The following is a 62,635-nucleotide window of genomic DNA, read 5'->3' as shown; positions in this document are numbered from 1 at the left end:
TAGCATGACAAAGAAACTGACATTTTTCATGTTACGTAATAGTTCGTTTTCACTGTCAGTTTCTTTATACTGTCAATAGCAACAGGTGTCCATTGCCCTAGGAAATGATATTTTAGAATTTATCATCCAATCACAGAGCTCCAAATGATATCAAATTTAAGCAAAATGTCATGTAACATCCTACCATGTTTTTTTTTTACTTCAGTCACCATGTACTCTCGCTCTATCATGCATTATTTTTGGGCTAAAAAAAAAAGCATTTTCTAAAAACTTACCACAAGGAGTACTGCTGTCCATAATATCATCACCCGCACAGTTTTAAATCCTAGAGTCAATCACACACAAAATAACAACAAATCACATCTTTCTTATCAACTATTTCAATTTATTTTACATTCAAACTTCAATCACTTCACAATATATTCTATGACAACTTCTTAAGTAGCTCTTAAATATAAATTCGTATAATTTACAATATCTATCCAAACAGTCCATGCATTAAATAATCATTTCATAATAATAATAATAATGTTGGTTTTCATATAGTGCTTTCCCACTCAGTGCTCAAAGTGCTTTACAATTATTACCCTGGCTCGGATCTATAGTGGCACAACGGCCCTTTATACTTCCTCAACTCCCTGGGGAGCATACAATCCATTGCAGCCTTTATAAGTACATAGAATTAAAGCATCCACATTGCAACCTCTATCCTACCAGGTCCCCAATTATACAGCTGGGTTGACTAGGGTATACACAGAATTAAATCCTTCACATTGCAACCTCTATCCTACCAGGTCCCCAATTATTCATCTGGGTGGACATACAATACATTACTAAACATAGTCATCATTAACAGTACTGTGTACATAGTTTTGTAATTCTTTACTCCAATGAGTTATTCAATCATTATCACAAGCACTAAGTCTCGGTTACGCAGACTCTCATCACTACACTAGTAGGGGCTCCACCACGAGACCTTCAAACCTTTCAACACTAGAGGGTGTACTTCATGCAAGTTTGAGACATACACGCAAAGTTGTGGTGAAGGAACATTAATTATTCAGTGTGCAATGTTGGATATGAAGTACTCCCCAGAAAGCACTGCTTGGAAACAGAGCTGGTGAGGAAAACTTTCATCTGGAGGTCTCATAGTGGCGCTGCCAGTGGTGAGAGTCTGGGTAACCAAGACTAGTGCCCTCGTAGTAGAACCCCAGTGGTGAGAGTCTGGGTAACCAAGACTAGTGGCCTCGTAGTAGAGCCCCCAGTGGTGAGGGTCTGGGTAACCAAGACTACCTTAGTACAGACTTACAACAGCACAACCCGTTGAATAACGTTTTCCCAGCTTCAATGACAAAATATTCATGTTTCACTTACAGGACAAACTGAGTTTCCTTGGTACTTCTTTCATGTGATATGACATTTTTACACACTTTGACAACTTCAACAAACAATTACATCAGACTTGAACAAACAGAAACTGCTACAAATAAGAAAAGTAAACAACCGAATTGGATTAATAACACTTGGATTAGTATGTTGGAACAGCAGAGACTTGTATTACACACCATGGTTTGATATTAAAAGAACAGTTTTATGGCCTCTTTATGTGTACATGAAATGCCAGGGAAACTGGAAATTTGTTTGTGAACATGTAAAGAGGCCATGAAACTGTTCTTATCAAATGATGGAATGTGATACAAGTCTCTGTACTTCCAACATACTGTGCCAAGTGTTATTAATCCAATTCTGTTGTTTACTTTCTTTGTTAGTAATAGGTTCCGTTTGTCCACAGTCTGATGTCAGTAATTGTATATCTGTATCATTCCCAGTGTTTGTAGAAGAAGACAAGTAAGTAATTCATCATTATCATTTGGCAAGTAAAAACTGAAACCACTAAAATAAAAAAGTCCATCTTTGTGTAATCTTTTCAGCAGAAGTCTCTTTCTACACTACTGTGAAAGAATAGCAATGCTTTATCAGTGTTCAATGTGATTGGGTAAAGGATCCTGCTGTGTTTATTGTGTCTCTGTTATTGTTAGTCTAGAGTTGAATTGTGTCTATTTATATGTAAAAAAAATCATGTCCCATGAATGAAACTTCAAGATAACCCAGTTTGCACTGTAATTATGACATAACACATTTATATAGTAGTCTTGGATTAATTGATCAGTAACATGTCTTTTCACTCTTGTCCACAGCTTAGATCAAAGCCCAACACTCTAAACCTTGAAATATTATTGTTAATTGACATAGCATTGAAGGCGGTAACACGGACTCCATGTAGGAAATCAGTCAAAAATTGTCATCCACTGTGATTGATTAAGTAATCGTCTTTTCTGACATCCTAGTCACAGGTACTAAATTAACATCAAATGTAGATGCTACAAATATTATTAAATAAAGCAACAATCCGTTTACTGTCCAATGTTTGAAAGACTTTTTTTAGTAGATATAAACTAGCTACTGAATTCACACCCCCCTCCCCAACCCTGCCCCCGAAGCTGTTGGATGAGAGGATTAAAGTGGTCATATGGATGAGGATTGGGTATTTATTTTGGATTTTTAATTTATAAAACAATTTTATCATGACTTCCTACTTGAAACATCTGAGTGTGAAACAACATATGCCAAGTCCTTATTTGTAACTCAATACATTACAAAAGATTAATAAATGTGTAAAAAGTTTGTCATTGTACATATAATAACAAACATTTCACACGTTTTTTTTTTTTTAGCTTTTTGCAATGTATTGAGTTACAAACACAGACTTGGTCTATGTTTTTTCACATTGATTTTGCGAGTAGGAAGCCATGATAAAATTATTTCACAAATTAAAAATCCAAAATAAATACCCAATTCTCATCCATATGGCTACTTTCAGTAAGGATGTTTATCCTCAGTAGTTGCTCACTGTGTCATTCAATGCACAGACCTATAGTGGTACAACTGATAATGCTTTCTCCATTCCCTGCAGAGTACATATACATCGCAAAAAGTCAGCTGACAGTGAAATCACTACACCCATATTACATGCCGGAAAATTATTACTTCATGTCAAAAAAAACACATATCTGATGATCTTTGATGAAATATAATATTAATTACCAGAAAACTGAAAACTTTGGTAAAATATGAAATTAATCACCAGAAAACTTTGGTAGAATATGAAATTATTTACCAGAAAACTGAAAGTAACTCTGCCAAAAATATGGTAATATTGAAGTTCAATAAATAATTGTTTGATTTAAATCAATAAAAATGTAATATTTTTCTATCATGATGAAAATTAAGTTATGAATTGTTGAATAAAAATGTAATAAAATAGTGAAAGACTAAAACATGATCCCTGATGATGTACAACTGTTGACACCAGACCATGGACGAACGGAACCTGTTATAAACAGGGAAAGTAAACAACTGAATTGGATTAATAACACTTGGCACAGCATGTACAGAACTTGTATTACATTCCATCATTTGATAAGAAGTCTTACGGCCACTTTACATATTCCCAAACAAATTTCCAGTTCCCCTGGCATTTCATGTACACATAAAGAGGCCATAAAACTGTTCTTATCAAACTATGGTGTGTAATACAAGTCTCTGCTGTTGCAACATGCTGTGCCAAGTGTTATTAATCCAATTCAATTGTTTACTTTCCCTGTTTGTAACAGGTTTTGTTCGTCCATGGTCTGGTGTCAGGAGTTGTAGTATATTAAAGCAACATTATAATCCACATGACATCTTTTCTTGTTTAAGTAATAAGTATTGGCTACTTCAAGCCCCTTTTTTCATGAAATTTGCAAAATCATTTCCTGGCAGAATTGCTCCTACAGATATCAAGCTAACAGCAAAGTATGATAGCCACTATAAACTAAAGCTATTTTTGTTGCAAGTAGTAGATTACACAAGTGGGTGATAGCAGTTCCTCTGTTGTGCGATTCTAATCACCCTGAGATCAACATAGTGTAAACATTGGAAGTCCCAAACATTACAGAATCGAGCCATTAGCTAAGGAGGTGGGGTTTCTTATCTTTCTTATCACTGAATAATGTTTGTTGGCAATATTTACAAATGTGATAAAGCACTATTACATAACACATCAGGCAAAGCTAAGCTCAATATCTAAGTGTGAAGCCCCTAATGTCATATCAGTTGTTATCAGTTTTACTGACCCATTATCAGTGACACTGCAAATAGCTTTAGAGATGCAAACAATTTTTATGACACCCAACTTGCTGGCTCACCAAGTCGGGAATGTCGCACTTGAATGCAAAAAATCTGTCATGAACTAATTTTCAGAGACGCCTCCCTACTGAGACTATAATTAAACCAACATCCATTCAATAGCTTAGCACTGTTGTATCAACATCTTGCAACAATAGTTTTAGTTTGTGTCTGTTTTAGTTTGCCTACAACTTGATTTCCATCCATACTAGTATCACTATTCTTTTTAAAAAAAAATACAAAGCTTTTGTTTTACACTAATATATTAAATTCATACTTTGACTAAATTCCTTTAAAAATCCGATACATATGTACTCTTTAAGTAAATACACTGTGTAACCATATTTGAGAAGCCACTCAGTTCTAACTGGTAGCTTTATGTCTACATAACACACTAAGTTTTGACTCATTGCTTATACACTCAGTTCTAACTGGTAGCTTTATGTCGAGATCTACATAACACAGGCTCAGTTCTGGTTGGTAGCTTGATGTCTACATAACACATTCAGTTCTGGCTGGTAGCTTTATATCCTGTTGCACTGCTGCTAACGTGTCGATACTCTTTTTAACTTTTTGTACTTCTTCGTCAGTCAGTTTTTGCGTCAAAGTATACTCAATACCATTACCTCCTAACACACACGGTAAACTAATAAACACTTCCTCCTCGATTCCAAGTAAACCCTGTGTGCAAATGAAAAGAGATGCAATTAGTTACTTGTGTATTTGGAACATACAAAACAAAACTTACGTATTTTGAGTTACTATGGATACGTACATATATTGGTGAATAAATTTCATGTGTGAATGTTTGTTAAATTCCTACAATTAAAATCAGGAAACCTGAAACAAACGTCATTGCCTGGCTCAACAAAAATCTTACTAAAACTCCCTCATTTTATCATCTGGCGCAATAATATCTTACAAAACACTGTTGCATTTTATTGTCTTGCTCGACAAATATCTCTGTTGGTAAGATTTCTGTTCACCCAGAAACAATAAAATGTAGCACTGTTAGTATGAAGTTTTTTGAGTCAGACGATAAAATGTAGCACTGTTGGTTAGATTTTTGTCAAGCCGGACGATGTTTTGTATCAGGTTTCTTGATTTTAATTGTAATTTCAGAGATAGTCTTTTCATGCTATAACATCAATGCAAACAAAGTCATACAAAAACAAGGTAAGAAATAACACAAAGGGTATCTATGGGGATATAAGTTCTGTTGCCAGGCAACACTCTAAAGTTCTGTTGCCAGGCAACACTGCAATCAATGCTCATGAACCAGAAATAAAATCATACCACTTAGGTACATCATACAAGAATCATTCTATTTTGACTCTCTAGAGTGAGGTAAAATACAGTCCACTGCAAAGTGTACAATGTATAACGGATAACAGATAAGCATTTCAGCTGCTTGCTCTATTCACTTAGAATGTTCATATCAGGTGTAAAATGACGGTGTACAATTATCAGCCCAGTAACGCTAAATGTACTCAATTTGTAAACAACGTCACCAGCAGATGAACGAACCCCCAACTCTGTCACAATTAGAATATAGGCAAATTTGATTGACACTTCATTTACTGATAGTGATCAGCTGGGGTCTACCTTCCCAATGAGTAAGCATTATTTACATATAGATTATTAGATTGACAACTTTCTGAGCTGTTAATTAAAGCAGTGAATACATTGTTATTTTACACCTGATATGAAAGTTCTATTAAGTGAATGGGGCAAGTAACTGAAACGCTTTAGTTATCTGTTACGCGTTGTAAACATCCACTCATTACAGAAAAACATGGGCATTAGAGCATGTTACATGCAATACATTTGACAACACAGCAATGTACGACTAAGGCCATAAACCTAATATACCAGTATGTGAAGTCATGTTTTTCACATCTTTAGGTCTTTTTGCAGAGTGAACATGGTGCTAGCGCTTTTCTGCAATTGTTGCATTTCTGGATCGGATAGTCGTTGACACAGTGTGTACTCAACGCCATAGTAACCAAGGACGCATGGTACACTGAAAAAGACTTCTTCTTCTAAGCCATGAACTCCCTAGGTTGATGAATAATAATTTGAAAGAAAATAGAGAAGAGATGATAGATGTGAAGATGGCTGAAGAACAAGAAAGGGGAGTTTAGAGATCTGGTTAGAGATGGCGCCCTCTAGTGATGAGTTGAGGAGATAGAAGATAGAGCAACAGAACGTTATAATGAAAGATGCTCCTAAGTCAAGAATTAGCAGAGATAGCAGATGGTACACTATGAATGGAGCCCTCTAGTGGTGAGGCAGACATAACTGATGAATTAGAGAAGGGAAAGATATTGACTTGATATGCATTTACTTTACACAATTGGCCCATCACAATCATGATAACAAGGTGAAAAGCTGCCTAGGAAATAAAGGTATTTTCATAAACTTTGAGTTCTGGAGATTCATTTCATGATTTCACATCTCATAAATTTTGCTCGATTGCCATGAAACACTATTTTAAAACTTTATTTCATCTCTGTTGTTCTCACACTGGTTCTCCATTGCCTCATGGAATTTAGCAGATCAGATACACAATGAATATTCACTTCTAAGTACTAATTATTACCTTCAGATAAATAGTCATGGACATTCAGACTGAGTGTGCATTTCATAAATATGCATATCTGCTAAGTCCCATGATGAGGCAATGGTGAACCAGTGTAAGAGCAATATAGGAGAATCAAGTTTCTTTTCAGTGTTTCTTGGCAACCGTGCAAATTTATGTGATGTGAAAACATGAAATGAATCTCCAGAACTCAAAGTTTATGAAAACACGTCTATTTCCTGGAGTGGCATTAATTACTAGTAGGATTACTTTTATGAGCAGAATGTCACAGAATGTCACAGAATGTCACAGAATATCACAGAATGTCACAGAATGTCACAGGATGTCACAGAATGTCACATAATGTCACAGAATGTTGCAGAATGTCACAGAATGTCACAGAATGTCACAGAATGTCACAGGATGTTGCAGAATGTCACAGAATGTCACAGAATGTCACAGGATGTCACAGAATGTCACAGGATGTCACAGAATGTCACAGAATGTTGCAGAATGTCACAGAATGTCACAGAATGTCACATGATGTCACAGAATGTCACAGGATGTTGCAGAATGTCACAGAATGTCACATGATGTCACAGGATGTCACAGGATGTCATAGAATGTCGCAGAATGTCACGGAATGTCATGGAATGTCACAGAATGTCACAGGATGTCACAGAATGTCACAGAATGTTGCAGAATGTCACAGAATGTCACATGATGTCACAGAATGTCACAGAATGTTGCAGAATGTCACAGAATGTCACAGGATGTCACAGGATGTCATAGAATGTCGCAGAATGTCACATAATGTCACAGAATGTTGCAGAATGTCACAGAATGTCACATGATGTCACAGAATGTCACAGAATGTCACAGGATGTTGCAGAATGTCACAGAATGTCACAGGATGTCACAGAATGTCACAGGATGTCACAGAATGTCACATAATGTCACAGAATGTTGCAGAATGTCACAGAATGTCACAGAATGTCACATGATGTCACAGAATGTCACAGAATGTCACAGGATGTTGCAGAATGTCACAGAATGTCACATGATGTCACAGAATGTCACAGGATGTCACAGGATGTCACAGAATGTCACAGGATGTCATAGAATGTCGCAGAATGTCACGGAATGTCACAGAATGTCACAGGATGTCACAGAATGTCACAGAATGTTGCAGAATGTCACAGAATGTCACATGATGTCACAGAATGTCACAGAATGTTGCAGAATGTCACAGAATGTCACAGGATGTCACAGGATGTCATAGAATGTCGCAGAATGTCACGGAATGTCACAGAATGTCACAGGATGTCACAGAATGTCACAGGATGTCATAGAATGTCGCAGAATGTCACGGAATGTCACAGAATGTCACAGGATGTCACAGAATGTCACAGGATGTCGCAGAATGTCACTGAATGTCACTGAATGTCACAGAATGTCACAGAATGTCACGGAATGTCACGGAATGTCACGGAATGTTACAGAATGTCGCAGATATATGTCACAGAATGTCGCAGAATGCCCCCACCAAATCCCATGAATGGAAAGGAGAACCTGACATGACCATAAACCTCCTCGGAATGACGATAGCATTCCTGTAAAGTCGATAAGGGTAAGTTTACCTTGACCAGGGTGGATACAGCAAAGACATTGTGTTGGTTACGTAATACAGCATTGACTAGAGTAGCAACACTTAGACCAATAGCCCAGGATGTATAACCCTTCAGTTTAATGATTTCATATGCACTGTAAGAAACACAAACACATATATTACTTGAAACCTCTAAAGTTGCACTACCTGGAACGGGAATATTACTTTTTCGACCAACAATATATTCACTGAAAATTGTTAAAATGCCAATAATTAGACATTGTACATATTAATTAGAGGTTGATTTTATTTATAAGTAACAGTGATATGTTGAAATAGTGATCACGTTGGGGGTGCTGATTTTAGGGTGCGGACCCAAAAATAAATTTGATTGGATTAATTGTACCATATCTATACAGCTACACAAATATATTTACCCACAGTTGGATCAATATTGTGCAGGGTATATGAAATTATGAGTAAGTGTTTATATCTAACAAAAAAGTTTAAAAAAAAAGTGATCCAATAGGCCTTTCCAAAATTTGCCATGTTGGCGCTCTACTTCCTGTCTGTGTGTACCTTGGGGGTATACATGGTATAGGTTACTTGGTTAATTATAGAGCATTGCTGCTTTCCTCAATATCTGAACAATATGAAAAACATCCCTGATTTACACTTCTACAGAATACCAAGGGACAAAGCTCTTGGAAACGGTACTATGAGGTGATGATACCCCAATTTGAGTGAGGGCGCTGTATTCTCAATTTCATGTTTGCAGTCTGCAATGGCCTATTGTAGCTAGTGTAGCTTTAAAACTCTTTTGTTAGATATGATTGTCTATGTAATTATAATTCTTGAAATGTTTACGAATATAATAATTGCTAATAGACATTTTTGTATATAGACTTTTTGATGACAATACTTGTTGGTCGTCACATCAAATAAACAACTAATGAAATATGGAATATAAATATGGCCGTCAACGTGACATAATGAGTTTTAACTAGATGTACTTGTAATGACCACAAGCTGGAATGCGATATTTTATCCCAGCATGCTTTGCAGCATGACCCACATCATCTGGTCAGAGTTGATTTCAAATGATGAAGATGACAAGTTTACCTTTGAACCACTTCTTTATGGAGTTCATTCCAACCCTCCGAATCCTCTGGTGTTCCACATTTAGGGTTTAACTGTTGTAAGAAGGTACCGGCTACATTGACACCACTCCACACAGGCACTGAATGAAAAAAATTAGAACAATGATAGATCCAATTATCCATCTATGGCCGCTAGAGGGCGCTATACTTAGATCAACTATCGGAACCTAAAACAAACACAAACTAAAACTATGAAAGAGGAAGTACTTTATTTCAGTCTTGAAGTGGCCATATGGATGAGGATTGGTTATTTATTGTTGATTTTTAATTTATAACATAATTTTATCATGGCTTCCTACTTGAAAACTCAATGTGAAAAAAAACATATGCCAAATCATTGTTTATTACTCAATAAAGTGTAAAATATATTAATAGGGTTATTATTGTATGTACAATAACACACTTTTTTTCACATTGTCTCGTTTTTTTGTAATGTACTGAGTTACAAACACAGACTTAGTTAATGTTGTTGCAAATTGATTTTTCAAGTAGGAAGCCATGATAAAATTGTTTAAAAAAAATAAATGACCCAATCCTCGTACATATGGCCACTTTAAAAGTCGTATTTAAATAGTGATATGACATGCTGTTCCCTATCCCATAATATGTGGTGACTCAAGCGAAAACAGATTTGTTTTACTCTTGAAGCAAAACAACAAATGAATTGTCAATCAAAACAATGAGTATCAGAAACACTGAGTAAACAAGTAAACATTCTGAACCAATCAAATCATTTCTACTTACCACTTGAATCACCATGTTCTCCAATTATCCATCCGTGACAGCTAGAGGGCGCTATGCTTAATTTTTCACCAATCAGAAATCGGAATCGTGCAGAATCCAGATTGGTACCACTGCCAATGACACGGTGAGGAGGTAAACCACTGATTTTCCAAGCAACGTAAGTCAAAATATCCACTGATTGGGAACAAAGAAAGATTATTTAGTACTTTCTCCATGTGTGCATAATGTCTAAAAACAACAACCCAGAAATGCATAAAATGAACCAAAATTGAAGAATACCATAAATATAGCACATCCCTGTCTGTAATCACACACACCTGTATCTGTAATCACAAACACACCTGTATCTGTAATCACACACCCCTGTATCTATAATCACACACCCCTGTATCTATGATCACACACACCTGTATCTATAACATACCTGGGTTGGAGACAATCAGTAGAATAGTATCAGGACTGTTTTTAACCAGTTTTGGTATGATACCTACAAGGAGAAAACAGAAAGATAGACTTTCATACATAAACTATAAATTACTAGAAAGATTTCAAAATACAGTTTCAGTAACTGAGAGATGTTGCCTAGCCTGGGTTAGTCTTGGTAAAGCAGGTACTACGCTACAGAAATTCTTACTTGCGGTCACTCACAGTCCCCGCAGACTGGCCATTTTTTTGCTGGCGACAAGTACACAGCACACTGTGACAAGTTTTTTGCTATCACGGCCATTGAACATGACCAGCATGATGTCCTTTCAAAATGGCAGTGCCCAACAAACTTCACATCATTGCATTAATTCTGGTAATTGTACGGAGCCACTGAAAACGATATTACAAGGCGTCTTTTTAAACCACATGATGTCACTCCTAGCTCCTTTGAAGACCATATTATGGAGCATATAGTGGGAAAATATTGTAAGCCATAACACACTCCTCGCAGTCGGTAGTCGCTGGTAAAAATCAACACATTTTGATCCTTGTGGTCAAGTTGGTGATCAATTTTGGCGTTAGAAAATCGCTTTTCAGCCCATAGCACAGTGTCTACGTGATTTTTCCTGGCAATCTGCTGAACAGTATGCCAGTAGCTATCACAAAAGAATTTCCATAGTGTGCTAGACCCGCTTTATCCAGATTCTTGTCATCGGGATTTCTCCGCCCTTGATGGCAGCTATGACCCCCAGAGACTGGGGAAATAGTACACAAAAAGTATATGACTTCCTCTATCGGTTAGGATGCATGAATCAAGCAAATAATAATAATGAGAATTTAATTTCTTATAAAGTGTACTACACTCAGCGCTAAAAATGTACATAAAGGCATTAAATTACAATAACATAAGGAAAGCCATATATTGAATTTGTAAAATGATAATTTAACAGGTATCTGTCACTCTAGACTGTCAGATATGGGGCACAGGCCCGGAGGAGGGAGGGGGGGGGATTGGTTTTATCTCCATGGGTAACATTATGGGGAGGCTCCTCACAAACACTGAAACCCAAAGTGTTGTGATACCAATTTTATGCAAAAAGTATACCTTTCTGATACCAAGTTGTATTTTAATAAGTAAAAGCCAGGGCTCCCAGGGGAAGCTATAGCCCTAGATCTAGTGTGGCATGAACAACGAGAGTACGGAAGTTTTGAAAGTAGATACACCAGGTTGAAACGCTTCCAGTGTTGACTGCATAGTCTGTTAATTAACGCCAGTTTTGATTCACCCGACCCTTTCCCACGATGCATTTGTCCTAAATGAAAGCGGAAGTCACACACATTTTGTTTACTATTTTACCATACTCTCTTAGGGGGCAGTAACCATAAAAAGTGAGAGCTCGATCCAGTGACGTGAGTCTGGGTAATCAAGACTTAAAGATTGACCATTTTATGACTTTCAAAGTCTTTCAAAGTTTACAACATTGTACAAATCTCGAGTAAAGAAAAGAGCTCAGTCAATTGTAAACGATGATTTCCTTCCAGCATGTAATTTTTTCCAACTTCTGAACTTAGGCATGTGGTACTGTGATCAAATCAGGTTCTAAGTCACATTGTTTAGTTTTTACCAAACTGCAGTCCGCACTCTGAATGAACTGATAAGTTCTCTGCTAGCGCACCAATCTCATGTTAGGAGTCTTCTACACTCTATGTTATTACTGCTTTTTGTAAATTTTTCAAAGCACGCGAAATCAATACACATTTCATTATTTATGTACCCGTATATATATTTATTACATGACAATAAAACAAAAATTCATATTTAAAGGAGTTGCTGCATGTCCTATACAAAATAATTTTGTCTGACTGTGGTAAGGGGTAAGGTATGGAATTAGACTCTGATATATTATTTTACAGAGACAGAGAATTATATTATACTAGTATATTGATGGCACAAATCGAGAGATCTGATTGGCCTAGACATCGAACTAGCACGTCTAAAATGAGTGATAATGCACAGTTGGCACGCGTTCAAATTTTGATGTTGACTGTTTGTCTACAAACGTTGTAGTCCGTGCAGGGATGGGGGTGCAAATGAAACCAGAAAATGTTGCGTCTTATCTTGTTTCCGATATTTTCAATATACTGGTATAATATAATAGCGATAAACCACCCCTGGAAATGGTATACCACTCGGTTTTGACCAGTGAACTCAATATATGCACTCGTTATCGCTCGTGCATATATTTCGTTCACTGGTCAAAACCTCTTGGTATACCATCCCCACGGGGGTGGTTTATTGCTTAATTATTCTGTTTTTAAATGTTTTGTTTTTACCTTAGGTTATAGTATGGTGATGTGTGTATGTGTGTGTGTGTGTGTGTGTGTGTGTGTGTGTGTGTACATGTCTGTCTGTTTGTCTGTGTGTGTATGTGTCTGTGTGCATCTGTCTGTCTGTCTGTCTGTGTATATGTGTCTGTCTGTGTGTGTGTGTGTGTTTGTGTCTGTGTGTGTACGTCAGATATGTGTCTGTATGTTCGTGTGTGTGTGAGTGTATATGTGTGTCTGTCTGTCTGTTATAATTTTCTCAAAAAATTACTTACTCGATTAAAATGAAAATTAATTCTATAAGTTAACTAGGATGTTGTACTTACTTTTAAAAATCTCCACATTTCTCTGTACAAGGTTAAGTCTACTTTCACCTTCTTTCTGTCTGGCACCGGCTGTAATCACACAGATCTTAGACTTTGCACTGATTGAATAGTCTGAAGGGAATACAAAATTTGAAATAATTCAGTTTGTAATTTGTTTACATCTTTATATATTTATGAATTTATGGTATATTTTATGATTATTATCTTCAAGAATAACATGCTAAGGAGAATTTGCAAACATGCCATTTTGAATGGTGCACTGTGGGAAATCCATCAACTCGAATGGTGCATTGTGGTAAATCAACCATCTTGAATGATGCATTCTGGGTAAATCCACCATCTTGAATATGGTATCATAGGGAAATCCGCTATCTTGAATGATGCATTGCGGAAATCTTGAATGATGCATTGGAGAAATCTACCATCTTGTATGGTGCATTGTGGGAAATGTATCATTATGTTTGGCCAACATTAGGTATTACTGCATCTAAAAGTGGTTCCACTGTAAATTGGTTATTGGAGAGCTGTCATTTTATTCAGTTGTTTACTTTAAAGGGGCACAGGCTGAGTTTAGACGGTTTTTGGACGCAATTTTTGTTGCCTACGAAGTGTTACATATTGTATTCTACTTACTGAAGCACACTCATTCATTACTTGATACTGGTATAACTCAATCCTGGTATTTAGATATAATATATGAAAGATTTGATGACATAATTGTTGGTACGTATCAACAAATCTGAGGAAATCCCTGTCATTACATGAACAACGCATGAGTTGGATGGTTGGTAAAAAAGTGACACGTCATGGCTACATGAATCGTTGTAAACACTATACTTGATTAGTTTAGCCATCATTTTATGTAAAGTATTTTGTATTATTAACCAAAGTAAAAACCGTCTAAACTCAGCCTGTGCCCCTTTAAATACTAATTAGAAGTGGTTATACGATGAATGTACAATTAAATAAATGAAGATTGAAGCAATTTAGAAGGAGACATAAAAATTCATATTATGGATACCTTAATATGAATTCACTAATATATATTTTATAAAACCTTTGGCAAGCTATAGTTATAGTCATGGTTAAGAGAGACACAAACTACAACAATCATTTTTGCAACACTTTGACGTAAACTATTGATCAATAATGGCATAATTACACTAACAGGAAAAAACTATTTCAGATGTTGTACATATCTATCGACAGAACCGTACATCCCTTACATCAATATTAGTTATAATTCACTTTCTGTAATCTCTAGTCTTTAATTACTTTTATATTACTTACTAAATAAAACCATCCCAATTTCAGCTACGTCACCAGCAACGACTTCTCTCGCTCTCTATCCACCATTACCCACCCACCACCTCATAGCCAACCTGCTTTCTAGTATGCCTATAGCCATATTTTAACTTTCTATTGCTGAATCAGCAATATAAAGCTACAATACACCTAAGGCCCCCTAAAAATGTGTTTCTGGCCAGCGTGCACATCACTTCAAAAATACACTTGAGTTGGTCTCTTTTTTATCTCGTGTTTGTCCAGCCCATACAGTTTGCAGATTAGAGAGGAAACCCAAAAATAACCCTCCCTACTTCAGTGAAGACAACTGCAGAGACAATCATGAACAACCAAATGACATCTACCCCACATACACACTTGCTCTAAAGTACTAAATAAAAAGAACAGTAACTGCTATAAATAGCAGATTGAGTGACAGGTTTGTTGAGAATTAAAAAAAAAATAGATTAATGTCATCGCACCACTTTAGACAAACTGTCCTGACCAGAAACAATTCTTTTTTTCAAATAAATATGTTCAGCCATACATACATACATACATACATACATACATACATACATACATACATACATACATACACACGTACATACATACAAACATACATACATACATACACACACACATACATACATACATACATACATACATACATACACACATACATACATACATACACATACATACATACATACACACACACACACATACATACATACACACACATACATACATACATACATACATACATACATACATACACATACATACATACATACATACATACATACATACACATACATACATACATACATACATACATACATACACATACATACATACATACATACATACATACATACATACACACACATACATACATACATACATACATACATACAGACATACATACAGACAGACATACATACATACATACATACATGCATGCATACATACATACATACATACATACATACATACATACACACATACACACATTCATACATACATACATACATACACACACATAACATACACACACATACATACATACATACATACATACATACATACATACATACATACATACATACATACATACATACATACACACACACATAATACATACATACATTCCATCACACCTATAGCACTACTTAACTTCAGTTCACTTGTACAAAACAATCTAAGTAGAAAATACATGAAATCTAGCCGTATTTTGATTAGATTTTAATCAGATGGATTTAAGAGGAAATATTCACAAAAACATTGTCAGTTAATTCATTTATTTACTGAAAATCATTCTTCTACTAAATAAGTCATGGATTATATTAATCACAAACAAATATTTAACTCTTTAAAGTGACAATATGGATGACAAATAAGAATTTATTTTGGATCTAATTCTGCAGTACTCAAAATATGAATCAAAACATTCCAAATTGTCATGATTATTTTTCACCTTTTTTTCATAAACTACACTTGAGGAGGTATAGTTATATTATTCTCCAATATTTTTCTTCATTTGCCCATAAAATACTTGTTACTAGATAGTTTTGTCACTACTCATCTCATGACTCGTATTGACAAGGCCCCTTAGGTCACTCATATTTTCTGTGGCTGAACGAAGTAAAATATTGGAGAATAACATAATTATACCAGCGCCAGTAATATCAAAGAAAAACCAGGGAAAGTAAAAGTATTTTTGAACATTTTCACTAAATTCAAAACAGCACAACCAGTGACATAGACACACGTTGTCATGACATAGTCACACGTTGTTGTGACATGATCAGGGTATAAATACCATATTTTTTTGTTAAACTTGGCTTGTGAATAGTATATCTAATTACCGATATTATTCTCCAATATTTTTCTTCATTCATCTGAAAAATACTTGTTACCAGAAGGTTTTCATACATGTATTTTCCGTGGCTGAGTGAATAAAAATATTGGGGAATAATATCTCTAATGACAACTTGTCTGACTGTTACATCTACTCTTTTGTCTGGTCCTGTATAAAGATCTATATATATGTATACAGTATAGGTATATCTCAAGAACTCATAATTCTGAGATTAAGTCACTTTGTAGATACAAATACCAGTACAAGTATTTTTAGACAATGATTTCACCTCCTATATGTACATATACATAGGGAATGTGTTCAAGTATAAAATGTACTTTTAATATTATATAATACATCAGATCAATTTTTTTTTTTTTTTTTTGATTCCTGTTTTTTTTTCCTTTTTTTGTTCTTTTGATTTCTGTATATACGTATTCAGAATGACACTGTAAACTTTTACAATATAGATGTTAATGTAATGTCACTTTGTAGACTAAGATTCCAGTCTCATTGTCTAAACAAAAGCAGTGGCCACTTGCCTGTGTGAGGGCGCTAACCAGAGTAAATACGGTAGATGTTAATGTAATGTCAGTTTGTAGACTTAGATTCCAGTCTCATTGTAAAGTTATTGTCTTAAATCAACTATAATATCTTTGACTGGTATATCAGTAGATACAATACCAATCTTTGTTGTCTGGTCCTGTATGTACATGTATACATGTACAGGTTTCATTTTAAGCAACTCTCAGCTTAATGTCAGTTTTGTCACCACAAATGCCAGTCTTTTGGTACAAATACTTTCAGACATTAATTGAACATATCAACCACTAGTTTGACTGGTACATCACAATATCACAGCAATCTGTATTCTCTGTCCTGTATCTGTGTATGTAGATTTAAATCAACTATAATAATCTCTGACTGGTATATCAATACATACCATACCAATCTTAATACGCCGTATTCCGGTTATCGAAGAAGCCCCGAAAAGATAAAAGATATGATTGTTTGGCCACTAGGGGCGCTGTTTTAGAACCGGAAGTGAGGGCCAGAATTGTAGAGCATTGTTGCAAAGCATAGAGCTAGAGTCTATAGGCATCGTAACCACTGACTAAAGATTTTCTGTCATTCCCCGTAACTTTACGCTATAATATTGCATTATCACCCATCAAATAACGAAATAGCAAATTAACCTCTTGTTCTCCTAATATTTCGCGTAAGTTTGGCTCTGCAATTCGACCGTGAGGAAAACCCAAAAGTAGCAACATTTTGAAACGGGTAGTACACTGACATCTCACTCACGTTTTCAGTGTGACCTCGTCCATTTGCGTTACCGTTGGAGAAATTGTAGCGATTGCTTCCAGTCAAACATCGGAACGGAAAAAGGTACAAAAACAGAGGAAAGAACCCTCAAAATCACAATATACGCTACAGTTATTGCAGCTTGTATAAAACCAATCTGATTAAAATCCTATGTAGATGTCGGCTAATCGTTCATTGCTATTTTACTTTCGTTATTGTGCCTGAATTGACCTTCGTGGTACATGTTTGATCGCCTCCTCTACCGATCAGGACAAAAACGTAAACATGTACCACGAAGGTCAATTCAGGCAAAATAACGAAGGTAAAATAGCAATGAACGATCAGCCGACATCTACATCGGATTTTAATCAGATCGGTATAAGACATGGTATGATGAGTGAACCACGTAAACGTTACATGGAAGGCCGATTCATTGAAGGGGTGGGCGGTGTGGTACAACAATATTTATGATTCGTTGCCGACTTCAATGGGGTTTTTTATACACTGATGGTCCTGAATGAAGAATAGCAAGCTAACCAAAGTGTGATAGTAAAGATGAGTATATCAATACAAATATGTTTATGCCAACTTATAACCAGTACATGAAATGTTTTTTTCTGGACAAAGTTTTATGATTTCACCCGTGGTGCTACACCACTGTTCTAATAAACAAGAAAGGCCTAAGTATGCGGCGACATCAGTTACAATATAAACATGTGGCTTGGTAATTGTCGACCGAACTCTCAATATTGCAATGACTGTAGCTGGAAGCTGTTCAATCTGATTAAAATCCGATGTAGATGTCGGCTAATCGTTCATTGCTATTTTACCTTCGTTATTTTGCCTGATATTATTTTTCTTGGTACATGTTTACATTTTTTAGCCTGATCGTAGAGGAGGCGATCAGGCAAGCTAAAAAATGTAAACATGTACCAAGAAGGTCAATTCAGGCAAAATAACGAAGGTAAAATAGCAATGAACGATCAGCCAACATCTACATCGGATTTTAATCAGATTGGAAGCTGTTGTCAGATTTGTAATTTTCTAATCGTTCTTTTGTCAAGCAACAGACACCAGTAAGGTAAAGAAATATGTTTATCATGTATACATCGGGTATATTTCGAAGGTCCTCCGTCCAACTTTCAATGTTTCCGCTGTCGATTAGTTCTATATTTTGATGCTTGACATCCACTATTCGTCTCCTCTTCCGTTCTCTCAGAAAATTATCATTTTCTAGTGTTTCAAGACCAAGGTTTACAGCATTTCTGGCGATATCTAGTAGATTTAGAAGTAGTAATTTTCCACTCTTTTATGAATGCACGGAGTTCTTTTACGCCCATTTTGTTGACAGCTTCATACATCGCCATACTATTAGATGCCATGACGAAAATTCTGGCCCTCACTTTGTCAGATATGGTGCGCCCTCTCGCGATACTTTCCTGCGAAACAACCGGAAGTTCGATAACCGGAATACGCCGTATTGTCTGGCCCTGTATGTAGATTTATACATATACAGGTACATTTTACTCTGAGCTTAATGTCAGTTTGTAAGCATAGTTTCTAGTCTTACAGTACAAATACTTTCAGACAGTGGTTGTCACAGTCAGCTACAACTAGTTTGACTGGTACATCAGAATATCCCAATAATCTGTATTGTCTGGCCCTGTATGTAGATTTATACATGTGGGTACATTTTACTCTCAACTTATATCACTGTAGACATAGTTTCTAGTCTTACAGTACAAATACTTTCAGACAGTGGTTGTTCCAATCAACTACAACTAGTTTGACTGGTACATCATTAGTCAATACTAGACCTGTAGGGATATTCAGTCTATCTTCATCTCTATCAATACGACAGATGAATCTTCCACTCATGTCAAATTTCTGTACACGATGTTCGCAATCACTGACATACAGATATCTGTCCTTGTCCATCACTATTCCACTTGGACCAAACAGCTGACCTTCACTTTGACCTGCAATCCCAAACTTGTACAGGAACTGGTCATCAGCATTGAAGACCTGGACACAGTCATTATCACAGTCAGTTACATACAAGATTCCTTGACTGTCAATGTACATGTAGTAGGGTCCTTTGAATTCACCATTCTCATCACCATACTTGCCAAAGGAGTTGATGTAATCTCCATTCTGTCTGTATTTTCTAATACAGTGACTACCTTCCTTGTCTGTGTCATCCCCAAACTCTCCATCCCAGTCAGTGACATAGACAGTACCATCTAGAGGACCAATACAGACACCTAGTGGATACTTCAGTTCATTTTGTCCAAAGCATCTGATCACATTTCCATCTTCGTCACTATCCACTATTTGTTTATTCCAATAATCTGTCATGAAGTATTCATCATCAGCTGATATTGCTATATCACGAGGGCGAAAGTTCTCCTTAAACTGTGTGAATTTCAACACTTTCTTACATTTCCCATGAATATCAATGACTTGCATTCTTTGATTATTTGTATCAGCTACAACCATGTCACCATGTCTGTTCAAGGTGACACTGAAAGGGAGATTGAAGTCTCCTTCATTACTTCCTTCTTTACCAATAGTCTTCACCAATCCTTTGATGACAGGTAGTACCAATGGTGATCCTGGTATTGGTTGGTCTCCTATCACCATGGTAACTTGATATTTACCATCCATTTCACCATGTATCAATACAGAGTGTGTACCATCTTTGTTGTCAGTTACTGGGATGTCTTCTTGTGATCCATCTGGTTTTCTTACTTTCACTTTCACTTCTTGGTTTGGTATGACTGTCTTACCTCTGTTGTCTTTAGTTGTTATCAGTAACTTGACAGATTCACCTTTTACTAGTCTCTTTGGAATGTTTTCAACTGTACACAGAGATGGACATACATCATATCTCAGAACTCCCAGAATTCCATCAGTAGTGATATCACTGGAAGGTTTGAATGTGACCACTTCCTGTTTAACCCCAGGTTTGGTTTCCATGGCAACTAACTCTTCAATTCGTTGTACAATTGTAGCTTTACTGGACACAAGTTGAGCTGCACTGCCATGGTTAACTAATGCCTTTACATATCCAGATGTACTGATAATGTTTTCGGATTTGAATTCTAAATCAGCAATCTGAGTTTCTAATTGTTTGACCTGGAGATGGCAGTCTGTCTTCAAACCCTCTATCAATGTACACTGCTGTTCTTCAATCATGTCAATCTGTTCCTTTGCATTTGTCTCAAGCATGTCAATCTGTGACTCAAGTTCCTTAATATTTCTCTTTATAGTTGTCTTGATAGCATTTGTGCTCATTTCTGTTTGCTGGTTTACTTTCCTTTCCTCCACTTCAAACTGATTTTTCACTTTCTTACATACATCTACTGCTTTAGTTTTACTTTCGTCTGCTTCCTTAGCTTTCTCTCTCAATTTCTCCACCATTTCTGACAACTCCTTGGTATACTCTTCAGCCACGTCTTGAAGATATCTATAAGAATGGCTGGTATTTGGATGTTCAATAACAGTACAGTCAGAACAGATTGGTACTTGACAAGTATCACAGAAAAATTTGACTTCATTTGCAGGATGACCTTTACAACGTTCAACAGACAAAATGGCCGACTGCATAGCAAACTTCGTCTTTTCATGTTCTTCTACAGACAGTACTGTATGTGAGCTAGCACGTTTCAGTTTTTTGTGAACTAAATTCAGACAGTCATTACAGAAATACTGCTCACAATCTCTACAAAAGTGTGTAGCCTCATTTTCTTCACAGATCAACTCACATTTATGTTGTGTTTTCTTTGCCTCTTCTGTTCTCTTCTCAACCACATCCAGTAGTGTGTTCATGAAAAAGTTGTTCTTCAATGCAGCAACTCCTCCAGATTTTAGATCAACTTCCTGCTGACATGTCGGACAGTTTAAGACTCCTTTTTTCTTGACAAGTGTCTCCAAACAGTGCAGACAGAATGTATGATGACATGGTAGAATTTTAGGTACCACGTATTGCTCCAAACAAATTGAACAGGACAGACAATGTTCTCCAATCTTATCCAGAATTTCTTCCGGTGTACCTCCAGAGGCAGCCGCCATGGTGGCAGGCTACTAGAGTCTGAGTACAGGACTGGTACATGCATCAGGTGACACAGAACTCCCTAGGTTATGACAAGTTAACAACTACTGTAGAATTCATGCAATGTTAATAGGGGAGAATTACCATGGAAACATACATATTTGTCAATGAGATAGAGTGCCCTTCACCAAAATGTATCTCATAAACCAAATCTCAAAGTTCATAAGTTGGAGTGGTACAAATTCTTTCACTTTAGTGTTATTTTTATCTTTAATATTGGACTCAGTCCAATTGTATGAAATAGTGAACCAATAAATCCATTGTTGTTGCTGGTTAAAAATCAAGTACTTCGTATCACATTCCTTTGTTTATATGAAGTAACTTATAATGAAACATTGGTTGAAAATTTCACTGTAAACTTTTGATTTGGATAGATTTCACTTCATTTTAAAAGTGATTTCAACATTAAGGTGTTAACAAATACTTTGTTTAATCCACTCTCAATCAGGGTAAACACAAAAAATAAAAAGTTAAGGAAAACAGGATTACAATTTTGAGTTTAATTAGTCATAAGAACTCTACTCAGAGATATTTATAGAAGTTTTTATGTATTTCAGAAACAGCTCAGTATTTCTAACATGTAAATATAATGTGTGTATGTTTTCAACTCATCACTAAGTATACATGTACACTGACTACATTGTTATGCAGACAATGACAAATTCTACGAATCAGACGTTTGACGTTACAGCTGAATAGGTGTGACCAAGATTCTGACCTCGTTTTGTGTACGTGGTGGGTCAAAGGTCACTGACTACAGCAGTTCATTCAAGGTAATACAAACACTGCTAGGGCTGACACAGAGAATTAACAATGATTTGATGGTTTGGCTAATTGAGGGCGCTGGTCTAGAGATGTGATTTTTGTGTTGTAGTGAGTGCTGGACTGGCAGAATATTTCAGGACTGCTGTTTTGATGGTTTAAAGTCCTGCTCTGCATATAAATAGGGGTTAGATTAAGATTATCCTTATACTAGTTAACTTTGACCATGTAACACACTCACAGAGCTCATACAGCACCTATGAAACTGTCATAGAGAGTATTACAGATTTTTTATCTCCTAATGTTGGACTACAGTATTATGAATGTACAGGAAAGAAATCTGTCACGGTTTTTTGAAATTTAGTTGCATTTTATGGACTGTATTTGTGAAAATGTTGGCGTGATATACATCAGAAATGCCAAGACACTGACCAAGGATTGAAAATTAGCCCTTTAAGGCTGAAGACCAGCCTACTTGATCAGCTCTTCAAGACAGTCAGTCAGTCAGTCAGTCAGTTAGTAAGAAACACCCTATACCTAAAAATGTTTGACTTTTGTATCAATTTTTATACAGCACTTTATATTATTGTGTTCATATACTTCTGACATGTATTATAAGTTTGGGTACTAAGTATTTGTTATCGTATACACAGGTATTAAACTTACCAGTACTGGCACTGATTTTCACTTTTTTCATGAATGGCATTCCGTGCTGTAGATCCATCATTTCACCACGAAGCTTATCTTCCATCACATCAACTAAAGCAACTTCACTTGACAAACCCTGATAGATAAACAAAGAAACTAGATAAAAGACACATTTTACATGAAGTGAGCCCTCTACATAAATATTTGATAGTCCCTGCTATAAATACTACAAAATGTTATGATGAAATAGACCTTTATGGAAAGTGCGCCCTCAATGTCAATACTTGACAAGCATGGCTATAAATACTACAAAATGTCATGAAATAGACCTATATAATAAACTGTGCCCTCAATGTTAATACTTGACAAGCTCTGCTATGAATACTACAACATATCATGATGAAACAGACCTTTATATAAAGTGTGCCCTCAATGTCAATACTTGACAAGCTCTGCTATCAAAATTCTACATAGTATCATGATGAAATAGACCTTTACAGAATGTGTGCCCTCAATGTGAATCATAGAGCACTGCTGCTTTCCTCTATGTCTGAACAATAAGAAAAACATCCCTGATTTACACTTCTACAGAATACAATGGGACAAAACTCCTAACAAACAGTGCAATGAGGTGAACCGTGATGTAACTTAAATTAGTCTCATTAGAATAAATAAACCATAGCTAACAAGGCAGTAATCACAAGTCATCTACACTAGTTATAACTTCAAACTTAAAACAGCTGTACAGTATGGTACAATTAATCCACTCAAAACTTATTTTGGGGTCCGCACACTAAAATCTTTTCTTAATGTGATCATGATTTTTGGCCAGTTACTATGCTACTCATGGATAAAATCTAATTATAAGGCCAATTAATAAAAATAGAGTGTTTCTGATAAGCCAACCATCCCTAGTTTACGCTGCGGACCAGAAAAACTTTTTATATACAAAAAGGTAAAAATTATGATAATTTACTTCAACTTCCTGAAGATTTTCTTGCCAAAGTATTTTTGGTTAATTTAAAAAAAAATCAATCACATTCCAGAGAGAAACGATTTGATTTCAGCCTATAACAGCTAAGTCTGCATATTGTGTTTGTCTACTTCTGAATCACATACATGTGTAATTGTCTTCCTTTACTTCTTTTACACCTCATCAACTCTTACGGAAGTATTGTGACCAACGAGTATCTTGTCTTTGGGTCAAAGTAATCAAAAAATAATAAAATGTAAAATAAAAATAAACTCCTGACATACCTACCAGTATTATTCTATTTTCTGAAGTCATGTTACAAAAAACAAATATTTTTCTTCTTTATTTTTGCGGAATTAAAATATACGATTGTGTCTAATTATTGGTATTTTAAACAATTTTCAGCAAATATTTACATATCGTTAATTGTCAAATCAAAAAAATAATCCTCAAATTACTGCTAGTGCACTTTTAAAATATTAGGTTGAGTATAAATCTCATTAAATTTGAGAACCTTGTTTATTTCTGATTAATGTTTTGTTGTACTGAATACATCTGATGTTTTTTTGCTTTTGTAGGTTATGCCATACACATGTATCTTGTGACCTGCCGAGGTCACATATTCTTTGGATGTGCAGACACGCCAGTAATCCTAAACACTGCATTACAGAAATTTCTTTGAAGTATTTGTTACTTTGCATTCCACAAAACATCCATGGATGTGTGAGAATTCTGCAAAATATCCATAGATTTGAGAAATCCACAAAACATCCATAGATGTGTGAAAATTCCACAAACAGAAATGAACATGACATTCCGAGATGAAATGTAGTGAGAATAGCTCTCAAGGTCAGTATTTTTAGGTCTCTACTCAAGTTGAATTCAGAAAGTGTGGACTCCCTGGTACTTTTCATTCCATCAATTACCATATTGATGACCTTGAGGTCAGAGGTGAAATCTACTTGTCATGGATTTCAAAACTATGAAATCTCGAGACTTTTCATTGGGCAAAAAAAATAGTTTGATGAAATATGTACAGACATGACCGGGGAAAGAAAACATATTGCATGAAGGTCAAGAAGACAAGAATTTCTAATCTTTTTGTTTTAAATATTTAAAAAATGTTTAGGGTTGGCAGCTTAAACTTATAGGGTCAGTCAGGTTATCAGAAACACATAATTGTTTTTATTTGGCCTTATGTCAGAGGTCAAGCTGTGACTTACCTGCTGAATGATACTAAAAGCACATGCCATTCCAACCTGACCCACTCCAACTACAGTCACTTTATTTGGTGAATCTAGACATAGTTCACCACACTGCACCATCAACTTCTCTTTGATACAAACCGGTTCCGCCATCTTTTATTCAGAAATTACTTGTTTCCTAGAAATAAAAGATAACAGATGAAGGCCACATGTAACCACTTAGTGACTGCAACATAATGATAGATAGACTAAGTAATTTAACGCATTGTCTGTTTCTATGGCAACCTTGATTGAATACATGTATTTAGAGATTTATCTGAATAGCCTAGTGCATACCCTGTGTTATCTATACAGGCCATCGTTGAAGCTAGCTGTTGAAAATGTAATCTTTCAAATACAGCTGTTGTAAATACGTATTGTAACCTTTCAAACATTGTACACTAGTAAAGCAATATACTAGTAGTCTATGATTTACAGGGGTTATAATACACAAGCTGTTCAAAGTTTATTTACCATGCTTGCTATGGCAATAAATATTGATTGACTAGTCTGTGATTTTTCAATTTGTGTTGGGTAACAATCCTCGTGTGTTAATATTATAACCTGTGTAAAGCTGATGACCATTTTTTGGTTTATGTAGACTTTCCAATCATGGAAAGACGAATGTTAAAAATCCTATTTACATGGATTCTTTTATCATTGTATTCGAGCTGGTCTTACTTTTATCATTGTATTTTTATATCATTTGTTATATATTTTATTGTGAAGCGGTTTGTTATTGTTTTGATGGAAGTCGCTATAGAAAAATAAAGTATTATATAATTATTATTATTATTCCAGGTTAAGTCTAATTTAGAGATTAATATCAATTGGTTTTGGGATATGAAAGTGATTCTCTTATCAAGATCCTCAGATTCATAAACCAACGGATAGCCTCTAGACTATGATAGAACATCATGACATGTGAGTGCAAACTTGGCGTACTCGTAGTATTTGCATGAGTGCTTGCAGTGTTCTCTGCACCCACATGTACTTTCATCAGTAGAGTGAGCAAAAGTACAGCAGAAAACACTGCAAGTATGAGTGCAAATACTCCTGAATACCCACACTGGAACTCATGTGTCAAGACTCAAGGGGTTCTGTTATTATTGTTTGTTTGTTTGATTTTTTTTTAAACTCGATAAATTGTTGAGCCAAAAAAACACAATGTCGAGTAAGGGAAATTTACAATATTTACATTAACATATATAGAAAAATAAAAAATGACAAATTAAGAAGTGGGTAAAATATACAATATACAGACATACAGACATACACGTACACATGCACACATGCACAAAACATACACAGGTATTATATTGTACTACATAATATTGTTGAAGCCATTATGCTAAAAAATACCAGTGGCTACATTCCGCTCATTCCTGGAATGATTAACTGGTTTCAAGGCTTCAGATATCAAATGACATTCCAACTTAGAGATACATGCTTCTGTGTAATTACATGCAAGAATTGATACAAGTCATACTCTCTACATTGTCAATACTTCTATTAGTTACATTACATTGTCTGCATTATAATCAAATTCAACAAACAAACTAACAATTTTCCTAGATATTTCTAATTTGTATATCTTTTTATTCACGATATTTTTATTCCATAGTCACGTTTGGAAACTTGAAAGGGTACAACTATTCCAGAAAATCAAGGCATTTTCGTAAACTTCGTTGTCTCATATTTATTGTCCAGTGTTACATCATTGGAGTCAGCAGACATACAACTTAGTCTGTAAGGTACGCCGTGACGGTGCGCCCTCAAACATCGGCCAACCCCTAACACGAGAGGAGGCCGGTGAGGGCCAAACGTACGATATACAAATATCTTGGAAAATTGTTAGTTTACTGTAAACTAAATCAAGGCTAAACTCCTGACCCTGCTGGCAGATTTGTGACAACTCTGTCTAGTCTTAAAGGAACTAGTCTAGTTCCTATATGATATGTTACAATTACTACGATCATCTCCACTCACTACGTCTAGTCAAAGTTGAACATTTTACCATTAATCTGGCTAAACCCCATGCAGGGCAAAGGGTAAATGGTGCATGTCTGTAGTAATCCATCACAAATTGACAAGCAGTTGTAATTGGTTACTTCCTTCAGACAATTGCTCATTAATATTCAATTAGTACAGCTGTACTAATTTAAAATCACATGGGGATGCGATAATGTTATCATATTTATATGAATGCTGTTAGGGGTAGCACAGATTTCTGTGCTAGAGTAACCGCTTTGGCTAGACGTAGTGAGTGGAGATGAACGCATGTAGTAATTATAACTCATATCGTATAGGAAGTAGACTAGTAAGGTCAATCATTGGTCCATTTATGTAACCACTGCTACCCACAGTTGACGATCGAGCTATTACACAGTGATAGCGGGACTGTGTATTATGTAAGCAGAAACAATGCGTGGAGCTTTCATGCTAGAGGCCTGTTTGCAGCATAGGGGTGTGTAGTATTTCTTAGATCGCTGTTTTCTTTGTCTACATTCAGACTGTCTAAATATGACATTTTCACTTGCATATATTTCCCTTACTCTATGGAAAGAACACTATATAGAATGTATATTGATATATTTGTAGTACCAGGATTCCTCGTTTGACATTTTCCTTTCGAAAACAATAATGTAAGCAATAATTTGTGTCCCTGTGGTTTGCAGATGGAGGAAGTACGTATTCTCTCTATATAGGTCCTGCTTGCAGACTGAGTAATTTGGTAATCCATTCTGACTTTACGCCATATTCTGGTTATAGGAAACAAAAGATTTCCTGGTTTGGCCACTAGGAGTGCTGTTCACAAGCCATTTGTTGACAGCAGACAGCAGACAGCAGACACTAAGTTTACCACTCATTCTCTGTTGTTCCCACAATACTATATTCATCAGCAACTACCAGAAATCAAAACATGCCTAACAACTTTTGCAACTCTCTTTTAAGAACACACAGAGTTCTTTCACACACATTTCATTCACTGCTTCATGCAATGCTATGCACCCAGTGCAGCCATGACAAAAATTTTAGACCTCACTTTGCCAAATGTTGTGCGCCCTCTTGTGGTGATTATCTGAGAAATGGTCACAAAAGAGTAACTGGAGAAAACGACATATAAAAGTCGAGGGAAAATTATCAAAATCGCGTCCCGTACAGTCTGTAAGCAGGACCACACTCTCTCTAATCTGATTAACATTTGATGGAGCCATATTCCCACACAAAATTTCAATCACATTGACATCTTTTGGCATCGTCCACTTGCGTCCATTGCGTCCCTCCCCCACCCCTTCCTTCGAAGTTCCACAGTAACTTGTGAACTAAGTAATATTCCATTCCAGGATGGTGATATTCTAGTCTAGGATGATCATAATACAAAATAATGACGTCATTATAGGTATTTACGATATTCAAAAGATACCGGAAACAGAATTATGTAGGCTACGGTATTTTTTGAATATCGTAAAATACCTATATAAATGTCATTAGTTTGTATTATGATCATCCTAGACTAGAATATCACCATCCTGGAATGGAATGTTAGCTCACAAGTGACTGTGTTTCCTTCGCTGTAACTTGTAAAAGACTGTAATAACTTAGGCAATGTCAGAATCGAGTATCACTCAGTCTGCAAGGTCACGAAGACACTGTGACATTGACAATCTTTTCAAGATATTCATCATGGTAAGATCAGAATACACGATAACTATCATGAACATAACAAAAACTGAACCAGAGAAGTAAACAGAGAAACGTGCTGGGAATGATGCGTCAGGAGCTAACTGTTCAAACGATAGCTTTCGCACACCAGCAACAGCCTACATACAAGTAATTATCTCGTAATGTGATATCCACGTAGGTTCTAGCCTTGTAACCGGTGATCCTTTTCCAAGTGCAGTTTGCCACTGCTGTCGACGTTTTAGCGCTCGCGCTCACTTCTCCGAGTCAGTGTATGCATGCTGTATGACTCTAACACAACGTCATATTACGATTACGAATTAAAATATACGTTACCTGTCTCAAAAAGGGCCTCTTAGCAGAATTTCACGAGTTGATTGGACACGACCGTGCGGCTTATATAAGTGTGACCTTCACCGAGCCCGAGGTATATACCAAGTTGAATGCCCGGGTTGAATGACACAGGATAACCTCGCCGTGTGATATTACTGACAAAATGATCGATGAAAGAAGGGTGTAAAGTACTGAATGTTCGGCAAGCAATGGGTTACTTAGTGTGTCGTTAAGATCGTTCTACCCACGCATCCAGTGGCTGTCAAGGAGATGTAGAAATGTAAACTCTATCACTGAATTTGCACAACCCTGGATCAAAGTACGCGTGCGACTGTACTTTGAAAAATAGCGCCCTCTTTTGACAACTCCTGATGTACGAGGCATCTATAAGCAGTGAAACCACAAACCATTACTCGCTATTACATCATTTCAAATATCATCATAAATAATACTTGGTTATCATATTTCCATATTGACACTCGTACCATCAATATTTCCAGTATGACGTTGCAGGTCTAGTGTAATATTACATATACGTCATCAATATCAAGTATGACGTTGCAGGTCTAGTGTAACACTACATATACGTCATCAATATCAAGTTTATGACGTTGTAAGTGTAGTGTAATATTACATATACGTCATCAATATCAAGTATGACGTTGTAGGTCTAGTGTAACACTACATATACGTCATCAATATCAAGTATGACGTTGCAGGTCTAGTGTAACACTACATATACGTCATCAATATCAAGTATGACGTTGTAGGTCTAGTGTAATATTACATACAATATCAATATCAAGTATGACGTTGCAGGTCTAGTGTAACATTACATACACGTCATCAATATCACGTATGACGTTGCAAATGTAGTGTAATATTACATATACGTCAGTATGACCTTGTAGGGCTTGTGTAATATTTCACATATGCCACCCTACTGTGAGTGTAATTACATCAATGTCAGTTGCTAGGTTACAACATGGTGCAGCAATGGTTTTGGTTTGTGTCTGTTTTAGTTTGCCTACCACTTGATTTCCATCCATACTAGTATCTCTTTCAAAAAATAATGCATTGGTTTTTGATTTTTTAATGTGACAAAATTCCTTATAAAATCCAATACATATGTACTCTAGACTTATGTAAATACATTGTTTAACCATATTTGACAACCTATTAGGCACACTCAGTGCTAGTTCTTGCTGGTAGCTTTATGTCTACATAACACAGGCTCAGTTCTTGCTGGTAGCTTTATGTCGAGATCTACATAACACAGGCTCAGTTCTGGCTGGTAGCTTGATGTCTACATAACACATTCAGTTCTGGCTGGTAGCTTTATATCCTGTTGCACAGCTGCTAATGTGTCGACACTCTTTTTAACTTTTTGTACTTCTTCGTCAGTCAGTTTTTGCGTCAAAGTATACTCAATACCATTACCTCCTAACACACACGGTAAACTAATGAACACTTCTTCCTCGATTCCAAGTAAACCCTGTGTGCAAATAAAGAGATGCAATTGTTTGTTTGGAACATGCAATACTAGTAATTATATGTAACTTCTGGAAGGTAAGAAAATCAAATATATGTGGGTTCAGTCAGTGCGATTGTGTGTGTGTGTGTGTGTGTGTGTGTGTGTGTGTGTGTGTGTGTGTGTGTGTGTGTGTGTGTGTGTGTGTGTGTGTGTGTTAACCCTCATATCTCTGGTATTCACCAACCGATTTCAACCAAACCTTGCATAGAGCGAGGTATCTTACTATGTAAGACATATGCATGTCACTGTTTTGTGACGGAATCAAATATGGCTGAATGGCCGAATATTTTTTTTGGCCACAAGGAGTGCTTGTAGAATCTGCTTTAATTTTTAGTCCTGAATATGTCTACTTCTGCCCACGTAGTTCAACGTAACCAGAGCTGCATGTGAATAAATGTTACTAGACTCTCTGAGAACTTGCATGATTCCGTGATTTATAATATTTATTAATTTATTTTTAACATTTAATTATTTTGGATTTTCGATCTCCTCACTGGAAACATCCAGTCCCACCTGGGTTATTTGCCAAGTATTGCTACTGGCAATCCTTTTTGATGCTGGAAACCCAGCCGATCACTTACTCATCCTTCTTTTGCCTTAATATCTGATTTCAATCAGAGAATTTACAACATAACAAGCCATTTTAGTGTTAACAAATGAAACAAAACGTCATCCTGCTACATTTTATTGTCTGGCTCAACAAAGTTTTAAACAAAAGTGCTATTTATCTTGCTCGACACAAATATCTCTGTTGGTAAGATTTATCTTGGGCGAGATGATAAAACGTGCACTTTTGGTAAGATTTTTGTTGAGCCAGACGATAAAATGTAGCAGTGTTAGTAAGATTTTTGTAGTGCCAGACGATAAAATGTAGCAGTGTTAGTAAGATTTTGTAGTGCCAAACGATAAAATGTAGCAGTGTTAGTACGATTTTTGTTGGATGAGATGATACAATGTAGCCGTAAGAACTTTCGTTGAACCAGATGACGTTTAGTTCCATGTTTCTTGATTTTAATTTTCTTGCTATAACATCAATGCAAACGAAGTCATACAAAGTCCAGTTAAGAAATAACACTATGAGGGTATCTACGGGGATAAAGTTCTGTTGCCAAGCAACACTGCAACATTCTGTTGCCAAGCAACACTGCAAACAACTGTCATTACCCAGAAATAAATTTATACCACCAAGGTACATCATAAAAATAAGAATTATTCTATTTTGGCGCTCTAGTGTGAGGTAGGTACTAAGAATTAATGGACCACAGAAACACCACACAGTGTGAATATCCACTCACAGGAAAGCATGGGGCATGGCATTAGAGCATATGTTACATGCAATGCATTAGACAACACAGCAATGTACATGACTAAGGCCATAAACCAAATATACCAGTATCTGAAGTCATGTTTTTCACAGCTTTAGGTCTTTTTGCAGATTGAATATGGTGCTAGCGCTTTTCTGCAATTGTTGCCTTTCATGATCAGATAGTTTCTGACACAGTTTGTACTCGATGCCATGGTAACCAAGGATGCAGGGTACACTGAAAAAGACTTCTTCTTCTAAGCCATGAACTCCCTAGGTTGTTGAATAAAAGTTTGAAAGAAAAGAGAGAAGAGATGATAGATGTGAAGATGAGAGTTTAGAGATCTGGTTAAGAATGGCGCCCTCTAGTGATGACTATAAGAGATAGAAGATGGAGCAACAGACTATGATAATGAAGAGTGCCCTCTAGTGATGAAGCAGAGAAAATTGATGAATTTTATGGTATGACAGACCTGTATGGTGGGTGGTGAATGGTGCTCTCTAGTGGAGACTTAGTAATTGACCTTTTTGAAAATGATCAAAACTCACATTCTGTAAATCTGAATAATTATCTATAAAAGGGGATACAACTCAAGGAAATAAAAGTGTTGATAAGGGTAAGTTTACTTTGACCAGGGTGGATACAGCAAAGACATTGTGTTGATAAGGGTAAGTTTACCTTGACCAGGGTGGATACAGCAAAGACATTGTGTTGGTTACGTAATACAGCATTGACTAGAGTAGCAACACTTAGACCAATAGCCCAGGATGTATAGCCCTTCAGTTTAATGATTTCATATGCACTGTAAGAAACACAAACATGTGTATTAGTTGAATCTGCGATGGGAACGTTTTTTTTTACACTATTTTGTTAGCTATAATTGTATATAATTAGTACACCCTTAGTGACGGTATTAAATGACTTGTTGGTAAATGTATTTGTGTTGCTGTACACATAATGAAATATGGTACTGTAACAGTAAATCTAATCAAATTGATTTTAAAGTCGCCATCTTAAAATCAGCACCCCTCATGCAATCGTGATTTCAACCTGTTACTTTACTACTTATGGGTAAAAGAAATATGAAATATAAAATGGCTATCAATGTGACACAATGATGTACTTGCAATAAACACATGACTAAAATTTGTCCCAGCATGCTTTGCAACATGACCCAAAAGTACACCTGGTTTTTGCATTGTTCCATATCTCAAAGAAGAAGATGACACGTTTACCTTTCAACCACTTCTTTATGGAGTTTATTCCAACCCTCAGAATCCTCTGGTGTTCCACATTTAGGGTTTATCTGTTGTAAGAAGGTACCAGCTACATTGACACCACTCCACACAGGCACTGAATGAAAAGATTATAACAAATGGCATTGCAAATCAACTATCGCACACACTATGTGGTGACTGGAGAAAACAAGTTTTTCATCATCCTGATTCACAACAACGAATGTTGTCAATCATTAGAGTACACACTGAGTATCGAGTATCAGAAACACTGTGAATAAACAATTAAACATTCTGAACCAATCAAATGATTTCTACTTACCACTTGAATCACCATGTTCTCCAATTATCCATCCATGACAGCTAGAGGGCGCTATGCTTAATTTTTCACCAATCAGAAATCGGAATCGTGCAGAATCCAGATTGGTACCACTGCCAATGACACGGTGCGCAGGTAAACCACTGATTTTCCAGGCAACGTAAGTCAAAATATCCACTGATTGGGAACAAAGAAAGATTGTTAGCATATGCTCCATTTGTGCACAATATCTAACAAACAAACCAGAAATGCATAAAATTGAAGAATACAGTATGCAGGTTTGTCAGTACAGGCAATCATAGTAACTAACGTACCTGGGTTGGAGGCTTTCAGTGAAGAATCACCCCTGTATCTATAATCAGTAAAGACACACCCCTGTATCTATAATCACACACACACACACACACACACACACACACACACACACACACACACACACACACACACACACACACACACCCATGTATCTATAATCAGTAAACACACCCCTGTATCTATAATCAGTAAAGACACACCCCTGTATCTATAATCACACACACACACCCATGTATCTATAATCACACACACACACACACACACACACACACACACACACACACACACACACACACACCTGTATCTATGATCACACACCCCTGTATCTATAACGTACCTGGGTTGGAGACAATCAGTAGAATAGTATCAGGACTGTGTTTAACAAGTTGTGGTATGATACCTACAAGGAGAAAACAGAACGATTTAGTCCAGACTTCCATATATAAACCTAGCCTTGCTGAATTAAATCTCTGGGCTTATTTTATTCTTTAACCACTTTTAAGCACAACTGTGTTCTTTTATCGACCTGAGTGAGTGATTACAAACAGTCAGATGAACACCTTGGGTGACTACTAGTAACTGGAAATTTTTTATTAAAGTTGACCATATTTTCCTTATCAAAATTTGAAATAAATAACAAATTTAAAATATTTGAAGATTACAGAAAGAAGGAAAATCTCCCAAGCGTCTGATGTTAGTCTAACATAAACCATAAATTAAAGGAAAGCATTCAACATACAGATTCAGTAACAGGGAGATGTTGTCTAGCTTGGGTTAGTCTTAATTCACCAAGATTCTTGTCATTGGGGTTTTTTACTTGATGACTGCTGTCTCCAGAGAGACTGGAGAAATAGTGCACAAACAGTACAATGTACGTGATTTCTTCTGTTGCTTAGGATGCAAGAATCATGAGAATAATGATTATTGATCAATTAATTAATTTCGTACCACACTCAGTGTTTCTCAAGATGCAAAAAATGTACATACAGGGATCAAACTTGTACTAGCTGCAATTGAGACACTTTTCCACCAAACAAGTCTTCATATAAGACATAGCCCCCCCCAATACTTCTATGTAACTGAATGGTGACATGAGTTCAAAGAAAAGAGTGACAAAAAATAAATACTAAAAAGTGTCTGTGATGTGCAGGAAATGGCTGGATTTCAATCATTGACCTTGAAGTTCAAAGTCAAAGTCAAGGTCACAGGTCAGGGTCTCAAAAGAAAGTTTACACCTAACATTATGGGGATACACACTTGAATGGAGTCTCTATCTTAAAGTTTAGTGGAACAAAATAATTCTGAATTTATTGCTTTCGTTTTCAATTTCTGCATGGGAAGGATCTAGTGTGGTGATTGTATGTATGTATGTATGCATGTATGTATGTATGTATGTATGTATGTATGTATGTATGTATGTATGTATGTATGTATGTGTGTGTATGTATGTATGTATGTATGTATGTATGTGTGTGTATGTATGTATGTATGTATGTATGTATGTATGTATGTATGTATGTATGTATGTATGTATGTATGTGTGTGTGTGTGTATGTATGTATGTATGTATGTATGTATGTGTGTGTGTGTGTGTGTATGTATGTATGTATGTATGTATGTATGTATGTATGTGTGTGTGTGTGTGTGTGTGTATGTATGTATGTATGTATGTGTGTGTGTGTGTATGTATGTATGTATGTATGTATGTATGTATGTATGTATGTATGTATGTATGTATGTATGTATGTGTGTGTGTGTGTGTATGTATGTATGTATGTATGTATGTATGTATGTATGTATGTATGTATGTGTGTGTGTGTGTCTGTGTGTGTGTCTGTGTGTGTCTGCGTGTGTGTCTGTGTTATAATTTTCTCAAAAATCACTTGCTTAATTCAAATGAAAATTCTATAAGTTAACTAGGATGTTTTACTTACTTTTAAAAATCTCCACATTTCTCTGTACCAGGTTAAGTCTGCTTTCACCTTCTTTCTGTCTGGCACCGGCTGTAATCACACATAGCTTAGACTTTGCACTGATTGAATAGTCTGAAGGAAATACAAAATTTGAAATACTTTAGTTTTCAATTTATTTACATCTTTATATATATATATATATATATATATATATATATATATATATATATATATATATATATATTATATACATATATATATATATATATATATATATATATATATATATATATATATATATATATATATATATATATATATATATATATATATATATATACATATATATGAATTTGTGGTATATTTTATGATTATTGTCTTCAGGAATAACATGTTGCTATGGACAATTTGCAAACTTGCCATTTTTAATGATGCATTGTGAGGAAATCTGCCATCTTGAATGGTGCATCATGGGAAAAGTATCATTATGTTTGGCCAAAATTAGGTATTACTGCTGTTCCACAGTGCTTAGTTTGTAAGCACTGTAAATTGGCTATTGGAGAGCTAATACCACGAGTGGCACGGCGGTGATGAATACACTACAATTAATGAATGAAGAAGCAAGTTGAAAGGAGACATAAAATGTGTGTATATGATCTGGGAGAGGATACATTGTGAATTCATTAGGATTACACATTTACATGCACATGTACTTACTAGTACTGGCACAGACTCTCACTTTCATAAATGGCATTCCATGCTGGAGATCCATCATTTCACCACGTAACTTGTCTTCCATCACATCAACTAAAGCAACTTCATTTGAGATACCCTGATAGATAAACAAAGAATCTACATAAAAGACACATTTTACATGAAGGGAGCCCTCTACATAAATATTTGATAAACCCTGTTATAAATACCACAAAGTATCCTGATGAAATAAACTGCGCACTCAATGTCAATAATTGACAAACATTGCTAGAAATATTGCAAAGTATCGTAATGAAATAGACCTTTATACTAAGTGCGCCCTCAATGCAATACTTGACAAACCTTGCTAGAAATACTACAAAATATCATAATGAAATAGACCTTTACATAAAGTGGGCCCTAAATGTCAATACTTGACAAGCTCTGATAGAAACACTACAAAGTATCATGACGAAATAGACCTTTATATAAAGTGCGCCCTAAATGCAAAATTGCCAACCCCTGCTAATGACGAAGTATACATAGTGCGCCCTCAACATAAAATACTTCGAAACTGTGCTTAACATATATAGTGTCGTGTTGAAACGGAGCTTCCCATTAGAGTATTGGAAATATCAACGAACACTCTATAAACTCTAGTGGCTGTGCTGAAAATTACATTTTCTTAGCACAATAAAATTCCATACATGTTGTACTATCGGAGTGTCTGAGATTGATCATATCTGGTAATATAGCTGAAATGTTATCAATATGTTTCACTATAGAAATGTACATAATATTTCTACTAGTGGGCTCAGAGGTACACTCTCACAGCTTTCGCTAAATCGTCTGTTACTAGAACACTTTGACTGTTTATGGCGCCCTCAATGGTTACTTTAGACTATCCAAAAACGCCATTTGAGGATATATTCTTAATTTATCGTTGAGGGCGCACTGCACAAGGAGATTGGCCTTGGGAATCGAGTACTATGTAATATGGTCAAAGTGGTGTATTAACAGACTATTTTAGCAAAAAATAGCGAGTCTGTGAGACAGCCTCCAGCTGAGAGATTGCAACATCTTCTGTACTTGCAAATTAAAAACTTGGAATTAAAAATTAGGTTTAGTGACTGTATTGTTATTGTTGGCGAGTATATTTCGCCCTTTCAAGAGGCAACTTATTATGAGTGGCATTTATTTAGTACTTTGCCCAGGGAGAACACTACACACAGATGGTTCTTACATAAGACGTCTGGGGACAAATACTCATCAACTATTCATTACATCATACATAACTGTACACATATTCCGTGGAATAGTTGGGACAGCTGCTCACAAGTTTAACCCCTAGTCTACCCTTAGTCTACATAAACTGATAGGTATTAAAGCTACCCTAGCTGCAACTGAGATATTTGTTTCATCACATAGCCAAAATATATATTCACTAAAAATTGGTCAATTACTTATAAAAAGATATTCTATCTGTTAATTAGTGGTCAATATTATCTGTAGGTAGTGTAGTGGCAAGTTTAAATATTGAATGAAATCTTAGTTTTCAATATGTCACCATGTTAAAACTGTAGTAATTATAACTGAAGTATCATTTTTCGATCAGACAACCACAATATATTCACTGAAAAGTTTTAAAATACCGATAATTGTACATGTTAATCAGTGGTTGATCGCGATCGTCGTTGAGGGCGCTGATGTTTCGGTACGAACCCCACAATCAAGTTGATTTGATTTATCATGTAACAGCTACAAAAAAATGTGCTCACCTATAGGTGATTGGATACTAATCAGGGTGTACGATGTTACGAGTAAGTTATTGTATCTAACAAAACATATTCCAAAAAATATGACAGTTGAGTTGCGGTTTTAAGTTTTATTTGCTAATGTGTCCTCTAATAGAAGACAACATGTTTAGTTGTTTGTTAAATGATAACAACTGCGGTTTCCTTAAGCCACACCGTTAAAGCTTGCCGCAGAAAAGACTGTTCAGCCTTCCGCTGATTCCAGCAAAAACACAATACTGGGTTGGAATACACTAGTTAACTATGGGAAGGCTCGCACAGATTTCCTGATCTGGAGAGAAAGTGGGTCGCTTAACTTTGGCTCGTTCTTTAAGCTAACGAGGAAACCCCGAACGCAATTTAAAAGGCAGCTTTCTCACTGTACTATGTAGAAAAGTAGAAGATCAACCGAGAGCAAATGCTTCAGCAGAAAGTCTAAATAATGACCCAACGTCGTATTGGGAGCACGTTTCTAAACGTGAAAATGCGATGACATGTGTGTGAGCCAAGACAAGATATGTGATTTAATTAAAGATTTGAAAACAGGTGCATCTTCTGGTATTGATGAGATTATCCCTGAACATATAAAGATTGACCCAGCTTGAGTGTCTTTGTTGATATTCATGTGTTTCACCGCTATTCTAATATAGTTTTGTACCTAGACAGTAAATGACGACTGTTTTGGTTCCAATTCCTAAAGACCCCCGGTGGTGACATCTGTTACAAATCAAATCATATGTAACTATGTCAACTACTGCAGCTAAACTTCTGGAGAAAATTTGCCTAAATCGTTGTGGATTGTCTGTCTTCAACTGATAATCAGTTTCGTCCTTTCGATGAAGTTTTGAGGAAAAAGACTGTTAGTTTTTTTTAGACAGACTGTATTTATAGTGTAATCCTATCGTTTCAATTGTTGTGTCAAATATGATTTTGTCTCAAAGTGTGTTGGGGAATGTTTGATGCTAGAGAATGTTTAACTTCATCTGTTTTATATATCATTCTTTACCCCCTATTTTCATTTAATTCTGTATTTGGTTATTTTTTCAAATTGTCTGCAATAAACGTAAATAATAAATAAATAAATAAATAAATAAATAAAATAGTGACTCTGGTTTGGTACTAAGACAGTGGGCACCAGATTTGTTTATACAAGACATTGCTATGCATCAGTGGTCTTGGCATGTCAAATTGGGTTTGGGATTACACTGACCTTTTGTGTACAAAAGAGGACAGTGTACGCAGAGCTCTATATTCCTAAAAGTTAACATAATAAATTCCAATGATGTTATTAAAATAACTACATGCTTCATGTTGTAATTTTATTTGTCCATGTGTTTATCATGATTTATATGTTTAGTCTGTTGTCAGCCAATGTGTCAGTGGATTAAAACATAAAGAGGGCGGTGTCCGAGTTACATTTAAATCCAAGGACTGTTTCATATTTACAACGAAATTCGATCGACTGTAGCTCGAAGCCCCTTTATATACAGTAATCGCCTAATCTCAACTTCATGTACATTTTCATTCACATGTGTTGAACTTGCAGAAATTTTGTCATAAATGCTCACTGTTTCACGCCCCTGAAGTTCTCTCCTGAGTGTATTATATGTACGTGCAGTGACAATTGTCCATGTTATCATGACTGTTATCAACTGCAATGTATTCCTAGTTGGTGGGTCATAGAGTGAGTGGAGGGTCTATGGGTGGGTCCTAGTTAATTGGTGGGTCATAGAGTGGGTGGAGGGTCTATGGGTAGGTCCTAGTTAATTGGTGGGTCATAGAGTGGGTGGAGGGTCTATGGGTGGGTCAAACTTGTGGTATCACTCCAGACATGCTGCTAATCTCTCACACCTCATTTTTCCTATGTCTACACTACATGTTAATCAAACATCACTACCAGAAGATCTAAATCTCAAAGTTCCATTTTATCATACCCCTATATTTTCCTGTATTGACTTACAAATTATTTTGTTATTAGTTACTGATAGGTCAGTGGAAGTGTCAATCAACTTGGGTGGATCTTGCTAGGATATATAACATCGCAAAGCAAATCATCTACCGTTATGTACAATGCTATATCTTAAATTAATCTCACTAGAATCAATAAACCATAGCTAACAAGGCAGTAATCACAAGTCATCTAGTTGTAACATAAAACATTAAAACTAGTCTTAGCAAAATACATCAGTCAACAAGTGTACACGTGTTTACCATACATCATCTACAGTATTTGTAACTTAAAACTAGTCTCGGCTAAAATGAAAAATAAACCATAAGAATGCAGTATGTCTAAATCTGATATCACGCACTGCACTACTTGTTAACACAGAGATCAGAATTATAACCCTGTCAAGATCTAAATGCTGAATTCGTGCGAAATTGATTCCAATCCGGTTCTCCTGTCCCAATATGTACCTATAAAAATCTTTTCAAAGTAAATCAGTTCGAAATTGGTTTAACTTGTAAATGGGGACAGGAGGAATTAGTTCAAAGTCATTACCCACAGCTGCGCACTGCGATCCTGGATTTACCATCTGGCAATAAGCCATAGGATGGTAAGGAGGTACATGGTGGGGGAAGGGGGGGGGGGTGAATGCCATCCTGCAACCAGTTAGTACCTGACGTAGGAGAAGGATCGAAGGCATTTTCCACCTGGCACTGAGTCATTATCTAATGCAGGGGGGGGGGGTGATGGGTGGGGTGGGCTGTATGCTATTCTGCAGCCATCTATATCTGATATCTGCTATGTCAGGAGGAACGCATTTTCCATACTGCACCAAGTCAGTATATAATGCATTGGGTGGGGTGAGGGGGTGTGAAGGGCAGGCCGTAACCCATCCTGCATCCAGTTAGTACATGACATATGGGGAGGAGGAGGCGTGGTATTTTCCACCCTGCACCAAGTCAGTATTTATTGCAGGGGGAGGGTTGGGGATGGGAGCTGTGTACCGTCCTGCAGCCATACAATAGCTCATATAAGGGGGGGGGAAAGATATTTTCCATTCTAATACCTAATGCATGGGGTGGGGGTGTGGGACTGTACTCCATCCTGTACCAAGCAAGAACCTGGTACATTAGGGAATGAGCATGTGTCATCAAGCACAAAGCCATTATCAAATGCGTTGGCGAAGAGGGCATACTATGCCATCCTACACAAAGTCAGTACCTCAAACATCATATTAGGGCAGGGGGTGGGGGTGGGGAGCATTTGCCATCCTACACACCAAGTCAGTATCTAATGTACTCTATCCATATGAATGCCTACTGTCCAATTTATCAAATATAAGTTGATAACAATGCTTGGTTGAGTATACATGTGATTATCTGAAATTATTTTGTGACATATCTTTATTGTTTTTGATTAAAGTAACTAAGATTTATAAAGTTCATCTTCTATCACAAGAATGGGTTGATCGAGTATACAACTATTTCTTTCTTCAAAATTGGGGATCATTGTTGCCCTAGCTGTAACTGGACATTTGTTTGAAACTGTCTTAAATGTTGTACTGAATAAATTCGTTATTTTTCTTTTGGTGGTTACACCATACAATGACCTTCCTAGGTCACATATTATTAAGATGTGCAGACACGCCAGTAATCCTAAACACTGCATTACAGAAATTTCTTTGAAGTATATGTTACTTTGCATTCCACAAAACATCCATGGATGTGTGAAAATTCCACAAACAGAAATGAACATGACATGCTGAGATGAAATGTAGTGAGAATAGCTCTCAAGGTCAGTATGTTTAGGTCTCTAATTAAGTTGAATTTAGAAAGTATCAAATCCCTTGGTACTTCTCATTCCATCAAATACCATGTTGGTGACCTTGAGGTCAGAGGTCAAAGGTGAAACCAACTTGATTCCAAAATGAAATCTCAGACGTCAAATGCATGAAATTTGGTAGGAGGTGTATATGTTCAATGCACTAGTCAAGATTTTAATGAACTGCATTGTTCACAAGTCACAGAGCATCTATTGACATTGGTCCCCTACTCTGTGTATTTCCATGTATTGACGTGTAGAAACTTTAGGTCAAAGGTCAGAGGTCAACTTACCTGCTGAATGATACTAAAAGCACATGCCATTCCAACCTGACCCACTCCAACTACAGTCACTTTATTTGGTGAATCTAGACATAGTTCACCACACTGCACCATCAAGTTATCTTTGATACAAACTGGTTCCACCATCTTTTAATCAGAAATTACTTGTTTCCTAGAAATAAAAGATAACAGATGGAGGTCACGTGTAACCACTTAGCAACATAATGATAGATAGACTAAGTAATTTAACACATTGTTTGTTTCTATGGTAACCTTGATTGAATATTTATACATTAATTATGGGATTCATCTGAATATCCTCGTGCATATCCTGTTGTATATGCATTTGCATAGATTAGTGATGTTCGGCAATTAGCTGTATATTTATTTATTTTATTTATTCATTCATCACCCAACAGGCTTAGCCCAATAACAGGACGACCTTGATAAAATACAAAAATGATTGAACAAAACGTGTACCATACATCACAATAACAATTACACATTACTTTTACACAATGAGGAAAATACAATAAACATAAAGAAATACAAAATTAAGTAAAATTACCCGTCTGTATATATTAACTCTTTCAATTCATTTTTAAAATCAGCAAACGACGTAAAAAGGTCAATGCCATAAGGATACAGACTATTTAAAAGCCTCATAGAGCGCGATACAAATGCATGTTTGGACAGATCCATACGGTGGTTGGGAAGCCTAAAAATTTCCCTAAATCTAAAACACCTTGGAGGAACATAAAAATTAAACTTATCAAGAATATCTGGGCAAATAAATCTAGAATTCACACATTTATAGACAAAACACAGGTCAAGAAATTTACGTCTAAGAGATAATGGAGGCAAATTAAAAACGCCGCATAATTCTGAGTATCGATCTGACTCATACACATAACCCTGCTTAAAGCACATATATTTAATGAATTTCTTTTGGACCCTTTCAATTTTCTGACTGAGGTAGTTCTGATGAGGGGACCAGACTACTGAGTAGTAGTATATTTCGAATACAAGCTTCAAATTGCATATAATTTGGTGTATTCATTAACGATAACAACGAGTACGTTTGCTGAAGCTTAAAAAAGAATAGTAATAGGTTATTTGCATAATTAATGACTTTTGATAACTAACTTCAAATTTCATATATTTCGGTACGTCATAAAAACCGCATATGTACAATAAATCGTGTTGATATAGCTTTAGTTTTAATGAGAATTTGCATAATTAAACAGTTTCGGTAATTAGGCTATATCGTAAGAATGCAAAATCACAATGGTTTATTTGCACGATTAATGATTTCTCGATAATTAGGCAATATTTTAAGTATGCAAGCTGCAAATTTCACATAGTTTCATGCAATTAATTTTCCAATTAAGGAATATATCATCATATAATAGCTATAGTCTGTTATAGCTCAGAATTGTTCATTCCAACAATGTGTAGGAACACAAATCTATGGTTTTTCCCTTAGGGTGACTTTTTTTGTTTCTCATCTCCAGTGGAATAGTCAGACGAAATATAAAAAATAAATAAATAAATAGTCGGGCGGGCGAAATAAAAAAAAAAGGGGGGGGGGGGGGCAAGGAAAAAATATTTGTATTTTTTCAGTTCTACTCTCTGTCCATTCTGTCCTGTCAGTCTCTCTACAATTTCTTTTCTCTTCTCTTTATTGAATTCCTTGTTACAAGTCTCTTTCCTTCATTGTAGGAAGGTTGACAAGTCCGTAGAACAACTTTGTAAGAAAGATGAATACTTATCATCCTGATGGGTGTATATCTGTAGCCATGAAATATTGTATGAGTACTAATACATTCCATTCGTTCTAATAATCAAATTTCAAAGTGGCATAGCATTGTTTTCAAGTTATCCAATTTGAACTTTAGTATGTAACTTTTTGAAACACTTGCGTGATTGTCATCAGTGTGCTAGAGGAATTTTCATTTTTATAAACCATTACTTCTATGAAAGATTGTTCTTCAGTACGGTGTGAACTTGTCAAAATAATCCACCAGATAACATGCAAGAACTCAGTACTCCTTTGGAATTTACTGTATAAAAGTAATAATGTAAACATTGGTAACATGCCATGCAAGTCTTGACCTTGCGGCACAGTATACATTACGCGTCTTTTGTAACTTGTAAGTGTTGTTACTAAGGTTAGCAAGACCTTGTTGCATAGTGTCGACACCGACAAATTTACATTCAAAAATTCCGATGCTGAAACTATTTAAATCATCAATCACTGCTCGTTTTGAGTCATTTTGTACAATTTTTGTAACGTCCATGCCTAAAACCTGTGTTTATGACACAATTGAAACTTGTAAGTTGTACCAAACATGGTGAGTCCATAGGGGCATGTAATATTTCATAGATTGTTGTTTTCCAGGTCTACAGACTAAATATAACAACCTTTTGACTATATATTCCTACCTGTAAGGTGAAAATAGATAAAAATATTTCTACGTAGTATAGAGATTGATACATTTGTAGCAGCAAGACGTCATGAGGAACGTTTGATGTTCAATCTTGCTGTGTTGAACTCAGGGGTCGGTCGGAAATAAAAAAAGTTTTTTTTTCTGATGTCGGAGCTGCAAATTAGGGTCGGTCGGGAGATGAGAAACAGAAAAATAAAAAGGGCTGCCCTTACGGCGGGCATTCAGTTTACATCCGGTAATGCATTACTGTTGAGAGTCTTAAACAAACTAATCATTTGGGTAGGTGGTCTCGTCAAATATTGGCTACAATTAATGTTTTAAAAACTCATTTAGAATTTCATCAGGTCTACTACTTTTTCCTGTATGGGATGACTTTTTCAACATCCTCATTTAAAATCTCACTTGAATTGATTACATGTAAGCTTCTGCCGATTTCCTGATCTTGTTTGGACTCTCTGATCATATTTACCTCGTATAAATTATTTGGTCATGAAAAGTGCTATCAGTATTAATTTGTTCCCGAGCCCTATATTCATACCCCGTAACACAACGTCCTATTAAGATTACGAATTAAAAATATACGTTACCTGTCTCAAAAAGGGCAATTGCCGAGTTGATTGGAGAAAAGACAAAATTGTATGTATATTAACGTCGTCGGAGAGTATTTTCGAAAAATACGCGAAATGTAGATTTTTGTAAACTGACGTATATCAGCGATTTTGCACTGTGATAGATAAGAGAAGGGTGGTCAGGCACTGAATGCTCTGCTCTGCAAGCAATTAGTGTCATATATATTTCACAACGAACAAATATAACGCCATCAACGGCGTTTTTCAAGTTTACTTTTGTTTTCACCAAACAAGCACGTCATGGTTTATTTGAAGGCAAACAGTTCTTTACATGCTCATAACACATACGATACGGAAAACGATTTTAAAGGGGCACAAGCTGAGTTTATACATTTTGGGGTTTAATTTTTGCTACAGCGAATTCAAAGTCTACTCACAGTAGCACCTACAAATTAAAGCATGTGCAACCATCACTTATTTGCAATTGACGGTGTTAACATATAATTTATTGCTTACTAATACACACACCGAATAGTATTGTATCACGTATGTGTAATCATATTTGTGTAACAGTATACATAATATGATATGGTACACTTTTAGGTCCGAACCCTAAAATCAGCCCCCCCCCAACCACGCAATCACTATTTCAGTATCATACAGCGTGAACGGTATTGCATTGTGGGTAAACGTCTGTCTTGTAGCTGTATACTAGTACACGATAAATCAAACCAAATTGAATTTTAGGGTCCACACGGCGATCACGCGTTCACCGTGTTTCTTAATTCTGTACTGCTTGTGGATAATATCGATCACTGATTAGCATGTATAATGTCTAATTATATATATATATATATATATATATATATATATATATATATATATATATATATATATATATATATATATATATATAATTATATATATATATATATATATATATATATATATATATATATATATATATATATATATATATATATAAAATTATATATAAGTAAATTTCAGTGAATACACTGTGGCTGTCTGATCGAAAAATGATACTCTAGTTATAACTAGTACAGTTTCAACATGGTGACAAAATGAAAACTGAGTTTTCGTTCAATATTTAAACTCGTCATTACACTACCTATAGATGAAGGTCAGATAACACTGACCACTAATTAACATATACACTGTCTTTTTATAAGTAATTGAACAATTATTAGTAAATATGTCTTTGGTTATTTTATGACAGATGTGCCCCATTTAAAGTTAGTGCTGGCTAATTTCAAAGCGAGCACCTACGCCGAGAGTATTGTGGCCTCATTGTGCTGATGAGTACAGGCACGAAATCCGACCCCAGATTCGCAAGATAACCTACGTAGTGTTTATTGCCGATACGATGGTATTTCTTCTAGATACCTGTATTGTAACACAATGTGGTTAATGATAATGTGGGCTATTTTAGACGTTATACAAATTAATTGCTGGACCAAGCCCAAAGAGCATCAAACATATAAACTCCAACGCATGTCCTAAATAAGGCTATCAACAGAGTGACGTAGACACAACGGTGTGAGGAGTGTTCGTTCGTCTACAGCAAATATCTTGTGATTTCTAACTAGTTACATGCACGTACTTTACGTCGGAGTCAAAGATGAAGGTTTGTCTGGTCTTAGCATCTGTGTTGGGTAAGTAGACGTTTTTGAAAGACAAACACTGAACCTGTCACCCCTTTCATATTATTGAAGCCCTCCTGAGACTATTCTCAACGTCACGGTATGACTGGTCACGATATGGCTGTATAGTGTTCGATGTTTTTAAGAATTTCACCTGGATATGTATACAGTCTACACTTTGGTGTGGTTGATGTCAGTGGATGTCCGTGTCATAGTACAAGACTATTGTTTTGAGTGTCGTATGTAGAAATTACCAATATCTCTCATACGTTTACAGTACATGTACAGGTATTTCCATTTGAGTGCAACTTGAAAATGGGTGATTGCTTATATTAAGTTTGTTTTTTGAACAGATGTGAATGTGACAAATGAAGGCACGCAGAGGGGCACATATACAATGATCATGAGAGCTGATATGAAGTTGAACTTGGGGAGGCGGAGGGTGGGGGGTAGGGATACCAATTATGAGAGAGATATTAACCGGAAACGTGAACAGACACTGGGAAACAGGTACAGACCAATTAGATGATACACATAACACTTACATTCATATACATAAAGAATTTCATTTGTTGTTTCAGTCATTGTAATAGCGTCGCCAACGGCTGATAAGAGAACTAAACGTAGTCTATTTCAACTTGGTGACATGCTGGAATGTACAACAAACAAAGGCCTAATACAGAGTACGATAGATTACAATAGATATGGTTGTTGGTGTGGATTTGGAGGAGAAGGAATTCCATTGGATGCTACAGACCAGTGAGTAGTGTTAGTTTTACCATATCTCTTTTACTTTCCAATTGTTGGTTTTCGCAGTATTACGTCATAAGCCTGGTCAGAAGTTTAATGATCGACATTTTTGTGAATTATTCTTCTGTGCTAGATGCTGCCAAGATCACGATTTTTGTTACGAGAATACACGAGAAGAGGCGGGATGTGGAACCATTGATGTCTATACAATTCGATATAAATACGAAGCCCATCTCTGTGGTGGCAGGTTTGCCTTCATCAGATGCAGTGAGTAAATCTTCACAATTCATCTGATAGATGGCGCTCGTCAATACGGGACCGACATGATGATCAAATATCCATGCCAGGCAATGTATGCCTTGAGGGTAAATCACTTGAGTTGGGGGGGGGGGCAAGGGGGGGTGGTGGCTTGGACGGCTCAAGAAACTGATCAAGAGTTACAGGGTTGGCACTCTAAACCAATGCATATTACATATATATATATATATATATATATATATATATATATATATATATATATATATATATATATATATATATAACTCGGTGAGTATCAATCTGCTAAGACAGTGCTCTATACCGCAGTGGCAGAGCGTATATATATATATATATATATATATATATATATATATATATATATATATATATATATATATATATATATATATATATATATATATATATATATATATATATATATATGGTGTGTATGTGTGCGGTAGAGATTCAAGGAGGGGATGTTGTTTTTCATCGCTTTAACACAACTCACAATGAATCCTGCACATTGATATACACGTGAGTGACGTAACTTTCTTGTTTTGTTAATTTATAGAACGCACCTTTCAATATGACGATGACGATGACAAGGCTGCCTGTAAGAGGGCGATATGTCGATGTGATGCTGTATTGGCAGAGTGTTTAGCCAATCACCAAGACTCTTACAATGACGAATTCTACAATTTTCCTCAGTCGCAATGCGAGGATACACCAAGAATAGCAGACAGCAATGGAGAGAAAACGAAGACGGATTATAGATCGCCCAGAATTCCCAAGATAGACTTTATATTTACACGTGATTTTTAATGCAATAGCAGCATTTATGGCGGGGGGGGGGGGGTGCTTGAAAAAGGGCAAAGTGCAGTTTTTTTTCTCAAAATCTGATGGAGTATTCGGCGGCCATATTGAATTCTAAAATGACTAAATTTGTTGACATCATTTTGATCTTAATTTAAAAATAATTGTATGGTGACCCCAGATTTTTCTACTGCTCTTAACCGAAAATAGGTTGGATTTTTCTTGAACAATTTACAGCAAAAATCTAAATATTTTATTTCTGAGGCGCGTTTTAACGTCTTGTACAAACATCAGTTACTGTACGTGCATTTAAAAAAAATAAATGTAACGTCGTAATGTAAATATGTAAGTTTATTGCATTTCCTCTTCTGTGTATGGTGAATTAAAATGCATACCCGAATAATCCCTGGTATGGTTATTATCATGTTATGAGACACTGCGATATTCTGTATTGTTTGGTTATCATGATTGATTAAAAACAACGCAGTGCAGGTAATTGCTCTCAGTCTTGACAAGTAGCCATTTCCTATCAGATACATGTCGATAAGTAGAGAAACTTGACTTTTGACGGGGATACGTTGTATGTACAGTGGTACATTTAACACTTGATAACATTTAATAAAAAGTTGTACATGAACGATTATTTCAAAATATCGCAGTTTTAAAAAATGGCCGATAATCGAATTTTCGTCACACACTGAGTTGGCAACAAAAACAAAGAATTTATGAATACAGTCAATAGTGGCGGGGAAATATTTGATGGTGGCGAACAAACATGCATTTGTTTAATTTTACTCTAAGTTAACCAGACCACACTGTAGGCTCTGACTTCATCTTCTCTTTTCTATGCTTTATCCCTGGCAATTCATGAACTCTATAGTCGCGGCTCAACGCAGACCTATAAATAAGGTTAGTTTGGCCGCTAGAGGCGCTTTAGAGGGGCACGACCACATCATATACTTATTCCGAATGTATCCATTTACTCGATCTATGATTTGTACGACTTTTTGAGGGCGATTTTACATTTTATGCGAGGATTATAGATATTTTAAAAACATGAAATAATAGGTTTACGTCTTTATCGACTTCATGTTGAGGAAATTTTCAGATGGGAACGGAACTCATGTTTTGGGGGTTTTCGTGAAAAAGCCTTACCAATTCGGGCCAACATACATGCCCCAATTCTTCTGGATTAAGAAAAACTTTAACCATGTTTAATTTAATAATAGAAAACTAAGTGTGAAAACCATACACAGGTATATTCAAAATGCAAAGTATAGACAACGATTTACTTTGTATAGAATTATTTTTTTAATCATTAGGATAAAAAATTATGGATGATCGTCATGTGAATGAAAAATAACCAAGTTTATTTTACTTAAAGATTAATAAGCCTATTCACCACTTTACTAATAAAATTACACATGTTCTTGGTGAATTCGAATACAAAGGTCGAAAATATGTTAATTGTTTCAGCCACTTCGATGGATGTTTAAAGGAGCATGCGCACATGAAGCCGGCGTAATTTTTGTAGTATATTTCAATTGTACTCATAATATTCTACTTAGTTACTGAAACACACTTAATCATTACTCACTGAACTCAAACCTGGTATCACGATATAAGTTAAGTTATTCATGATTTGATGACGTAATTTATCATACGTATATTAATGTTCATGAAATCCCCACTATGCAATCAACTGTTCTAACAAAGGCAGAAGATAATTGTAATGTCATAGAAGACATGCATCGACATTGATACTGTACTAGAATAGCTTAATAAAGGTTTTATGTAAATATTTTCATTTGAATTAACATTTATAAATTTACTTTGTGTTAAATTAATTGCTTTAAATTTCACTCTGGGGAACATCGGTACAAGATGGCGTTTGAATATGTTGTGAAGGCAAGTGTAGGCTTACCGCTGTACTAGCTGGAACAACTTGATTATTACAAGAAATAAGTTTTTTGAAGGCTTTTCTGAATTGAGGATTGCTAAATCCATATACAAATGGATTAACGCACGAGTTACAAAACGCAAGTAAATGTGTAGCGTCCGCAGTATAATGGTATGGTTGTTCAACACCAAAGTTGTATAACAAGAAAGTGATTTGGTTTGGCGCCCACAACACTCCAAACAAAATGGCGACCACACACAACATTTTTACAACGTTTTTGAAAGAGCTCTTAATGTTACCAGTCAAGTCTTTTTGACTAATTATTTTTCGTTTCTTCAGAACGTTCAGGATTCTGTGGTAAGCGAAGATCATTATTGAGAGAGGAATAGAATACTGCGTTAGAAATATCCACACACCAAGTGTGCCTTTCAGTATGCCTGTACTCGGCCATTTTACTGTACATCCGCCATCTTGATATGCGAACACGAATAAATTAAAAAGCTCGGGCAGAAGAGCAATAAGCCATACAAGTAATAATAATAGTTTCGCTTTGTTAAAGGTAAACATAGCTAAGTGTTTAACAGGTTGGACGATGGCATAATATCGCTCAAGAGTGATTAATACCAAGTTAAACGACGAAGCCGTGAACGAGTACCAAAGAAGAAAATCAGAAACCCAAAATCGACAAATAATTTCCCCCGCAGCTCCAGATGGTATTTCCCCTTCCGGGTAAGGGATAAACAATAACGTCGCCAGTAGATCCGCCATTGCTAAACTAGCAATATATAGATTCAAAATTGCCCGCATCGGGCGAATCTTGACAACGGTAACTATTACTAGTAGGTTACCAAGGAAACCAATAGTACAAAGAATGATACTGATAATGTTGAACCAAAGCGGTTTCGAGTTCCAAGTTTCCATGGTAACTGTAACTGTAAAGTTTGAATATTCGATGCTTGAATTATTCGCGTATACTCCGGTCTCCATTTCCCCACATCACTTTCAAACATCCGGGTTACTTCAATATAATAACTCACAGGCAAGAAACTTCTTCTTGGGTGTTGCAAACGAAGTCCTGTGATTCTCTTTACACGTGCACTCCAACGTCGTTCCCAATTCCACAAAGGTGTCTTCGTTAAACAGCACGATTCACTAAACGGGGTTCATTCTTATGAAATTAAAATTCGAATTAAAATACACAGAATTGCTTCATACAGTACAAGGCCAGGCAAACTTCTGCATCCCCATGTGTTTGTGATTCAGATTTCGAATCCGTAACGGCTGCTAGCTGTTTGTGTATTATCCCCAAAGTGTCTGCTCAGCATGTTCACTCCAAATGGCGTGTTTTTTTCCATTGATCTCGATGTTATGGTGAAATTTGACACTCAAAAAATACTCAATTCTAATTTTATATAATAAATATGCCATGTTTACACTCAGCAGTCTACTATGACGTCACACATGAAATTTAAACCGGAAATGATTACTTCAAATGTCAATCAAAATATAGACAATCTTTGAAATTATTAATTAAAATGTGTAATCCTGTTTGCTGTGAGACTCCCTCACGTGTCAGCCAACGACGGTATTATCGGAAAGCTGTAACTAATGTCAGTGTTATGAAACCATTTATTTAGACTTAGAGGATATTTCTTCCTTGTTGCCTAGAAAAGCGAAGACCTTTGATAAACACAAAACATAAATTGAAGGTCACGCTTCCAAAAGTAAACGACAAACAAGGACTCAACTCAAGTAACAGCTACTTGCAAATTGCTATGATTCTTAGCCGTACATTTACACTGATTTGTTCGTAATTTCATTCTACATGTCTCTGTATGTTATCATGCAGTGGGTTTACACAATTGCATTATCATTAATTTACAAATGCCGAACAAACCATCTAACATCATGGATACCTATGATACACATACCTATTTAGTTTGTGGTACGTATTGCAGTATATAAAACATGTAAAATTAACATGCATAATATAAATGATGTATACATATATAGCATTGCTAGCAATTTGACATATTTTCAATGTCCACTGTTAGTATATTCCAATCGTGCATGGATTGTTTTTATGTAAAAACCACCTGGCACCCATCGAAAATTTCAATTACAAGAAATTTTGTTTTTTTAGGATAACGAATTGATGGAAATGAAAACAAGTGGTTGTTTCGAACCCATTAAAAATATTATGTTCATTGATATATATCTTCTTGTAATGACGTCATACTCGTCGTTACAAGTAATATTAATTACATGTCGCATATTCAGTTGGACTTATTGAGTTTATAGACCAGATGTAAACGGTAAGCCTTCGTCAGCCTTTAGAATGTTGCTCTTACAAACGTTAATTGTGAATGCAAAATCTGAGCTATGGCCATTATGCATGACGCGTGTGCACCTCTTAAATGGCAAATTGATAATACCAAACTATAATAATTTGAAGCTTGCATACTTAAGATATTGCCTAATTACCGAAAATCACTTATTATGCAAATTCCATTAAAGCCAATAGTTGCTTTGTTATGACTGACGTATGTACCAAATCACGTGGAACTTGAAGCGTGCATTCTTGAGATATCGCCTAATTACTTAAAATAATTAATTATGCAAATTATAGGGTTAAAAGCTACACCAAAGAGGTGTAAAAAGCACATGCGGTCAATCAGTGTTAGCCATAATTCTAAAGAGGTGAAGAATTGTATAAGTGAAGGTCACTGAAGGAGACCACTCAGTCAGGCGTTAAATATATATGGTGTCTGTGATCATGTTGTGAACGACACCTTTTAGCGCAAACAAACTTTGAATGAGAGGAATCTTAAGACTTCACTGGCAAAAAAACATCAACAATAAATACCTTTACATGAGAACAAAATGTGAACCATGATGGAAGTCATTCAAGTAGCATGTAGGAGCTGAGAACGTGTCAATTGTGTAGAGAAGCTGGGAAAGGGCTTAGCCATGCATGGAATCCAATAAAAAGAATATAGTGAAGAGGAAAGGAGAGATTGAGAAACATGAAGATGTTTTTGATTTTTTGCTATTATATCTAGCGACCGACCAACCGACCCATAGTTGCTATGAAAGGTATTAAGAAACTTAAAAAGAAAGGTCAACCTTATTGTGTTTGTTTCCTTTCATTGGATAGCAATGTGGTGACTTGACCTACATACAACCTGTAGATAGTACTGTTCAGTGCTAATGAAGTGCACTGTACGTAGTCTACATATAAATACCTACTTCCATGCTAAATACGTACCTCAAGGCTACAACAATAAGTCGGGGTTATGTTGTGACTAGTGAGTGCAGCAGACAGGGGGTATCACCAGATGGACTGTACCTTTAGTCACATTTGGTATTTAGTACAGAAGAAGACAAGATAGTGATTTTTATACCGGAAGTGATAGTTGATCTTTCATTGCGTGCACACACACATGCGCAGAACTCCAAAATAACCGAGGCACATTCTACAATTAAGTCACAGACAAGTAAGTTGTACCTAGTAAAGTGATAGTGCCAGTCGAAAAATGCTAAGAGCTAATCTATTCAAAGAAGACGGGTCGTATAATACCGATACATATATCTATAAAGGTATCAAATTTCCATGGATGGCTCCCCAATCGTGTATTGAAGCCATGGAGTCCTTCGAAGTGCGACAAGACGATGTCTGGTTAATAACATTCGCGAAGTCAGGTAAATACCTAAACTAATATTTTCCACCACTGGAATCTTACCAATGTTTAAAGTATATCTCTTGCCAAACTACAATTACAAACAGTTATAGTTTGGAAGGTAATATGGGTTATGGATACGATAAATGAACATAATCTGCATATTATTTAAAAAATACTTCCGGTGTTCTACGTACTGAGGTATAGTGACCTGTGATTTACAATTGACCGAACTCAAACCTGGTATTGATCCGATGACGTAATTCATTATACGTATAAAAAAACGTCAAGGTGACGTAATGCCTGTTATGTAAACTGTTCTAACAAAGGCAGAACACAAATTGTAACGTCATAAAAGGCATGCATTGACATTAACATTACTATACTAGAATAGGTTAATCAAGGTTTTATGTAAGTAGTTTAAATTGAGTAAATGGCTTATATATATTCAGCTTGTGTCACTTAAACTCAGTCATTTCAAGATCAGGTTAAAATAAATACCATATCATCGGCTATATGTGTCAACAGTGTCTGTATTTAGATCATCTAAATATTCCGATCACGTCTTTCAGGATAACAATACATAGTACTGTCACATTTTTTTCAGGTGACCTGACATCTTCAGACTTTAGGTCGAGGTATAAAAGGGAAGCTTAACTCGCACAAAACATTTTCGTACATTTGATACCAGCATATAATATTGATCGCGTATTATGAGATTTTTAGCAATGATGTTTGAACCATTTTGGTTCTCATCCTACAAAATTAATTTTCTATTTTCCCTCATAATACAGTACCAAGGAATTTCACCAGTGAGTCCCTTTGACATGTGCTTGAGAATGTGATGTGTTATGAAACACTTATTGCCAGACCCTATTCCTGGACTAGCACTAGTATATGTTATATTACCCCTCATGATGTTATGTAGCAATGATTTCTCTCGGCTTATAGCCTTGGGAAGTAGCAAGGATTTCCCTCACCTTATAGCCCTGGGAAGTAGCAACGATTTCCCTCGCCTTTTAGCCTTGGGAAGGAGTTAGATAGATATCAACTAGTGTCTTCATAACCAGGCAGTAAATGTAGGCTTCACCATGACTATCCTTACAAGATTTGTGTTGCAAACAGGAACGTCTTGGCTAGAGGATATTGTGAACCAAATCCATGTAAGATGTGGTGTTTTAGAGAAGTATGACCCTAATGCTGATAATTCACCATATGTAGAATTTCATGTCCTTGATAAACCAAACCACCAAATATTAGCTGAAGCGCCCTCACCAAGACTTATGACCAGTCACCTTCAACCGTGCTTACTACCACCACAGTTATCCGAAAAGAAACCGAAGGTGAGTTTTTATCGTACTTCGTTGCCATTAAATTTAAAACATGTCTACTGAAGATATTGACTAATTATCGAAAAATCATTAATTATGCAAATGAACCATTAAGATTATGAGCTAGCTTGAAAAGACATGTACTTCATTACCATCAATACTAAACTATCTGAAATTTAAAACTAGCATTATAAAGATATTGTCTAAGTATCATACACGATTACTTATGCAAATTTCTCATCACGAATAAAAATTACATTAAAAACTACATCAAATAGGTATGCTTTTTATGTTTGATGAATGATGTACCAAAATATACGAATTCTAAGATATGGCCTATTTATCGTCTCACAGACAGACAGACAGACAGACAGACAGACAGACAGACAGACAGACAGACAGACAAAAGCATAGCAGTACCTTCCCTTACGGGAGGTAAAAATGGCTGACCAGAACCTAAGTTAATACACGTAAGTTTGTCCACTGAATTACTCTTATGGCATATCTACCTGATTGTCAAGCCTTCTACAGTAACTATCACAGTCACCTAGAGTATCACCATAGCTATTCTATACATTCTATTAAAACATCGCTGCTCCCTATTTAGCATGGTATTCCATGACATATTATCATCATAGCTATTCTATCAAACATCGCTGTCTCCTATTTTACAATAGTCAATTCTTAATAATATCTCACAAGTGTTAAGTGTCTTTGCTATTGTCTTCCAGGTTATCTATGTCGCCCGCAATCCCAAAGACGTAGTGGTATCGTTCATGTATCACATCAACAAAGTTCCTGTTAACGAACATTATGAAACATTTCAGGACTTTGTAGAGGACTTTAAAGCAGGGAAGCGTACGTACCTACCTAAAGTATTAAACAATACACATCCATCCACACGTGTGTGTGTGTGTGTGTGTGTGTGTGTGTGTGTGTGCGTGTGTGTGTGTTTGTATGTATGTATGTATGTATGTATGTATGTATGTATGTATGTATGTATGTATGTATGCATGCATGCATGCATGTATGTATGTATGTATGTATGTATGTATGTATGTATGTATGTATGTATGTATGCATGCACCTACACACGCATATATATATATATATATATATATATATATATATATATATATATATATATATATATATATATATATATATATATATATATATATATATATATATATATATATACTACCAAAACTATTGCGCTCTGCCACTGCGGTATAGAGCACTGTCTTAGCAGATTGCGGATACTCACCGAGTTATACATATATATATATATATATATATATATATATATATATATATATATATATATATATATATATATATATAACTATATATATATATATATATATATATATATATATATAGACAAACATATACATATATATATACAGACACATATACAGACAAACATACATACATACATACATACATACATACATACATACATACATACATACATACATACATACATACATGCATGCATGCATGCATACATGCATACATACATACATACATGTACATACATACATACATACATACATACATACATACATATATATATATATTTATTTGCGTGTGTGTGTGTGTGTGTGTGTGTGTGTGTGTGTGTGTGTGTGTTATCGTGTTCTGACGTTTACGAGATAATATATTTATCCAGGAAAACCATATATTAATGTGAATTAATATGAATTAATATGAATAACTTACCCTTAGTGATATTTGGTGAATGGCCAAGCCATGTTCTTTACTGGTGGAAGAAGAGAGACGAGGAAAATGTTTTATTTCTCAAATATGAAGATATGAAAAAGGTAAATATTTATCATAAAAATTATTGTACATCTTTCTTTAAATACTTTATCACACACACATTCTGTATAAATAGCCATATGGATGAGATCATGATGATTGTGATTTTTTGTAAATTCTGCTTTAAAAACAAACAACAACAAAAACAACAACAACAACAACAACAACAACAACAACAACAACAACAACAATGACTAAGTCTGTTTTTTCTGGCGTAGCCAAGTAAATTGCACGACTGGACTTCAACCTTAATGTATATGATTATTTCTTTGATTGAAATGATTGATAAATCCCAGAATGTAAAATTATAATAACTATACTTTTTTTACAATTGTAGCTTTTTTCTTCGCTGTCAATGAGTTGCAAGTAGAAGAAATAACAAGGAAATTGTTTTATAGTAAAAATATAAAAATGCTGGATACCCATAAAGGCCATTAGTTCGTCCATAGCCATTTTTAAATTCTATCCTATCTTGTTAACAGTACCGTAAATTATGGATGAAATTTGTTGATTTTTCATGGAAATATTTCTCGTATAATTCGATGTTTAAGTTTTATTTTCTCTTTACATAAAGGACTTGGAGTCTGCAGTTCGCAGCATTGTCACGTTTCTTGGCCATCCATTGACTGATGACGTCATTAGAGAAATAGCTAGGGAAACGTCTATCGAAGCAACAAAACAGCGGAAAATAATACCTAAAAGTTTACTGCTGAAAGGCTTTGGCATTGAGCGAAAGCAATCGCCCTTCCTTAGAAAGGGTAAGTTCTATGAAAGACGATTTATTAATCATCAGTACTAGTTAAATGGAAAGTATGATAATAATATGACGTCATTCCATTCCTCATCTGTAACACTGATGGCGCTATCGTCTAGGCAAAGTACGTTCTTTTGGCACATTGAGGGCGCTATTAGGGAGCGGAACAAGAGAATGTGTGGACTTGATTGAGCTTCCACCAGGGTAGTCTTGCTGCTAGACGTTCGGGCTTTCTTTCGATGCTAAAACTATAAGCGAACGAAGTTCGCATGTGAGGGCCTGCTCGGATGTTCCATCCTCGATAGCGTTGTTCGGCTGTGTGTCGTATTTTATCGGAAGAACATCCGAGGGCTAGCTGATAGACTACCACCAGGGTCGCTTCCACCGGGGACACGACCGACTTACGCCGTCACATGTTCGGGATAGTTATAGGTCGAGTTCAGCTTCATATGCAGAGGGGAGGGGGTCAATGAAGTCCACCCAGTGCTCCTTGGGCGACTATGCAGTGTCGCTAACGAGTGACCATCAACTTTTGTTTTTATCCGTTGTACTATTTATTTAGGCACGTTGAAAGGGGCACAGTGCCATTGATTTTAGTCAAGTCGATTTTTTCCTTTTCATAGTTTTTCTCAAGTAAGGTTAACGTTGCAAGTGCAGAGTACCAGATATTATTCAAATCATGTGTAAAATGTAGTCCTTGTAAAATAAGTGCCTACGCTTTTCCAGAGGTTTTGATTATTTTACTCAGTGAGAAGGGTTTATGTACAACTGCCGACATCAGACCGTAGACGAACGAAACACGTTACAAACAGGAAAGTAAACACATGAATTGGATTAATAACACTTGGCACAGAATGTTGGAAGTACAGGGATTTGTATTACATTCCATCATTTGATAGGAACAGTTTTATGGCCTCTTTACAGAGTTCATGTTCACAAAAACATTTCCAGTTCCCCTGGCATTTCATGTACACGTACGTAAAGAGGCCATAAAACTGTTCTTGTTAAACCATGGTATGTAATGCAAGCCAAGTGTTATTAATCCAATTCATTTGTTTACTTTCCCTGCTTGTAACATGTAGGTTCAGTTTGCAATTGTACATAGTCTGATGTCGACCTGAGTTGTATCAAGTGAGGGCTGGCATTTAACCTCTCAGATGCGACAAAAATCATGATGGAAGGGTGTTAATTTTTTTGTTCTTCCAGGTATTATTGGTGACTGGAAGACAACATTTACAGTTGCACAAAATGAGGACTTTGATAAATGGTATAATGACGTCATCGGCGACAGTGGATTGACCTTTGACTTTACATGTAATTCATAGAGTGTGGTACCCGGATATAAGCATGACCATCAATGGCCATAGCTAGAGTAAACTTGGAAAAACGTGAACATATCGCTCGTTCTATGAATATTATTGTTAAATTGAAGCAAGAGCTGATTATATCTATACATGCTGACTAGTTTATAACACATCGTTTTCATATAGCCTTCGGAGACTGGCTTACACGTATCACGTGGTATGGACATAGTGACCTCAATTTACATATAGTGGGTTCTAGTCACATTCCGTTTTCCCTAGGGTAATATTCAAGACATGTAGCATGGACGTCTTATCGGGAATTTGCCTTGACTGTTGGAAGAACATATTCCTGAGAATGTGCTATAAAACACTTATTGCCTAGTAAATGCCATAAATTACTCCTCATGTTTTCAGACACGGGAAATAGTTGCTACATATAAGGGACGATCGCAAGATGTCGCACAAGCTCAACAAACTAACATCGTTTAGGTCACCCCCCCCCCTTCCTCCCCCTAAACGAACATTCACAAGTGCAACATCAAACGTACATATATGATGTAAACCATGATGAAATATGTAGCGGTCACAGCACTACGGTCGATGTAATGTAAAAACGTGATTATAAACACATTAAAATACTACCAGAAACCCAGCACCGTATCTCACATTAGAAGTAAATTTTATCATCACATTATCAACATCTCTGTAGTAAATACAAATTAAAGCTGTTATCAATGAAGGGTGAAACTTTCCCTTCGAAATTTGGTTAGAAGAGCGAAAATAAAGTTCAGCAATCGCATTAACGCCAGACCCCCCCCCCCCTAAACGAACGAAGTGCGCTTACTGATGACCTAGACTGTAATTAATAAGATACGTCGTGACGTTCCGCCCTCAATGGCCTCCTCTCACCTGGGTACCTCTCTGGGAGGGGTTGGCCGATGTGTGAGGGCGCCCTGTCACGGCGTACCTTGCAAACTGATGAGCTTGTGCAACATCGTGATATCGTCCCTGGGTAATAGACGTCTACTAGCTATAGCGCCCTTATAGGCAGGCAATAATTGTATAATAAGATTTCCTCAAAGAATTGTAACAATGTCAGACTCAATATAAACTTATCGCCTTATAAAAAGACATTAAAGTGACATGGTTCTCCAACCACAGGGAGCTCATGCTCATTTAGTTTTGTTTACAAATACAAATAAACACAAACAAACAAGTAAACAAACAAACAAACAAACAAACAGAGAAACAAACAAACAAACAATCACAAATATAAACAAATTAACCGATAAATACATGAATAAGCAACAAACAAACAAACACTACCCCCCCCAAAAAAAAATAAATAAATAAAAAATAGGGTCTCTCCATTGGTGACTATTTTTGGGGTAGTGTTTGTTAGTTTTTTTGTTGTTGTTTACTCATGTATTTATATTTATTTTGTTATTTATTTGTTTGTTTGTGTGTTTACTGAGCCTGAGCTCCCTGTGCTCCAATATCACATAAACAGAGATCAGTAATCTACATTAATACAAATAGTAATCCACATAACACAAGATAAAACAATATCAAAAACAAAAAATACCACACGAGTAAAAGATGTCGTTAAGTCTCACATAAAAATTAACAAGAGAGAAAATTTCTTAAGCTATGGAAATATGTAGGCCATAAAACAGACAAAATGGTAGTCTAAGAATATGTATTAAGCGTTATAACCGCCATTGCGCATGCTCTATCATTGCTGAAAACTCTCGATGATCCAAGCCGGAGTTGGATCTCTGTCAAAGTCTTACAAAACGTTGCATGGTGTAAATCAGCGATCGTGATAGGATGTGTAAGATGTGTGTTGCCCCCCCCCCCTCCTCCCCTTATTTGAGTATACGTATATGTGCGCTGCCCTTTGGGGTGCGTTTTCTAGCCCTTTGGTCTAAAATGGGGTCTGTTTTTTTTTTCAAGCTGAAGAGTCTAAAATGGAGTTCTCTTTCCATTATTTTTCATTTTGCTTGGTCAAAAATGTGGTCCATTGCAATTGTCCTTTACTAAATCAGGATTGCCATTAATTGTCCCAAAATGTTGCCTCCTAAGGAAAATGTATTTTGTCTAAACTTTCATCTTTTTAAAAACCTGCAATAGTCTAAAATGGGGTATTGATTTTTGGTCAAAGTGGGTCTAAAATGGGGCCTGGGGTTTCAACACTCAGGCTGGTTACACACCCCTACCAGAGCTGGCCATTGGCACTGCCCCCGAGGTGTATTACTCTCTAGTCAAACTATTTACCGTTTATTTACGTGTAGACGTTTGAACTTTGACCTCTTAATGTACTTTCCTCGGAGCACGTAAAGACGCTGTTGTTTGCAGCAGTGCAGAAACTCTATTGTACACGACAATTGCGAGGTCGAAATGCTTCGTGTGTTGGCCCTGTTTATTCAAATTGTCAAATTGACGGCACTGTCGTGTTTGCTCCGAGTCAATACGATGGTTTTAGTCTTAGACCGTGTACAAACGAGTGTTTGCACAGTCATGATGTGTGTGTGTCGTCTGTTCGCAGACCACTACATACGAGTTTTGCTATATTT

General features: G+C 36.0%; 6 protein-coding genes across 6 annotated transcripts; 2 read left to right on the top strand and 4 right to left on the bottom strand.

Moving 5' to 3' along the window:
• Positions 1-4,551: 4,551 nt before the first annotated feature.
• Positions 4,552-23,508, bottom strand: LOC144452966 (L-lactate dehydrogenase B chain-like). The gene is made up of 7 exons (XM_078144202.1): positions 23,394-23,508; positions 13,399-13,509; positions 10,746-10,808; positions 10,322-10,495; positions 9,540-9,657; positions 8,449-8,572; positions 4,552-4,908 (listed from the first exon to the last, which is right to left on the bottom strand). Exons 1-7 carry the CDS (start codon positions 23,476-23,478, stop codon positions 4,720-4,722), a joined length of 864 nt encoding a protein of 287 aa, XP_078000328.1. The 5' UTR covers positions 23,479-23,508; the 3' UTR covers positions 4,552-4,719.
• On the bottom strand, positions 18,806-21,925 carry LOC144453090 (E3 ubiquitin-protein ligase TRIM45-like). The gene has a single exon (XM_078144367.1). The coding sequence runs from the start codon at positions 21,923-21,925 to the stop codon at positions 19,586-19,588; it is 2,340 nt and encodes a 779-aa protein (XP_078000493.1). The 3' UTR covers positions 18,806-19,585.
• A 7,458-nt stretch (positions 23,509-30,966) lies between the features above and the next one.
• On the bottom strand, positions 30,967-45,977 carry LOC144452965 (L-lactate dehydrogenase B chain-like). Its single transcript, XM_078144201.1, has 10 exons — positions 45,800-45,977; positions 42,775-42,934; positions 36,947-37,061; positions 36,251-36,361; positions 34,654-34,716; positions 34,005-34,178; positions 33,683-33,800; positions 33,126-33,249; positions 32,534-32,719; positions 30,967-31,104 (listed from the first exon to the last, which is right to left on the bottom strand). The coding sequence occupies exons 2-9, from the start codon at positions 42,907-42,909 to the stop codon at positions 32,555-32,557; spliced, it is 1,005 nt and encodes a 334-aa protein (XP_078000327.1). The 5' UTR covers positions 42,910-42,934; positions 45,800-45,977; the 3' UTR covers positions 30,967-31,104; positions 32,534-32,554.
• A 1,443-nt stretch (positions 45,978-47,420) lies between these two features.
• Positions 47,421-49,275, top strand: LOC144452706 (basic phospholipase A2 RVV-VD-like). Its single transcript, XM_078143849.1, has 4 exons — positions 47,421-47,454; positions 48,024-48,201; positions 48,326-48,459; positions 49,025-49,275. Exons 1-4 carry the CDS (start codon positions 47,421-47,423, stop codon positions 49,273-49,275), a joined length of 597 nt encoding a protein of 198 aa, XP_077999975.1.
• A 1,843-nt stretch (positions 49,276-51,118) lies between these two features.
• Positions 51,119-51,934, bottom strand: LOC144452705 (galanin receptor type 1-like). The gene has a single exon (XM_078143848.1). The coding sequence runs from the start codon at positions 51,932-51,934 to the stop codon at positions 51,119-51,121; it is 816 nt and encodes a 271-aa protein (XP_077999974.1).
• A 2,720-nt stretch (positions 51,935-54,654) lies between these two features.
• LOC144452891 (sulfotransferase 1A2-like) lies at positions 54,655-61,253 on the top strand. The gene is made up of 6 exons (XM_078144094.1): positions 54,655-54,868; positions 55,972-56,189; positions 56,909-57,035; positions 57,909-58,003; positions 58,576-58,759; positions 59,962-61,253. The coding sequence occupies exons 1-6, from the start codon at positions 54,703-54,705 to the stop codon at positions 60,078-60,080; spliced, it is 909 nt and encodes a 302-aa protein (XP_078000220.1). The 5' UTR covers positions 54,655-54,702; the 3' UTR covers positions 60,081-61,253.
• The last annotated feature ends 1,382 nt before the right edge of the window (positions 61,254-62,635 follow it).

This window comes from Glandiceps talaboti, chromosome 23 (genome assembly GCF_964340395.1).
Source record: "Glandiceps talaboti chromosome 23, keGlaTala1.1, whole genome shotgun sequence".
Lineage (NCBI taxonomy): Eukaryota > Metazoa > Hemichordata > Enteropneusta > Spengelidae > Glandiceps > Glandiceps talaboti.
The sequence above is the reverse complement of the archived record's forward strand: the minus strand, read 5'-3'. Positions and strand labels throughout refer to the sequence as shown.

Coding starts and splice junctions, on each gene's coding strand:
- LOC144452706 (XM_078143849.1), top strand. CDS start 47,421: ATGAAGGTTTGTCTGGTCTTAGCATCTGTGTTGG. Junction 47,455..48,023: donor GGTCTTAGCATCTGTGTTGG/GTAAGTAGACGT, acceptor TTGTTGTTTCAG/TCATTGTAATAGCGTCGCCA. Junction 48,202..48,325: donor CCATTGGATGCTACAGACCA/GTGAGTAGTGTT, acceptor CTTCTGTGCTAG/ATGCTGCCAAGATCACGATT.
- LOC144453090 (XM_078144367.1), bottom strand. CDS start 21,925: ATGGCGGCTGCCTCTGGAGGTACACCGGAAGAAATTCTGGATAAGATT.
- LOC144452965 (XM_078144201.1), bottom strand. CDS start 42,909: ATGGTGGAACCAGTTTGTATCAAAGATAACTTGATGGTGCAGTGTGGT. Junction 34,717..36,250: donor AAATGTGGAGATTTTTAAAA/GTAAGTAAAACA, acceptor TTCTCCTTGTAG/GTATCATACCACAACTTGTT. Junction 33,801..34,004: donor AGAACATGGTGATTCAAGTG/GTAAGTAGAAAT, acceptor CTTTTCATTCAG/TGCCTGTGTGGAGTGGTGTC.
- LOC144452705 (XM_078143848.1), bottom strand. CDS start 51,934: ATGGCGGATCTACTGGCGACGTTATTGTTTATCCCTTACCCGGAAGGG.
- LOC144452966 (XM_078144202.1), bottom strand. CDS start 23,478: ATGGAAGATAAGCTTCGTGGTGAAATGATGGATCTACAGCACGGAATG. Junction 13,510..23,393: donor GAAAATCAGTGCCAGTACTG/GTAAGTTTAATA, acceptor TATTCCCTTCAG/ACTATTCAATCAGTGCAAAG. Junction 8,573..9,539: donor CATAAAGAAGTGGTTCAAAG/GTAAACTTGTCA, acceptor TGTTTCTTACAG/TGCATATGAAATCATTAAAC.
- LOC144452891 (XM_078144094.1), top strand. CDS start 54,703: ATGCTAAGAGCTAATCTATTCAAAGAAGACGGGTCGTATAATACCGAT. Junction 54,869..55,971: donor AATAACATTCGCGAAGTCAG/GTAAATACCTAA, acceptor TGTTGCAAACAG/GAACGTCTTGGCTAGAGGAT. Junction 57,036..57,908: donor GGACTTTAAAGCAGGGAAGC/GTACGTACCTAC, acceptor ACTTACCCTTAG/TGATATTTGGTGAATGGCCA.